We start from the raw sequence: 72089 nt of genomic DNA, 5'->3' as shown, positions 1-72089 counted from the left end.
ATTATCAGATGCATCAAATGTAGTCATTAAATATTTAAAGAAAATTATTCTCTACATCAAACATGCTTCTGTCTTGAATTACCCTTGTATGTTAAATTGTCCTTTTCTCTTACTAATAATTTAAACAAAGATCACATGTTTTTGATACAATCAATTTGCAAATAATTATTTTCAGATAAGGCATTGAAAATGCTATTGTATATATATGACAAAAAAATTAATTTCTTACTTGAAGCTTGTGCTACACCAACTTCTTTTAGACTCTAAAACTATTAGGTGGATGAATCATTACATGGAGAAGATTTGGCTAGTTTATATGGGGAGAGTTGCATGTCAGGAAATATTAATGCCCCTCATACCCTATTCTTGGAAAAATGCAAGCCTTGGACTATTGCAAGATTTTTTATATCTAATATTTTTATCATCTTAGTTACTTCCTTTTGAATTTCATTAAAGGCATCATTAAATATATATAAGGGTCTTAACAAATAAGACTTAGCTGGCAATTTGGAGGCACTAACTATGAGCTAGCATGGAAACTATGGAAAAATATGCAGTTAAGCTTGGGTTATTGTTTGATCATAAACTAGAAATATTTTGGCCACCAATGCTTTAATCTATTTTTCCTTACTAGTGATTTATAGGGAGCATTAATATTGGGTCATGAAAATATCCTTTTGCAAACTCATGCAGGTCATTTTGAATTATTTTGTAATATGATCACTTCTAAAAAGTGCAATCTATATACAGAACTTTGTTAAGGAAATGTTTGAATGCATTAGAAGTTCTTTTAGTAGTTATTTGTGCTAGATTGTACAATCAATATTGCATGCTTAAATATTTTCATGATGTTTTTCTAATTTATAGTCCATTTCTTGTAACATATCACACTAACCATACTTGTGGAGATGACCTTAAAATAATTTAAGGGAATTTTAGTGATTGAGAATTCATCTTTCTTATTGCAAAATAATATCTCTTTCTAAAGTTTTATATGAAGTCAATTATCTTTTTTGGCTTATGGTGTCCTTAATCACTTTCTTCCACCAATAGATTTAATTTGTGTTCTTTTCTTCTATCCATATTGAGTCTGACGAAATTGTTCTAGTTTTTTTTCTTGTTGTTTTTATATGATGCCTTGATTGGTTTGGTGTTTCTTCCATGGTAATCTCTCTATTACATTTGTTATTTATACTTTTTTTTCTTGCATAGTACAAATTTCCATTAGATTTCTTTGTTTAAAGAACATGTAGCTTTATCATATTTGATGCTTGTTATTATTTTATTTATAATGATATGTTATATTTTCAGATTAATTATATTTATTATTATATCTATAATATTAAAATATTTACTTGGGATAAAATTCTAATCATAATTTAATATTTAATTTTAATTCTATTCATCATCTTACAATATACGATTCATAATATTATGTTACATGTTACTTCTTAATCATATTCGTAATAATAAATTATATTATGCAATAATATTAACAATATTTTCTTTCTTTATTGTAATAGCATTTCATAGTGTATTATTATTTATTTGATTAACATGATTATTATTATGATTATGATTATATTTTTTTTCATTTTTTTTTTTTTAACTTTGTATTTAGGCTCTATTATTATTCAAATCTAGCTTTGAAAAGGGGACACTACATTATGGTCAAGGATATGAAGTTTATGGTTATGATTAACTATCTTAGGATCCATCAAGGTATGGTTCTAGGGCATATCCTATAATTGGGGTTATCAAAAGGTGAAGCATAGCCATTGCCTACGAGACTTTACTAGTCCATTATTTCCTTTTGTTCTAATTTTTTTAAAGCAATTTATCATAAACATATTATTTAGTTTTTTGTTACATTTATGAATTGGCACCACTTTCCCTATTAGTAGGAATAACTTAATTATAGATCATTGATAAAAACTTTCTTTTCATGTTCCTTATTTTAATCAAATTCCTATTTTTATGTTGTTTGTAGACTAAGGTTCAATAAATGTCAACATTAGGTGTAATGAACACTTTTAGCTTTGGCACCTCCATATGTTAAAAAGTGAGTATTTCAATTGACCGTGTTTCATATTTTTTAATAGATGTTATTTTTTAATGGGGTTTGGTATTTTTATTTAATGCAAAGGTCTATTTTCTTGACATAAATTGCATAATCATTTGTATCTTTTTTCAGAGAAGTTAACACAAGAAACAATATATGTGTTGGCCAAAGTGCTCCAAATTATATTTTATAAGAGTCTATCACTACAATAATTTACAAAAGTGTAATTGATATTAAATATAATTTTAAAATGCTTGAACAAAAGAATTTAAAATTACTAAATTTTTGTTGATAAAGATTTAGATTATTTATTTTCATAATAACTAAAATTTGTGTTCTTTGAGAAGAGTATATCATGTTATAGTGACCATGATCATGGTAGATCTAATGTTGGAAAGACAAATTTGTCAATTTTTTGCATTATTCTTTAAAGGGTACTAGTTCAATGGAAGAGCACCTGCTTTATAAGTAGGAGGATGGTGGTTCAATTCCATCATGCCCTAATGACTAAATTAATGATTAAATAAACTACCAAATATATTACTAGATATACTATCAAATATACTACCAAATAAACTACTATATATACTACCCAAAAAACTACCAATCAACTACCAAATATACTACAAAATCAACTACCATATATACTACCCAAAAAACTATGAAATATACTACAAAATAAACTACCAAAATTACCATATAAACTACCAAGTAACAATAGTAAATGACTAAATCAATGACCTAATCAATGATTGAAATAGTTTAGTCATAAATTTGATTGGGAGATAAATGTCTGGCAATTAATCACATATCTACAATTTTTAGTAGTTTATTTAGTAATATATTATTATTTTTGTACTAGTGATATAACATCTAATTATTCCTACATGTTCTTTAGGACTAGATATGGAACAAAAGCTTCCATAAAGATAGAACCATTGGCCCTTAATTACATAAAGACTTATACACCTAGCTCCATAAATATGAATTGCACAATCCATGAAGAAAATGAGGAATGCATAGCCCATGAACATGCTACTCTAATCCATGAAGAAGATGAAGAATGCATAACTCATGAGCATGCTACTCTCTTAATAGAGGTTCTCAATTATCTTTTAGATGAATGGGCTAATGCTTTCCAAACTGATCCAAAACAAGAAGTTCAAGAGACGGGCCTTGGAACTTATTGTATATTTGAGGAAGGTGCTCCTATTCCCAATCTCATGAAAACACAAGAAGATACAAATGGATTGGAATATGTTCTTTGATGGCTCCAGGAAAAAAAAGGTTTCAAGTACTGGTGTAATGCTTGTTTCCCCTAGTTTGGAGAGATATTACTTATCATATAGACTCTAGTTCAATTGCACTAACAATGTGGCCGAGTATGAAGCCTTGGTCCAAGGTCTCCAACATGCACAAAGAAGAGGTATAAAACTCTTAAAAGTATTTGGGGACAAGGAGTTGGTCGTGAATCAAATAAAAAATTAGAAGTCACAAAAAACAACTTTCTCAAATCATATAAATATAGAGTTTGGGATCTACTTGAGGATTTCCAAGCATGTAAGATTCAAAGTGTTCCTAGAAATAAAAACAAACATGTTGATAGACTTGCAACAATTGGTGCTCACTATGATATACCAAAACATGTTACTGATGCAAAGGAACACAAGATCAGACTTGTTGTAAGGCTTGTTGTTTCAGACAATTACATGAATTGGAAAGTCTTTGATTCTAATTTATAAATTGTTAATTTTTTGTAAAATGGAGTAGAGTTCTCTGCTAAGAATCAGTCCAAGATACAAAGTCAGTATGGAGATCAAATTATGAATCTCAATTCCAATAAGTTGCCTAAAGGTCTAGTCACTTTAGATGTCATATTTAACTCTAATGATAAAGCAAGAAGCAAAGGCTTGAACTTGACTGCAAGGAGGGATGACTACATGCTTGTCACCATTGTTGATGGAAAGATTTAACTTGGAAAATGTATGCTCTAAGACTGAACAAAAAGTTTTCATTAATTTATGTCAAGAATCTAGTGATGTTATCACTTGGACATATGAAGACTTAAATGGTTTTGACCCAAGCTTATTTCAGCACACCATAGATCTAAACCATGATGCAAATCCTTTTAGACAAAAGAAAAGGCCAGTCAACCCTAAGATTGAATCCTTAATGAGAGAAGACCTATCCAAACTTATAGAAGCCAATAGCATTTTTCCTATTAAGCACTATTCATGGGTAGCTAATCTTGTTCTTGTGAGAAAAAAGATTGGAGAAATCAGATAATGTGTATATTTTAGGGACCTTAATAAGGTTTCTCTTAAAGATCGCCACCCCCTTCCTTCTATGGAACAAATTTTATCCAAAGTTAGTGGTTTAGAGAGGTTTTCTTTCTTAGATGGTTTTTCAAGCTATAACCAAGTTTTAGTACAGGAGTCAGACCAATACAAAACAATTTTCACTACTAAATGGTGTACTTATGCCTATTGTAAAATTCCATTTGGACTAACCAATACAGGTGCTACATTTCAAAAATAAATGGAGATGGATTTTAAGGGTGTGTTGGAAAAATTTGGGCTGATATATCTTGATGATATAACTATCTATTTAGCATGCAACAGATCACTTTGATAATTTAAGGCATGTGTTTGTCAAATATAAAGAGTATGGTGTATCTCTAAATCCAAAAAAGTGTGTTTCCTATTGATCAAGGAAATCTCCTAGGACACATTGTGTCAAGAGATGGGCTAATGATAGATCCAAAAAGGGTAGAAGCAATTCTCTCTCTCTCACTTCTCAGCAATAAGAAAGGTTTGCAAAGTTTTCTTGGTAGGAACAACCTCATGCTTGAATTTTCATCCCTGATTTTGATTTTATGGTGAAGTCTCTTATAACCATGTTGAAGAAGAATGTGATGTTCACTTGGACTAAGGAAGGAAAATCCATCTTTGAGGAGATCAAGAAATCAATTCCATTAGTTCCCACTCTTTTCAATCCCAACTTTGATATGGATTTCATCCTCTATTCTCTTGGAGGATAATCAAGTATATCAACTATTTTAACACAATTAAATGAAGAAATTTTTTAGTACTCTATTGCCTTCTTTAGTGAAGGACTTAAGGAATTTGAGAGAAGATATAGCTATGTAGAGAAGAAAGTTCTTGCTATTGTAAGGGACCTCAAAAAATTAGAGATCTGCTATCCCATAACAAGGTCTAGCTCTTGGTTCCACATGAAAGTGTAAAGGATTTTCTTTTGAACAAGGATATCAAAGAAAAGAGAGTTGGATGGATCACCAAGCTTGTGAGACAAAAAGGATTGTGTGAGAAAATGGTCTCATCTTTTGAGACACTTGAGGATGCTACCCTCTTAATACAAGATGAGTAACCAATAGCGAATGAAAATCATAATGATTGGTTGCATGACATGACTATGTTCTTGGTAGAAAGAAGATATCCACAAGGCCTAAATAGAGCTAAGAGAAGACAATTTAGATTGAAATATATTCCTTATGTCTTAGTGGATGAAATATTATTCAAGAAGGATTCTAATGGAGTCCTATTAAGGTATATCAGCAGGCTATTAAACAAATTCCATGATGGCCCTGTTGGTGGTCATTTCTTAGCTAAGATTACAACAATGAAGATAATGAGGGATGGTTATTATTGGAAAAACTTGTTCAATGATTCTCATAAATAGATGAGGAAGTGTGAGAAATGTGCCTTCTTCTTAGGAAAACAAAGATTGGTATCCTTTTCTCTTCACCCTATTCAAGTAGATCAACCTTTTTCTCAATGGGGTTTGGATCTCATTGGTCCAATAAACCCACCCTCTAGTTCTGGTCACAAATAGATATTGGTGGCCACATATTACTTCATGAGATGGATAGAGGTAGTAGCTTTGAGAGATGCAATGGAGGCTTTAGTGGTTATATTCCTTGATGGGATAGTGACCAGATTTGGTGTTATTTCAACTATCATATCAGATAATGCTAAGTCTTTTGTTGGAACTTATATATGCTCTTGGGTTGTTGAATATGGAATATATTTGGGCACTTCCTAAAATTATTATCCTCAAGGAAATGTCTCAGATAAGTCCTCCAAAAAGAACCTCATCAAAATAATAAAGAGGACAATTGAAGATAATCAGAGGTGTTAGCATACAAAGTTGAGAACTACCCTTTGGGCTAATAGGATTACACACAAGAGAGCAATTGGGAACTCACCCTTCATGCTAGTTTATGGAAGGGAAGCAAGGCTTACTTTTTCAGTTGAGTTTATCTCTCTTAAATTATCTCATCAATTGGAGATAGTTGAGAATGATGCCATGACAGTTAGGATAGCTAAGGTAATAGAAATAGAAGAAAAAGACAACAAGCCATGCATACACTTGAGACACATCAACAAAATGTCCAAAAAATCTTCGACAAGAAGGCTATTGTTAGAATCTTCAAGGAAGGAGACCTTTTCCTAAAGTGATACTTTGATAGAGTTAAGCCTGGTAGGCACTCCAAATTTGATGCTATGTGGAGTGTCCCATATATTATCACTAACTACAAAGAGGCCAATACTTTTCAGCTATCTAGGCTCGATGGAAAATTTCTTCCAATCCTATTCAATTGGTTTCACCTTAAACCTTGCTTCTAGAGGAGGTTAAGGGATTTATGTACATATTATAATAGATTCCCAACTTTCCAAGAAGTACATGTGCACAATTTCCCCTATTCTGGAGCTGTCCTAAGCTTTTTGGAGCTTCCTAGAGATTTTTTTTTTTGCTAGTTGTAGATTTTTTATGAAGTTGTAGGTGGGATAATGCACCATTTTTGCTGGTGACTCCATGCCCAATGGAGTGCTTGAGGCCACTAATATGTGCTCAACAGGAAAACATCTCATTGAGTCACCAAGATTGTTGGCCATTTTTGCCCCCCATTCAGCCCATCATTGATAACTGATTTGAGAGATCTTCAATGGGATATATTATTTACTGTGGGTTAACACACACTTTTTTAGGGGATAAAATTTCATGTTAACCATTTCCTCTATTTTTGAAAGAAACTTTCACGCCCTTTTTGAAATAGCAAAATTTGTTATTCGAAAAGCAACTTTTATGCCTTATCCAAAATCATGAAATTCTTCATTTCATAGAACTTCCTCCTTTGCCTCTGTGAAATAGTGATATCAATTTGTGCCAAGGAGGTTGTGCCATGTGGTGGAAAGATAATGTTTGTGTTATCTCATTTCAACTTTTTGATTGGGATTCTTTTGATTTGATGACTCTTGCATTTTCACACTACAACCCTTTGCCCTTGTGAAGATGCAAAAAATTTTAGATTTGGACACATCTTTGGAGGTCTCCTTACTTCACTTAGCCATCTATTAGAAATAAAGAAAATCTACATCGATGGATGCATTTTAATCACTTATTGGGAGATTCTTGAATGCATCTTAGATATATGTTTGAGATGAGGAGGATCTTGATTGATGATCATTTTTTTAGTAATTATATATGGATATTTGTGCGAGCATCTGAACCATCTATTTTAAAGGAAGAAATCTAAATTGATGGTCATCATTTTTGGGGCAGATCTAGTTCTTTTCGCACATGCCAACTCTAAATTTTCATGGGTTGTTAACATTTTGTGTTATCCCACCCCACACTTTTTGACAATGATATGAATTAGCTTATTACGGCCTTGCCACATTACACAAACTATTCATTTAATGCAGAATAGCTTCTTCAGCCTTGTAACACCAAATTTTGTGCCCCTCCATGCTTATTTAATGATTTTGCAAGGAATGATGGTCCTTTAGTCTTCGAATGCTTCCTTTGGCCCTTTCTATCACTTCCATGAATCAAGTGGTAATAGAAATTAGATTTCTTTCTGATTCTTCATTTATTATGTATTGATTTATGGAGGATTAAACTAGATATTGAGAGGGGGTTGGTGAATCAAAATTTGTAACAATTTATATCTTTTCATAGATTCATCCACATCCAATAATAACTTATGCACACAAATCTATTAATATAAACATGTAAATCAATTCAATGACATGCATGAAAATAATAACACATAACACAATATTTGTTACCCAGAAACCCTCCAAGGTGAGGCTAAAACTAGGGTGGGGATGACACCCACAAATCTTCACTTCTATAGTAATAAAGTAAACCAGTTAAGGTTATAATGTTTGACCATAATATATGATCTACTCTGCAAGGAGTCTATCTTGTTAAAGACATAAGAAACTATTAGGTTTCACCTTGTTAGAGGATTTGACACTTACAACTAAGTAAGTAATCTGTTAGGATATTACAAAGATCTATTAAGAGATCTATTCTAACTGAAGTCTATTAAAACTAACTCAGTACCCGACTCTCAGTTTTCTCTGTAAGCTAATTTTGAGTCTTCTCCCTTCTAACTAATCCTCTCCTTTGATTTGATACTCTTGTCTTTCCCTTCCACTTTCACTACTTATGAATAGGTCACTTGTTCTATTAGAGGATAGTAGAACCCTTGAATGACTTCTAATCTTCTCCTCAATGATCTTCACACATACACACATGGTCACTTCCACTCTTGACCTAGGTTAAGATTATTGCTATAAAAGATTCCATGAAGAGCCTTCTAGATGGTTCCATGTTTTACCTCTTCATCCTTATCATTGAAGATACACATGGGGATATGTGATCCATGCCATGTAAATGTTCTGTAACAACCCCAACAAGTACTAAATTTTCTATAACAAACTCTTCAAAACTTAACTAATCCTTCCAAGTTGGCCTGATCCTTGGTTCTTTATTGCTATCAATGTACATGCTCTTCTTCATACTTGGTGTCTCTGATCCTTCTGATAAGATAACTCAAGTTCCTTCACTTGAGTCATTCTATCAAACCTTTAATGTGTGTCCAATGTATATAAGCTCAAACTATTGGCTACTATATGAGAGAAATTCACTAGGATGAATTTGAGATGCAATACTTCAAATAATCTCTTATTGAGTGAGCCTCCATGTGTGTTAATAATTGATGTCTCAGGTCATGACAATGGTATTATCATTTTGCCAAACATTTTGCAGCTTCTTCTATAATCATATACCTAGGCTTGGGTATATGATAAACAAACTTTTCCTTGTCCTTGAATGTCATCAACATCATGAATTATGATGTGCGACCAAAATTGGGATGCTAGATTCCTTGTGTTTCTATGGAAGACCTAAGAACATGGTTGGATTTCATGACCTTTATTGGCCCGATGTCTCTTTTTTCAATTGGAGGTATTTAGTGAGTTTCAATCATCAATGATGTGCTCATTTCACATTTACCATTTTATAAATCAGAGGCTTGAACTCTTAAAGTTTCCAATACTAATAAACTTAGTTTGTCAACATATGATCCCTATTCTTAACCAAAGAGTCATCTAGAACTTATATGAACTGACCATAACAATGCACTAGAGTTGAATATTGGACTGTCATGAAATTAGGAACATGAATGTGCCTTTGATCTACATGACTGATCATCGCCACAAGCTTGATTTGTTATAGAGGTTGGCCACATGGCTTTCTAGAATTAGTTCGAACAATATGAAATCCAGATGTGCTTGAATGTATTTGTGGAAAATGGTGAACCTTTAAATCTAAGTAGTGCACATTTGAATTTACCCTTGAACTCAAAATTAGAGATGCTAACCCTGAATCCCTGAGCATTTGAATTAACCTTGAACCTAAATGTGGAATGAACTCACTACAAATCTTGCAATATTGAACTTCTGCGTTGAACCTACAAGATGAACCATCTAAACCATCAAACCATTTCGAATTGCTTTGAACCTTAGTTCAAAGAGGTTCAAGATTCCACACTAAAAAATTTAATCACTGAGTCTATATTGGGTACCAACAACACTAATAGACAACAATGGTTAGAGATACCAACATTATGTACTCTGTAACCTCAACTCCATGGTGATTGAAGTTTAAGCTCAAGGTTAATTTTGGGTTATGTCTGCACCCCATAAAGGCAAGTTTTGTAGTTGTTCTCATGATCTCTTTTTCTAATATTTTTGAATATTTCTTCTCTATAAATGCCTTTTCCTTTTATTCAATAGAAATTACTACTATTTCATCCATTCTTAGCTAGTTAAATTTGTTCAATCTATTATGTCTCATTTTCTTAAGTGTATTTTGGCAATTGTAACACCTTATGATTATGTTTATTTCAATTAACTAATTTTTTAAGTGGATTTTTTCATTCCTTGCATGGTTATTTTGATTTCTTGGCTTATTTTATGGTGTTAATATTGAAAGAATATAGATAGTGGTATGCTTGGTGGTATACGTTAGATTCTAGTGCAGTTATTGGAAGGAGTAGATCAACAATCTATTTGGTGCATCATCGTAATTTCTACTTAAACATTTTTAAAATTATGTTTCCTACGCCCTTTTCCTTATAAGCCTTAGTTAGGTGCACCTAGATTGTAAGGAAGTCGACCTTCTCCAAATATTCAATCTCCGGTTGCAAAGTCTCACACTTCTAAGATTATTTTCATGTTACACAAGGTCACCTGGGGATAACACGTCAGGCAACAGTGCAGACTTTTGTGTCAACAATAAGCTTTTAGATTTTCTTCACATAATTTATACCTACCATTTTGTGAGCTTAATGAAATTTCCTTTTTCTTGCAAGATAATTGTTGGAGGAGGAGATGTTTAAATGATTTGTGGCAAGACCAAGTTCAAAACTTTAAACACATGGTGTTTTGATGTCGAGAACAAGGTGAAGATGCTCAAGGACAAGAAAGATAAACTCTAAGTTGAAAATGAAAATTCAAATAACAAAATCAATATAGAGTTCAAAGGAAAAGAACAAGGAAAAAGAACAAATTTGCAAGCCTACAAGTGAAAGAAATCATCACAATTTGAATTTCCTCTTGAAATCCAAGTTCACTTTGAATGACCCAACTACATGAAAAAAATTATCACTTCAAATGGATCAAGATCAAGGCCTTAAAAAAGACATTAAATTTTCTAGTGTTGGAAATTTTCAAATCATGACAATGAGAATATTTTTACAAGATGGAGAAAATTTGAGAAGATGAAGCAATTTGAGAATATGTCACCACAATTGAAGGCTTGATAATGTTGAGTATCAAGTGAAATTTTCTTATCACCAAAAAAATGATCAAGTCTATGAGGCCAACATGTTGAGGTGGCACCCCACCCATCTTCAACCAATAAAAAAAGTCTAGTTAAATGTGTTCAAGAATATTTAATCATATTATGACATGTGGAAGATATGTAGTGCCTCTGCCTTACCCATTTTATTATTGACTTTCAAAATTATTGTAATTTTATTGTTGGTCCACATAGTGGTGCTTTAATATCATTGATGATAGTAATGGAAAATTTACTTAGGGTTTGTAATAGATCAATCTTGACCCTTTATTGTAATTTAACAACTATAAAAGGCTAAGGCCTTCTCATTTGTAACTCACTAAGATTAGAGAAGAGTAAGAGGAATTGTAATGGATCAATCTTGACCCTTCATTGTAATTGAACAACTATAAAGGCTAAGGCCTTCTCATTTGTAACTCATTAAGATTAGAGAAGAGTAGGAGGAGACTTGTTAAAATTATTGTTATGATACTACCAAATTGTTTTTAATTCATTGTTGGTTGTCATGGTGAATTGTTTGCATGATATTGGAGAATCAAATTGTTTCCACATTTCCTCACTTAGATTAGAATTTCATTTCACATTGGTTAAAAGTAGTGTTTAGTTGAATGAAAGATATTTTGGATGCATCTTTGGTGAACTTCCCTAGACCAAACCACTAGTTTCTTGTTGATTGTAAGTTTTCCTTACGTGGTTGAATGTATCACTTGCACATTGAAATACATCAATGGATGGTGTTAATGGAATGGTGGTAGTTTGAACATCTTACATTTACCTTAGGAGATTGCACTATCTTGGTCCATGTCGATGACTAAACTAAGTCTAGTAGTCACATAGACATCCACAATTCTCTCATTCTAAGAGTAGATTAGCATTCTAAACTTCTTCTCTTGCAATTTTGTTGGTTGGAAGAGGTTAAAGTCAAGTTGATGTCTATTGAATAAATAACATAAGCCCCTTTTTTTAACCAACATATCACATCATAGAACTGAGTGAAAGCCCATAATAAAGGAATATTGAGGTTGTTTCATTTGATCACACAATAGTAAATGCATACATATTATTTAGTATGAAAATCCTTATTCAAGAATGAGTTGGAGATTTGGCCTTTTGTGATAACCAACATATCACATCATAAAACTAAGTAAAAGTCCACAATAAAGAAGGAACCTTGAGATTGTCTCATTTGATCATACAATACATACACATTGTTTAGCATGTGAAAATATTTTTTCAAAAGAGAGTTAGATATTTGGTATTTCATATCAGAATACAAAGTATTCAATTATGTATGTTTTAATGGAACAAAAATTACATTAGCTAGGATGCTAAGTATGCCATATTTTGTGATGGTGTTGAATAGATGATTGCCATTGTATGATGAAACAAGTTGTTGGTTGTTCAAGGTAAGGACTTGGTTGCTATATGGGAATGTACAAATGTTGTTTCATGTGGAAATGGGGTTGTACATTGTGAGGGTTAGTAGTTGTGTCATATGATGCAAGAAGTCATATGCCATGTTGTGTGGGATAAAATAATAGATGAGGAGGTAGTATGATGATTTTTTATGAAGCTTATTGTTTGATGGAAACCATAACTTGTTGAATAAGTGGATATGGTAGCCATATTGTGACTTGAATGAATGAAGGTAATCTAAGATAATGTTGTAAGATATGAATAATGATTGGTCTCTTGGTTTAATGTATTCCTAGGTAGTGTGGATATGTTCTTTATGCCATCATAAAACTTGACATTTTTGACATCTCCAACTTAATTTCATCATTATTTCCTTTTTTTTGTAAATTTTCTATGAAGTTGATTTCCATTGAAAAATATTTTCATGGTCCATATTTAATTTTTACTCTCACTAATTTGAAATATACCATCAATGATTTTGCATTCTTTTTAAAATTGGGATACGTCTATGACGACTATTATTTGCAAACCATGGACTGCATCCCACACACAAACTATGTAACTTTTCAAAATCTTTTTTTGTTGATGGTTTTTCACTAATAATTATAGTTTAATACAACTTACATGTTGATGGAAATATCTTATGATCCTCCATCTTCCAATGAAATAAACCACATGGAGAATTTTTCCATCCTATGAACATGATTTTAACTCTAGAATTCCTTCATTGTTTGGTTTCATCCAACCTTGAGTCTCCATCCATTCTTTGCCAAATTCCTAATTTTATGAATCCTAGGAAGCTTCTTCCTCACTGGAAACATGAATCTTTAAATTAGTTACACACTTACGCCTATTGTTTTCAATGGAGATTGTATTCTTTTTCCAATTGTGATTTTCTTTAGGTACCATTGACCATCCTCTCTCAGGCAATGCATTGCATAGATTTTCTTGCAATGGGATGACTGCAAAAGTTGAGAGGAACCATGGGATCTTGATCATCACCTTTTGTGACATTAAATGGCTTGATTCCATATTATTGGACACCTACTAATTTGAATGTTGATGGTGAGAGAGTTGGCTTATCAAGGCATTTCATGTGCCTTTGGATAGTTGGTTGACCACCAATCCTCCATTGATAGTAGTTTTTGTTAGATTCTTCATCGTGATCATCATTTTAAAAAAAAAAGGTCTCTTCCCTATTCTCACCATCAATGATATCGGGGCAATGACTTGTTCTCCCTAAGATGACAATTGTACTATCATGACTACACTTTAAATTTTGTGTCTTATGTTTGATCATCATTGACAATATTGATTACATGTCTCAAATTGCTAAAAGCACTTGTAGCCTTTAGTACAATTGTAGCCAATTGCTTTATCATCTTTCCCATTTTCTATCTAGATTGTCTTACAAGTCTTATAGTGCTTAACATGAACCTTTGGTTCATTGCCTATAAACTTGGAAATTTTTTATTTTCTCCTCTAGGGTGTGCCATGGTTTTATTTTGATGCACACTTAGAACCTACAATTCACTTGTTTAGGAGTATTAATTTGGATTTTATGGTGCTTCTCTCACACTCTTAGCCACGTAGGATTCCTCAACTCTTCCCTTTACTTTAGCCTTTTGTGCACTTGTTTCACCTTCAAATTTTATGCTATAAAGCCTTGGCTCAACTTCTCCTTTGATTGATAGCCTTTCGATGATCCAAATTCTACCCTCATATAGTTTTGTACAGGAACTTGATTAATCTCCCAACTCCCCTCATTTGGAAAAGGTTGTCTTTACCAACTTGACTTTGTTCTTGGTGAGTGTTGCATCTTGTGAGTCATCTAGTTGTATTTTCCTTTAGTGTTTCTTGTAATATTCTCCTTCTTTATGTTTATTCAATGATCCTTAAAGATAGCTTGATCTCACATTTTTGACCACCTTGTGGTCTTTTTTCACCTTTATTGGAATGTAAGGTTTAGAATTGCTTAAATATGACCCAAATCTACTAAGGAAAGGATGTCAAATATTCATTGCTACAGACGATAAATTAAATACATGAATTAATAATAAAGTCAAGAATGTATAACAAAAATTGGATTAAAATATCTATTTTTGTACATTAAATTATTACAAAAGAAGACCAAAGATGGTCAACTAGAAGTTAGAGTCCAATCTAACTAGACCATACTAACTTCCTTATTGATACACAATATATTTAACGAACTTGATAGTTGTCAAGTGGAACACTACCATCAACCAACCAATGCTTAAAAGCACCCAAAGCCAACAATTAATATATAGATCAATAACCAATAGTAATGAAAATAACAATAGACATTGTACAGTGTCTACAAATTTTTTGATTGTCTCTAGAGCATAATTGAAGTCATTGAGGAAGGCTTCATCACAAAAAGAAAAGACATTAGTCAATGCAAGTGATGTGATATGATTTCTACCAAATCCTTGCATGTTTCACTACCAATGCTATAGGATTTGTTCAGTCAAATACTCTGACTTGGAAACCTTGTTCCCCAATCCAGCAGGAGGAAGTAGCTACTAGAAGGAATTAGGTGTAAAATGAACACAAAATGAGGCACACAAACAAATATCGTGCTCTCACAGAAAGCATCAACATATGTCACAACACCCCATCTTAGGAGATAAATTATTTGATGAATCATTGAAATAGAAACTGATATTCTAATTAAATCTCTTCATGTATTTTTAGGAACTTAGCAGTTGGGGAGAAATTAGGGAGGGAGAGTAGGTAGATGGAAGTACGGTAAAGTGGGGTTGTTCTTTGATAATAGCAATGTTTTGAACTTCCTTGTTCTTTAGGGGGAAAGGGAACATGTGTCATCATAAGATAATTTAGTAAATTAAAAAATTAGAGTTTTATTAGGAGACTAGAGCTTGTCTAATTCTTGATGTTAGACTACATTTATATAATCCCTAAAAAAGAGAAGAGAATGTGGGTACTGCAACTAGGGAAGCAGAGCCGATGGAGGGGCTCGTTGAAGCTATGTCTAGATAAGGAAGTTGAGTGAAGATTGAAATTTTAGATTACAAAGACAAACTGTCTTTAGATATTTTCATAGAATGGATCGAAGGCCTAAAGTAGTATTTTGAGATGGAAAGCATTGATGAAAATAATCATAAAAGGGTGAAAATTGAGATGTCAAAATTAAATTGTCACGCTGCTCTATGGTGGAAGAGATATAACATAGAGAAGAGTCGAAGACAATCAAAATAAAATTTATTAACAATAAAATAAAGAAAAATATTTATTCCTCCATAATAACCATCTTTGGACATCTTTGATTACCCTAACTACTGATTTAGAAAGCTCACATGTTTAGCCAAATAGAGCCATCAAATCTACACAGTCTCCTAATATAGCTCTACTTATTCAACCGACTATATTATCATGTAGATAAAACCTTTTCCCATGTCCCCTAAAAATTAGGGTAGTCTATAACAAAGCTGCTATTAGAAAAATAATCTCTAGTACTGTTAACAATGTAGGAAGAGGTATTTAGTTAGTCTGACATTCATTGATGGTTGGAATCCATTCAAATGTTTCAAACATAATGAACCCTAAAAGGACAATGGTAGCCAAGAAGAAACTCCAACACAAGAAATTGAGGCAAAGAAAAGGGTTTGATGCTGCAAATAGACCCTTAAAATCAGAAAATAAAGAGACCCAAGAAGTTGATTGGAATAGAAAGAACAGATTCTACAAGATAATTATAGATGCTGGAGCTACTAATCATTTGGTAAGTGCAGATATGATAAAAAAATCACAACTTTCTTTATTTCTTGTGTTAATGTTTCCAAATTGGTTCACATGAAGAAAAAGTTTCATGCGATGTGGTGCCAATGAATGCTAATCATTTTGATAAGTAGGAGATAGTTTCCACAGCAAGTCAAATTGTGATATTGCTATCAAGATTTAACTGTGTGATTTTTTGAGTCAAACTCATTGACCCATATTTCATGAGTAGTGATTCAACATGAATCCATCTCTTATGAGAATAAATGGAACACTTAGCACTCATTGGATCTAGGTGATGCTCACAAGGGTGAAGCACCAGGACTTCCCGGAAGGTCACCCATCCTAGTACTACTCTAGCCTGAGCGCGCTTAACTACAAAGTTTCCTCCATGGTTAAACCCAAATCTTGCAACCCCATTTGCAAAACCTTCACCAAGTGTTGTGCCTTATGAACCATTCATTAGAAAGCCCCTTAAGCTCATCATTTTATTTTGGAAAGGCCTTGATGATATGACTAGGAAGTGGTCCAATACCACATGGAGAGCACTTGTGAAGCACAGTATGAAGGAAAGAGACATCTCCTAAAACCATGGAAAGAAGTGTATTCAAAATATCAAATTTGCTTGAAGAGATTAAAAACTCTACATAAGACAAGGAGTTCAAAGAATATTTGGGAGCCAAAAAGGAAAATGATTTGAAGTGAGTTATGATACAAAACTGATGAGAGAAGTAGAGCTCAGATGGGATTCCAACAATAAGGTTAAAATTGCACTTTGCATTTGCCTCTTGATAATTGTTCATAATTACAACTGGATATTTAAGAAAATCATAAAACTTTGACAGCATAATCTTCTTATTACACAAGAATTTTTTTCCCCTAAATACTTCTTCTATAATAGCCTACAAGTATAACAACTAACAATTAGAGTTAGTAATAAGTTTTTTTCTAATTACAAATAGAGGCTAATATTCACCAGAAATATATTTAGAAAGTGAATACCTTTAAATGGATGTTTTTGCATTAGAACACTAGAGTAGACTGGACAGTCTATTATTGCAGACTATATTCTTGTAAGTCACAAAATTTGTGAAATTGTCGTGTGAGTTGGAATCACTATGTAAATTTGAAGCTTTTTTCATGCCTCCACTATGAGAAGACAAAAATTCATAGAAAATCAGTTTAGGGATAATATTCTCACATTTTTATAATAAGAGAATACACTGGAAACAATCTTTATTTTCAACAATGGAATGATCTATATTCAATTAAGGAGACTAAAGAGTTTACACATTAACCAATATTATTATTAATCTTTGATTAGGTGGAGTCACCTTAATTAATGTTAGGGTAAAAGGGTATATAATCAAGGGTTGGTACTTTTACAAGAGGGATACCCGTGGGAAACGTGTGAGGCCTCGCCTCGACCCATCGTAGCATAGTGATACATTATTATTTTTATACTCACGACTTGAGATGTCAAGACACTATCTGATGCTTTGAACATGTTATATTATTTCATGTTGTGTGATGTTTACTTTCATATATTTGAGTTCGTCATTTAATGCTTTATGAACATGTATGTTGATGAAGTAAGTAAATTCAAGATTAACACTTTGATTATGAAATTGTAATGATTAAGAATATGAGTAGGATGAGAGAAAACCTGATTGATTGAAAGATGTATGTTTTAATTTATGTGATTCCCTGATACGTATATACATATGTGCATGTGATTTTATGGGGCTACTGATGTGTGCAATGAGTGTGCATGATATTTTAGCCGAGAAACCCGACGGAGGAATGAAATTGATCCCTATGTGTCATTTGTGGAAACCCCATTGTTTTTATCTTAATTGTATTGTGAGATGTATGAATGTATCTTTCCATGATCAGTAAATGTTAATGTTTTGTAACCATGTTCTTATAGTGTCACTTGACACTCGTAAATTGTTTATGCATTCCAGCATGTTAGTTAGGGTTAACTGTGTAACCTGTGGACCTAAGTCAGACTAAGTTAGTGTCCTTTTTGCTAATCTATTTTTAATCAAGTTTAGTTACCCCTAATCCAGATTAGTTCTTAATCTGCATTTTGGAGTTATTAGATAGTCCTAAAAATTCCTAGCATTTTTTTGGTCCCAAATCAATTCCTAAGGCCTTAAAACATGAAATCTTAATACCCAAGGGGTATGGGTATGGGTTGGGGGCATTTTCCACCCCCTTCGCCCCTTTTGTTGACTTTTATGGTCACTCAAAAAGTCTATTTTTGCCTTAGTGCGAAAATTGAAAGTTGTTACCATGGGTTGAATAATCTCAACTCCACTTAGAGGTTAACCTTATGTTTGGTTGAGTTGAAAACCTCTAGATTTTTAGGCAAGTGGGGGAAGTTATTGCCCTTTTTAGGTGGTTGAGTTTGGACCTTATTTAGAGGCCTTTTTTAGTAGTTTTGGTTATTACCCAATCTCTACTTTTAGAGAGAAGTCTTGGAAGATTGAAGGCAAGGAAGGAAAAGCTCTTCTCAAATTGTTCATTTTACCATAACCTCTTTGTGAAGGTAGGATTTTCTTCATCTCCTTTGTTCATGTTTCTCATGTTGTTTCATGCTTGGCTCATGCTTATGTTATTGTGTTGTTTATTGGTATGCTTGTATGTATGTTGGGTATGCTTGGGAAGGATTGAAACCATGTTTTCTTGAATTCTTTTCTTTCATGTTTTGCTTGAATTTTTGAAGTTTTCTTATATGGGTGTTTTGGTATTACTCACCCTTGGATAGGGTAGAAGTGGCCAATTTTGAGAAAGGTATTTAGTTGGACTCCAATAGTGTAGAGTCTCTTCTCAAGATGAGAAGAAGGAAAGAGGGTAGGGTGTTATGGGTCCCTACCTGTCAACATAAACCACGTATGAGTTTGGCATGTAAGAATGGAAGAACAGAAGTTCTTGAGTTATAGCTCCAATTGGGCACCTATTTTGGTGTTGTGTCTGACATCTCCTGTTGGAAAAATCCACCTTTCCCTAGTTTTGATTCAATGTTGAATCCTATTGTGAAAACCTAGTATGGATATGCATGTTTGATTTTGTCTCCTTGTTATGTTTGTTTGTCATCTAGTTAGTTTCATTCCCTCCATGACCTCAGCAATGTATTTCAAGAAATGAAATGGATCCCTTGATAAGGGTCATGAAAGAAATTCAAATTTCTCGTTGAAAATCAATTATGTTTGGGATTAAAATCCTGTGTAGAAATATAATTTAAGCCTTTGTTGTAGTGGCAACGATGTCGGATTTTCTTCCTGATTATTTCTTGGTGGAGCCTTGAATCAGGTGGTTAATAAATTGATGAATGAGTAATATCATTGCTTTTGAGGTTTTCATACTTACAGTTACATGTATGTGTTTCAAAAAAAAAAGAGTTAAAATGGTGATGTGCAATTATTTAAATTTCAATTTTCATATATATGTTAAGGAAAAATTATGTTATGCATGGGACATTAATTCATTTTCATAGTTATAAGGAAATAAGATCAATCTTGCAATGTTGTTTAAAGAAATTATTCAATTTCTTGGCTTAACTATGTTTTAGCAAAATTCAATAGTATTACATATATATATATATATATATATATATATATATATATATATATATATATATATATATATATATATATATATATATATATATATATATATATATATATATATATCCCCTTTGGAAAATTTTATCTTTAGCAATTCTAACACTTAGAAAAAAAAAATTGCCCCAAAGAGTAAAAACTCTCTGGATTTTGTATGGGCAAGAAAAATTAATTGTTCTCATGTGATAACAGAGAATATTCTCTGTTGATGCTTTGATTTAAAGTTAAATTTTAAAGAAATAAAATAGAAGAAATACTTTATAATAACCTAAATATCCTATCAAAACCTACCCACTTAACTTTATATAATAACTACTCTTCTTCCATCTTGAAAGCACATGGGAAGAATATCATATAAAATTCTATAAAGAAAAAAAAAACATATTCTTAAGACATGAGGTTTTCCATGCAGTGCCCTCTTGGAATGGTCAAATCAGCCCTTAGTGCAGCAAGTGGTTTGTCGTTAGGCATCATTGTTTTAACTTTTTAAATTGTGTACTTTCTCCTTGGGTCGGTGAGTTTGATGAAGGAGAAGTTTTTTGTTAATATATATGTGGTCAATGCTTGGTATGTTTGGGGTAGAGTGCCACATCTTTTCAAGCGCTTGGGAAGCGCTAGGGTCATGGGGGAAGGGGTATTAAATTTGGTAGTTGGGTGCCATGTGAGTGGAATGAGGGTAGAGTGTAGGGATGGGGTTAGTGGGAAGTTAGTGTAGGTTAATATGTTTTTAAGTTAGTAAGTTTAGTTTAGTTTAAAGATTGTTAGTTTAGTTTAGTATTATGTTAATTTTAAATTTAATTTAATTTAGATTTAATTTAGCTTAGATTTAAGTAATGTTAGTAATATTAATGGTATCATTGTTAATTTAATTTTTGGTAAGTTGTTTTAATTCAATTAAGTGTAGTTTAAAAGTAGTTAGTTATTTAAAATAACTTTTAAATTTAGTCTTGTTTACTTAATCATTTTTATTATTGTATTTTAAATTTAAATGTTTTATAAACATTGATTAAATTATTGTTGCAAATTATTTTATAAGTCAGGAATGGAATATTCTAATTATTATTTTTAATTCTATTAATTTTTAGTACCATTATTATTACTATATAAAGTTTTATTTTTAGAATAGATTGTAGATTTGAAAGTAATTATGTTTAGAATAAAGTTGGAATTTTTTTATGTAATTATATTAAAGCTTAGAGTTGAAGGGATTGCTTTTCATGTTGAGTTATTTATAAAAAAAAATTGAATAAAAGTGATAGGGTGTCAAATCTTCTGATTATTTGAGAATTGGATTGTTAAATGGTTATTCAATAATTTTAAATATAATGTTGTAAAAAGAAATGAAATAATGAAACAAATGTCAATATCAAATTAATAACGAGAGTTCAAATTTAACGATTTATTCCTCCTCAAGATTATAAACTTAAGATGTATGTAGTAAACCTATTCTTGCACTTGCGAATCAACTCTTAAACCTTAGTGAACCTTATTATTATTAAATTTATATTATTAAAAAATAAAATAAAATGTTTTTGCCCTCGTATTTTGGGCATGACAAAATGACATGCCTTTCCATCCAGTAAGGATATCTATATGCAACATACTGACCTCCAAATGAAGGGCATTAAACATGACATAAATAAGTTTTCAATTAGGAATCAAGGGGGAAGATTTACTAACAAAGAAGATAAGAATAGACTGATAAATCAAGGAATTTTGAAATTCAAAATATAGCCATTCCAGATCTAGTCAACATTGTGGTATGCACGTTGATATGTTTAATATGTATGTTAATGTATACAACATGACAATATTTTAATGCATAGTTCCTTACATACTAATATAGACAATAATATGTATACAACAGATAATATATTTGATACATAACATCTTATATATTAGATATTAGCAATATTGTGCAATATCTAGATTTCTAGTCTATTCATCAAATTGCAACAATCAATCTTGACAAGGTGAGGAAATATGAGTGGGAGAAAATGATATGAGGTCCTCTTCTAAGTACACCACCTCATGATGGATGACTTAGAGCGGCCTGCCATGTCATGCCTGACTCTACTCCTTTTTGTTTCTTCTTATCTACTTTAGTTTGTTGTTTTGTCATTAGTTCTGTTACTGGGATATTTTAAACTCTGAACACTATTTTGTTTATGATTAGATAGTTAAGTTTTGGATTTGTGAGATACATTTTTTTATGGATACTGCTTTTGTATTTCAGTTTGATTGTACTTGGGATTTCAGCTGATCAGATCTAGTTGTAATGTTGATTTAGAAATGTATCATTTGATCTCAGAACTGAAACGGGTCTTTGTTATTTATGGATGTTTGCAAGGAATTCTTGATGCAGGATTGTTATTGCAGGTTGTTCAGTTATTGCTTTGATAACGAAAATCAGATTTGGATTATTTCATACAGATCTAGTATAAATTTATGTGTTGGTTTATTCGAATTTTATATATTTCAACAGATATATTTAGATGGTAAACATGATGTTAAATAAGATGTTTGTAAAATTCTCATGTATTTATATGTATCGGTGAGTGTGTTTACATAGATATTAATCTTTATTTTCTTGATGGAAATTAAACACATTTAATGTGTGTATGACGAACACATTTTGGTATTCCTAAGATTGAGAATTTCTCATTTATATTGGTGTAATTTTTATTTGCGAGAAATTCATTTCATACCTATTTGTGCTTGACTTGTGTAAATATATTTATTTATATTAAGTAGATGTCTTGAAGATTCATACACAAAATTCATATGAATAAAGGGAGAAATAATCACACATATTTATATAATTTAAGTGTGAAATATTTAATTTGAACTTTGCATATGATAAGATATATATATCCCCAGTTGTTATTACTTATGAGGTCATTGTGTTTTCATATATTATATGTTAATGAGGATTCATTTTCTAAAACCCTAATGGGTTTCGAATGCTATGTTTATGGTAATATGTTAATGATTTGATAACCTAAATATGGCGGTGCATTTGGACTGTCATTGTACTCGATCCTGCAGTTGAATTTAATGCATTTTTATGAGGTATTATGGCACTAAGGGTTAATCGATCATTTTGTTTTGTGAGTTGGAGTTCCTGTTAAGATAGGGCCAGAAACTTGGCCGCATTGTTCTATTTGATGAACACCTGTAACCCTTGTTGCTGTGGAATCAATAGCATGGAGGAGTTTGTTGTATGTAAATGCATGCTTATGAGGCTGAGTATTGTGGAGTTGCTCACAGCCAGTCAATTTGATACATTTCTCTCTGGTGTTGTTGGTTGGTGTTCGATTTGGGAAACGTGGTTTGGATCCTTGTATTTGGGGCTTTGACTTCGAGTTGTAGTGTAGAGCTTGTGTTAAACATTCTCCATTTCGTGTATTACACATAGGAGCATTCTCTATCCCTACTCTCTCTTACTGTTGATTTCTTTGGTTAGTAATAAAAATGTTAATTGATGTATAAAACTATGTTGCATCTCGACCCCCAAGTCTGGAAGTGGGTAGGGCTTGACATGGGTTGTTGAGTGTTGTCGATTCCCATGCTCAAGTGTGGATTTGTAGGGTTTGCTTGGTAACTTAGATCTTATTTGAGTTTTGGTTGTTTATTTTTCTTTAAAAAAAAATTTGTTATAGAATGTTGTGCTCGGTTTGGGAATATAGATTTCATTTGGGATATGTTGCTAGCAATTCAGGTTGCTGTATATGTTGGAAATGTTTAAGAATACATTATTTTTGGTTAAAAGCCGAGTTCTTTATGTTAAACTACTATGAGTATTGTTGCCAAAAAACTTGTTTTGGTCGGCAGTCATAATATATAACAATTGTGTTAGCTTGGGTATAGTTCATTTGGTCATACGATTTGCATACTACCATAAGCAACAGGGTAGAGTGTTGTTTCATTTGACTGTTATACAAACTGTCAGTTTAAGCAGACTTTGGAAATTCTAGGCCCGACCATTATAATGATTTGTAGCTAATGCTATTGAAATGGAAATCGGTATGGTATCGATTTGTTACATGAACTTATCATTAGGTTAACACTCAATAGTAGGTACTCGACCTAGACGTTTTGTTAAACAGTTAGCTTGGTTCAAAATAATATCGAACTTTTAGGCAACAACACAATTTGTAATTTAACTTTGAAATAGAGTTACAGCTGATGTCTGGTTTGAATATGCATGTGAAATGGTTTCATTTATAGTTGTATAAGGTTTCATATGATATTTGGAATCTTGTAATTGCTGTTATATGATTTCCAATCATTACATTTCGTCAAATAGTTTGTTAACAATTAGACTCGATCATTATTTGGTTGAAGAGAGTTGAAACAGAGTTAGAGTATTAATTTAGTTATTTATAGTTAGCAATAGATATTGATATTCTGTTGTTAAAAAAATATATATATATATAGTAATGTTTTGAATGGTGTATTTGAGACCATATGTAGTTGTGTTGTGTCGAATATAGCTAAGGAATTGAACATATGTATGAGATTGTGGTAACGACATTTGGTTATATGGTTATCATGAAACTTAAAACACATATAATTGTCATCAACATTTTGATAAATAGTTAGTATGAATTTGTGAATTCATGGATTTTGGATGAGCAGTCATAATTTTATTAAATTGTGAAGTTGAATAATGCTATTGTAGTTTAAACAACGAAATAATGAGGAAACATATTGTGGGTAGAACTGAAATCACAGTGATTTAGATGTTTAGTTAAACACGAATGATAACATCATAATTGATCCTCTGCTCAAACATAGATTGAATTTGTTTATGAAAAAATTGTCTAGGGTGTTAAATTTTGTTATGAAGTATTTCGTTACATTTTATAATGTTCAAAATAAAATAGATTCTACAGATGCAATCTGTTATTTATTTGGATTTAGAAATGTTGCAATTTATGATTAAATTGAAATGTTGATTTCAAATAATGAATCGGTTATGATATATGTTGATGATATTTATTTTTAAACAAGAATATCATTTGTACTTTGATATTATTATTTTGCTATTTCGAAGGATTAATATAGGTTGTTATGACAGCAGGGTTAAATAGTTTAGTACTAAGATCAGTAATTATCATTAAATTAATGTGTCAGTTTAATTGTATTTACGAGTTCTTACTAGAATAGTATTTGTTTCTATTGTTATAGTAATCTAAATTTATCTTTGGAATAGGCAGAGTAAGATGTGTTCAAATAGATTAAAGGATGTAGTATCATGTTGAATACTGATTTTATATCTGTTGCATGTACATTCTTAGAATATCTGTTTGATGTGTATTTTAAGGATAGTTGTGATGAACATATATCGGGGTGGCTGAATTTGGTTTATCCTGTTCAGTTAATTAATTCAATGATAACTTTAAAAGGAACTAGGTGGGTTAATTACATATAAAAGATAATTGACCTTACCTATGACTTAAACCTATATTGTTAAGTACGGAGAACAAGGCATATCTCTATTTTGTCATTGACAAGTATAATAGAGAATTTTGTTATGCGTTGACTATGTGCATACCATACATGGATGCAGAATCTTAGTGCCATAACGATGACACTTTAGTATATATATGATTCATTTACAGGTTATTCTTAGTGTGAGTTTAATTTTGCATTGTCAAGAAAATGTTTACTTCTTGCATATTAATTATGGAACTGCACTATGTTAAGTGAATCAGATATCTGCATTACGGTTATGTATATGTTTTTTCTAACGTGTATGCAGGTGGATTACGCTTTTCAACTCAGTGTGTGCTGAGCCCCTTTTTGTGTTGTGTTGCATTTCTGTGTATTTTTCAGGTGCTTCAAGTTGATTAGCAAGTAGCTAAAGATTTCTGTTGAAGTTTCTTCATGAATCAGTGCTTAATTACTTGTAGGGTTCATATGTTGGACATTAGAGATCAAAGAGTGTTGTACTTCATAATTGTACTGAACTCAATATGTAATAGCATCATATTGGTAACATATATGGATGATATCATATTTCATCTTGAGTATTTTGGATTGAGAGTGACTCAATCATTGTATTTGTACTCATATTAAGTTCATTTAATAAAAAAAAATTATATTGCATTCTTTGTACTTGTTATTGGTTTTCAAATTTATTTGTTTTTTGTTAGTGGTAGTGTTACATGCCACATGAGGCTAAAGGGGCATGATTTATCCCTTCCTTGGGCTTAGATGGGAATGATGCTCTAGCCACCATATTGTAGTTCCTTTCTAACCTCTACAGTGGTTGATTATTGGAATGGATGCAAATGAGTCTTAATCATAGGAGTGTGAATAAGGTGGCATGAATTCGAGGGAAGGTACAAACTTCCTTACTAGATATACCATCTCATAAAAGGATGGTGTAAGCCCATGAGGCCCAGACGGATGGTATTCCACTCTTAGGCCTAGCTCAAGGATTTCTTGGGGCACCCTATCATGTATTGTTATCCAAACCTCACTATTGTTGAACCCAACTAATGAATTATATATATATATATATATATATATATGAATGATCAAGATGGTTGTTTATGTATGCTCTTTAACCCTAGTACTTTTAATTGACATTATGAATTTTATCAATTGTATCATCAATAATTGTCTAGTGGGCTTGTAGAATCTCAACTAGATTTTTTCTCGCTTAAATTAGATTCTTTGGCTATAGTTAGATTTCTAACCATTCTATGTTTACTTTTGTTTCTAACTAAATATAGGGTAATCCCAAATAAGGCATTATAATTTTTGTCCATGATTACTGCTTGAAGTGTTTAGGGATTTTTGTCTAGGAATCTCCTACATTCCTTGGGTTTATTTTTTTTTTTGTCCTTGGGGTTGTCTTTTAAGTTGAGTCTAAGTCTAGACAACATTCTTTCATGATAAAATGACAAGAGCTAGGCATGATAGTTTACTCTCCACGCTAGGTTCATAATAAATACTAATACGACCCATCACTTATGTCCTTGTGCCCCTTCCTAAACTACTATAGTAATGGGTGGGTAACCTCCCAATTAAAGTAAGTCTTCAAAGATGGGGGGGTGCAAGCTACTTGAACTCCCATATCCCACTTGAGGAGAGGCCCATCCGCACGATTAAGTGTCAACAAACCCATTTTTGGTGAAGTCAATGACCAATAACTATAGGGTTGTAGCCAATGGTAGGAAGGCCACTTTTAGTCACTATGTGACTGATAACTAGTAGCTACATTGCTAGGCATGATGAGGATAAGGGATGGGTAAGTAGGAGAGTAGAACATATGTCATAGTGAAAGGGGAATAACCCAAATATTAAGAAGAGTATAGAGATACATACCTCTAAGGCCACTTTGTTGGCCTATCCTTGAATTTGTATTAGAATATTAAACACTAGCAACAATTTGTGTTAGTAGAAAAGTTATAACCAATAGAAATATAAACAAACTAAAATGATAAAAATAATTTCAATTGAAAAGTGTACCAAAGCTAGGAGGACATAGGAGAAAGTTGATTACCTAATGAATGGATTCTATTTAGAAGGATTTAAACAATGAATCCATATCCAATTCAATTATGCATGGGAGCCAATAGTGGCATGTTGTGATGGTTAAGTTGTTGCATTGTTATCCTTGCCATCCAGGTTCAAATCTCATGGGGATGAGGTCCCCCGTTTGTGGCCTCACTGGTTCATAGCTCCAGGTCAAAGCGTTGGTGGTACCGGTGGGCGTGTTGCGCCAGCGCTACCGGTCACGTTAAAAAGTTTACCAAGCGCATTTAAAAAAAAAAAAAAAAAAAAAATTATGCATGGGCACAAATTTAGAGCATCTGCTTTGTAGTTTCAAATTGCTCACAAAATAGGTACTTGGGGTTTTGTGTTATGTCCTCTTTCTAAAATTGTATTTAATAATAAAAATAAAATATAATTTAACATGATTACAAGTCAATTAGTTTTCATGAAAGATTAAGAGGCACGCAATGAGGAGTTGTCTCCCTATAACATGAGATATAAAAGGAAGAAGAGTTTATTTGAAAGGAAGGAGTGTAGGAATTAAGGAAGAATTAATGGAAGAAGTAACACATTGGGAAGAAAATAAGTGACTCTTTTTAAGGATAGAAATGATGAAGGGTTTGTGACTCTTTCAAATGGGGGGTGATTATAAAAGGTTATGACTCTCTCATGTTGGATATTTCTATCATTGATGTCAAGTTTAAGTAAGCGTTAGAAAATTCAGAAGCTTGAGATGCTTAATTAGTTTAAGGTGCTTGAGTTGCTTGACCAACTTGACCTAGTTGAATGCTTACTTCGTTGAGAAGGTTGCTTGGTTGAGCTTCCTAGGTGGGTACTTTTCATTATCTTTGACATGTCATTGGTTGACTTTTCTATTCTTGGTGTGGTATGAATACGATGTTGACTGGGAAGTCCTTGTTTGTGCCATGTGTTGTAAAGACTACCCCTTAAAAAATATGAGCCACATAATAAATATCTATAAAAAATGGGAAATTCAACAAGAGTCAAGGTCAATATTCACACTGACTAGTCAACTTTAATTTTTTATTACCATTAAATTTAAAATAAATACATACACATGTACAAGAATGAAGATAAGAGATAAGATGAAAAATTCTAAAAGAAACCATAACTAGTTACCTAGATACCAACATGATTTGAACTTGTCTTCCAAGTTGACAGAGACTCCATAACCTGTCCAAGAACACTAGGGCGAGAATATTATAGGAGTGCTTTACTAGCCTACCACGAAGCTGTTAAACATCCCCAAAATCTTTCCTAGCATGGAAGATACCCAACCCGACAATGAGGGGGTCTAACCAAGAAAAACTAAAGGAGTAATGAAATTGTGAAGCAAACAAATAATCTACTCCAACAATGTAATAATATCACATCACAAACTCAACTTCCTCTTAAGAAAGGATAAGCATACCATAGCTCTTATTGAAAGACATTATGTACACAAGATGCATTTCAAGGCAACACAAGCATCATTCTTTTAGTTCAATGAAGTTTATTAAGAATTAGATTCTACTTTAAATTCCCATATATGAAATATTCTAGAACACGATACATGCAAAATATATTAATTATATCCATGCTTAAAATCTTCCTTGAAAAATTTACCAGTTATCATAGTATCTACTACATTGTTACTTTTCTAATGTTTCATGAATCCTCAACTATTTCTTAGTTAATTAAAAAGAACTTAGTTCTATCACACATAAAAAAATCATAAAATATTACTTTATTCCAACAAACATAAATATTGGAATGCACTACCACAAAACAATCATAGAAATAAATCCACTAGGTGGATTAAGGACATCATTCACAACCATATCCCAATAAAAAAAAACATAAATTCAAGAAATAAATTATTTAAAATAGTTGCCTTTATTTTTCAAAAAGTTATATCGATAAAATTACATTGAAATCTCAGAGTCTAATTTGTTCATAAATCATTTATACAAAATGAAGTAAACTATACACTATGTTTCAACTAATTAGCACTAAAACTAATGAAATAAAAAATAAAAATAAAAATACCAATCAACATTCCACCTAAGATGATATATCTTGGGTGTCCTAATGTAATTAACAATAAAACATGTTTTGATAGTAAGTCCATTGACCACATGGTCTTACACATTGTTTTCAATCATATAGTATAATAGAATATCCAACTATTCACCATATCAACTTTTCTTAGGTTTGTGAACACAACATTTAAATTAATATTTAAAGAGTTATAATTTGTAAGGAAATATGCCCTTAAGCTCCCATTATATTAAAACCAACCTATTATATTTAAAATGAAGTACTAACTTGACCATCCAATGAAATGAGTCAAAATAATAACTAACATTACCATTTGATCATATAACAATGAAGTAAAAATTGCTTTACCTATTACATTACAAGTCATTAATTCTATATGTGTGTGTGTGTTAAATTCATGAGTTAGAAAAAGGTATTTCCTATAATTCAATTCTACAAAAAAACACAAAAATTATACTCATATAACAAATTATACTTCTATTGAAAGTTATATAGATCAACTTTATTTATTCTATTTATTTAGATTCTCAACTAAATAAATATATAGAACAAAAAGAACATAACTGAATATATATATATATATATATATATATATATATATATATATATATATATATATATATATATATATATATATATATATAAACAATTTTAAAAAATAACTATTTTACATGATATCCAATCAGCCTTAAATGTATTATCAAACTCTCCAAAGGTAGAATATATTCTCAGCCTTGAACATAGTAAAATAGATTCAAGTAAAACAAAGTGGGCAATTTCACATATGATGAGGAAATGTAATTCCATTAGGAATTAATTCTCAAGTAGATCCTATTTTAAACAGACGATAGCCTAGGAAAGATGAAAATGACATCAACAGACTATGCAAACAAGAGCGTAGCTATAGGAGACTATATGCAATGTGAATGAAGGGCAAGATTTGCATGTCTTGATGATGAGATTGATATGGAAAATAAGTTGCAGAAAGAAGAGTAAAATTTTTTAACTAGACATGGAGTGATGTAGGAATTTGAAAAATGATTTGAGCTATCTCTAAGCAAGGAATGCTTCAACCATTTTCTGCACAAGAATGGGCTTGAGATAAAATAAATTAAATTAAATGTTTTCCACTGATGCAATGCAAGGCAGGAGAATCCTCAAAGGAGATGTCCTAACCCCCAGCAAACAAACACAAAATAGTATATAAACAATACCAAAAATATTTAGATCCACACAATGCCAATTCTCATAATAAGATTTTCATCCAACATGCTTGGTTGTAAGGCTTGTTGGGTTATCACCATATACATCAACAATACAATAAATGTTCAAAAAGATCTCGCAAGATCCAAAATACTAGCTAGCCTAGATCCACAACTTGGTAGAGAACTCCAAGAAAAATCTAAACTCATGCTTGCAAGCCACCAAGCAACCTTCTTGTTTCCCAAGCCATACTTAGCTACTATCTCTACTCAAAATTCACTATCTCAGCTACTCATCTTCTCCATGCTGAATGAAAATGACTCTAGACTCCACAAGATCCTCTACTTATACTAAACCAAGCCATAGGTCAGCCTAGCAAAATAGAAATTAATTAAATGCACCCACATTAACTACTCCCTCAAGCCACAAGTCGGCTTGTCTATAAACATTAAATACAAGACATAATTTAGTACCTACTTCGGACATGCCCCAAGTTTACAATGCATAACTAACTCATAAGACCACATAAGAATATCCACACTTAGACATTGTTCCACATGCCAATGAACTATCCAAATCTAAGAGTGTACACACCAAATCCTTGGATCAAAGCTCACAAATAAAATCTCCAAAGATCTGCTAATAAATAGGAACACATTACTAGCAACCACTAAAATAAATCTAACTCCAAGATGATGACTCCAAACATCATGCACACTTAAGGAAAGGTTCCCCAATATGCCTTGAATAGATCTCAAACCACACAAATTATAACTCCACAAAATTGAGCACAAATCCCCTGCATATAGGATTGTTGACTTCCCTATGATGCTCTTGCATCACACACCCCAAGTGCAAAGAAAAGATATTCTTAATAGCTGAAAGAAAAATTTTAAGGGTTCAACACATAAACCCCAAACTAGTTCTTCACATACATATCATCCACCACATTAACTTGTACATTCTTGCCTTTTTTCTTCTTCTACAACTTCTTTTCTGTGATTATCATCTTCACATTTTTCTTTGGTGCACAATAGGTTTTCTGTCCACGTTGATCTCCAACCCTCTCAAAATCTTGCACCTCAACTTAGGTTCCTGTTGAGCTCTCCATTCTACAAAGGAATTAGGGAATGCTTCCTTCCACCCTTCTTGATAGTAAACACATTCTTGATGAAATCATGCACAACCCTGCAATCATACTGCTAGGGTCTATCAAGTGATATGTGATAACTACTCATGTCTACAATATCACACAACACTTGATCCTTATACTACCGAATCTGGAAATCAACATGACATTGCTCCCTCACTTCCAAATCATGTTCATCCTATAACCAACCAATCCTATAAGGAAAAGGATGTATTACCCTATTTAAAACAAGTTTCTAAACCATCTCTTCAATGACTAGGTTATCAATACTACCACCATCCACAATCACATTATAGATTTCACCTCCAGATCTACAACAAGTTCTAATCAAATTCCTACTTTGACAAGGTTCCAATGTCCTGGACTACTAAAAAAAACTCTTTGAATCAACAAGTTATCCCCATCTTGCTCAGGTTCATTCACCAAGTCTTCAACCTCTTGTACTACAATAGCTCTTCTGTCAATAGCCTTAGGACATTTAAAAGATCTATGACCTTCACCACATCTATAGCGAGTACCCTTAAATACACCTCTATTTTTACTTGTCCTTTGTTCAACATGTTTTAGTTCATCTTCAACAATTTGTTTGATCTTCAGCAAGTGATCCTGCTTCTCCTTCCCTTGAGGATTACCTTGATGTCTCCTCTTCAACTTCTCTTCTGCTCTCAAAGCATACTAATAAGCATCCTTAGCCAAAGGAATATTTAGCATACCAACCTCATCTTGAATATTAAATCTCAAGCCATTAATATATCTAGCCAACTTTTCTTTAGATAGTTCTCTATGTCTTGACCGAATATTCAACTTGTAAAAATCCTCTGTATAATCTTTCACAATCATATATTTTTAGTAGGAATGAACTTAGCCTTCTATTCAGTCACCATCAATCTCCACCTAGTGATCTTCATTTCACCTTCCTCTTCTCTATATCACTATAATTCCTTCCACCATAAAGCAACATGTCCTTTCAACTTAGTTTGTGCCAACCTAACTCTGACCTTCATTATCCTCTAACTCAAAGTAGTCTTCCAATTCACCAATCCAATCAATCAGGTCTTTAAGATTCAAAGTACCTAAAAAATTAGAAACCTCCATCTTATTCTTCAACTTTAACTGAGATCCAGATCTATCAAACTAACCAAACCTATTTCCTATAGGTCTCTCAACTTGATCAGTTCTACCTTCACCACTTGATCCAGCAACCTCAATGTCTTCAACAAATTGCTCATAACCATCTTTAGTACCCATATGCTAAGATAAACTACCTATAGCACTTATGATCTCAGCAATCATATCACTCTTCATCAATGCCATCTCAGATCTAAATTTTGCTTTAATCTTCTCTGAGATCCTCACCTCCACAACATCACAAAGATCTTCAATCACCCTAGTGTCCAATTATCTTAGAGGCATGTTCCAAAATCTTCACAAACCCTCTGCAAAAAATCAAACAGATCCAACCTAGCTCTGGTACCACTTGACATAGTGCAAGGCACGAGAATCCCCAAAGGAGATGTCCTAGCTCACAACAAACAACCACACATTAGAACATAAATAATAACATAGAGACTTAAATCTACACTATGTCAATTCTCATAATAATATTTTCATCCAACATGCCTAGTTGTAAGGCCTTCTAGGTTACGGCCAAATACATCAACAATACAATAAAAATTCAACAAGATCTTGCAAGATCCAAGACACTAGCTAGCCCAGATCTACAACATGGTGGAGAACTCCAAGAATAATCTAAAATCATGCTCGCAAGCCACCAAACAACCTTCTTGTTTCCAAAGCCTAGCTCAAGCTTTGCTATCTCAACTACTCATCGTCTACATCTTAAATAACAATGACTCTAGACTCCACAAGACCCTCTACTTATACTAAACCAAGCCACAGATCAGCCTGGCATAATAGACATTAATTAAAAGCATCCACATTAATTACACCCTCAAGCCACAAGTTGGCTTGGTTACATTAAATACATGACATAAAATTAAATACTTAGGACATGCCCTAAGTTTGCAATGCATAACTAGCTCATAAGACCACAGAAGAATACATGTGATTCGACATAGGTCCATGTGTGAACCAACTATTCAAATCCAAGAGTACACACACCAACTCCCTTAGATTGAAGCTCACAAATACAATATCCAAAGCTCTACTAGTAAATAGGAACACATTGCTGACAACCACTAAAATGGATCTAACTCCAAGATGATGACTCTAAACATCACGTGCACATAAGGAAAGGTTCCCCAATATATCTCAAACAGATCCCCAACTGTGCAAATCACAACTCCACAAACTCGAGCACAAAGCCCCTGCATACAAGATTGTTGACTTCTCTAGGATGCTCCTACATCATCCTTGCAAGCAATGCTCATAAGAAATAAGTTTAAAAAATGATCTGATAGTTTTTAATTCTTTCAAATTAATTTTAATAGAGAAAATACTAACATACCAAGAACATGCATGACCATCCAAAAATTCATAAAACATAAAACAAAAACTGAAAGAGGAACTTGGTGGATCAAATTTATGTTGTCTCCTAGTTTTTTGTATATTTTCAAAGTCCTCTCTTTCTTCTTATTATGATTTTCCCCAAAAATATTCCTTTTCAAAACTTGCTGAAAATCTCATAGATTTGTAATTAAAATTTGTTAATTTCATACAAAGAAGTAAAGTTTCCATTTTTTTCTAAATTACCAACTTTTATGCAATTGTCATTAATCTAAGTGGCAAAAAAAATATCATTGTGTTTGGCATATCTAAAATTGGGTCGTGACTTCCTTCCTGCCTTAGAAAATGCATCGTCCTTGATGCATTGCTTTAAGTTTGCAATCATAACCTAGGAAGGTCGAGAAGTTCACATTGATAGCAGTCTTAGTCTAACTCAGATTATCAAATAATGCATGGAACCATATTCAGATTCTTTCGCAATTCAACAATATTGTCCTTTATCTATTTAAGAAAAGTCAAATTTATTTTCTTGAATGAAAACTAAATTTTGATTTAAATGCATTTGACACACAATATTTTTGAGGATGATATTAATACACATAAGCCCGATAAGAGAAGAAAACACACCCATTTATGAATAACATTTTCAAGAACATTTTCTATGTGAGTGTGTGAATTCCATTACTACTCTATAGTTTTACAAGGTTAGGATACCTCTCTTCGAAAATATCCCCCCTTTCTTATGGTATGTCATTCCCAAGCTATTACATTCATAGGAACAACACCAAAATATTAGTCTACATTATATCATAAATTAAATCAAATATTTCCTTTTGTAAATGATTCTCAAAATTAAGTTTCATACTACCTTAAAATCACATGATATCATATGCATACCTTTGCTTACTTACCATACTTGGAACTCACATGGATTTGACCTTGCTAGTAGAAACATCATATCCACTTGCTGCCATATACATATACACTCACAATGATTTTAGCTCATTCACAATGTCAGTAGCTCAATTGAATTATCAAGAGTCAACATTTTCCTTTGAATTTATGATTCTTCAATTACATCTAGATCATGAGTAAAAATAATAATCATTCATATGTGTCATCTAACATGTGATGTTTGCAAGTGAGTGAGTGTCCACATCAATAGGCCAGTGTTTGCGATCACATAATCATGTAATGCAATCATATTACATCTATTTAATCATCATTTGAATCGTCATGAAATACAATAACATTGTCAATGTACTCATTTAGTCATCATTATACATACAAAATCTATGTAGAAGTTGACATCCAAATCTATTTCCATCATAGTACATCAGTTAGCTTAAAATTAGTGGTATATATATAACCAATGTGATAAGAAGATAAATGATAAAAAGCCACATAGTCAAATGTATCAAGCAACATTAACCCAAAGACCTACATTTGATTAGATAATAAAATTTAATTTCAACCACACACATCAACCAAAGGTCTAGGTCCATAATGACTAAGTTTATGTCAAACAACAACTCAAGACTTCCAAATTGTCAGTCGATGTTCATCAACCAAGTTGATTGTGTCAAAATGTGTTGATGACTTCCTATAAAATAGGAGTCATGATGGGGACACAACTCAACAACAGAATGGACACAATAGAAAAGGGAAATTATATTAACTGAGAAAATAAGCTAGTACAAACAGTGCAGAGAAAATAAACTTCAAAACATGCCCTAAGGGCTTACAATAGCATAAATCTAGAGAATATTTCTCCTTTTAGCATCTCCTCTCAAACTCCACTCCAAACTGCCTTTTACAATGCCAGAAATCTCCTTAAATAGACCCCGGAGGGTTAAGGACTAGGAGTACATTCTAGAAAGTGCTAGTAGGCATCCACCGACAAAATAGAAGGTTCCAAAAGCTGCGTTAGAAGTCGGTGCAAATCTAGAAGAATCCAGAAACGGTAGCCGAACTTCCGGGAGGCATAACTTTTGAACCGTAGCTCCGATTGACGAACCGTTTACATTTTCAGAAAGCTCTCGAAGCGCTCTATAGCCCTATGGACCAGCTTCATGCATCCTCCATTTTTTTACCCTTTTTGAGGTCATTTAATGCCCCAAACCTGACTTTGAAGCATTCTTAGGAGGTCTCCAAAACCTGAAAAACTGTGAGAAATTTCAAACCGTGGGGCCTATTGACCTGATTCTTTTTCTGGAATGCTCTAAATCATGATTACATTCATCTGGCCAATTCACACCTTCTAGTTTACCAAAATGATGGCCCAAATACATGCTCCTATTTTTTTGGGATTTTCAAACGCACTGATAGTTGAACTATGAGAGTTGGAACCTTTATTTGAGCCAAATGGGTATCCAAAAATGTAAAGACATGAAATAGAAACTAAGTCTAAGTACTTTTTTTTTTTGGGTGACACAGGATTGCCCTTATACCTCTGGATGCTCCTGCATCAGACACCCAGGGTAGATTGAAAAGTGACCCTCTCACTTTATGGATGGTAGAGGAAATCCCAAATGGGAAACCTCAGCTGCTGAAATCCAAGTTGAGTCCTCGATCGGCCGTCCTTTCCATTTGACCAAATACTCTTCATATTGCCTGTTTCTGGTACTCCTACCCACACGATGATCTAGAATGTCTTCTATCTTCTCCTTCTTAGAAGCAGGAATTGGACATGGCTCTAAAACCAGCTCCTCATCTGCACCATCATCATGATACTCTGTTAAATCTGCAATGTTGAAAATGGGAGAAATGTGAATACCATCTGGCAGCTCCACCTCATATGCATTTTCTGAGTTATGTTTCTTCAAAACTTTGCAGGGGTCAAATTTCTTCATTTTCAGCTTGTTGTAAGTACCAACTGGAAATCTTTCTTTTCGTAAGTGCACCATGACTAGATCCCCTACTTGGAATTCCTTATGTCTTCTCCTTTGATCAGCCCTAGCTTTATACTCTTGATTCATCTTGATAATGTGTGCTTGAACCTCCTCATGTAGACGCTTGATGTGTTCAGAAAATTCCTCAGCTTTAGCACTTGTCCTCTCCCCTTGTTCTATCTTCCTCAATTCTGGTGCAGTCCTTGGGCTATTCCCATATACAATTTGAAATCATGATTTTCCAGTACTCCTATTTACAGAGTTATTATAAGAAAACTCTACCTGTGGTAGAATCAAATCCCATCCCTTGGGCTTATCTCAAACTAAACATCTCAGCAAATTGCCCAGACTTCTATTTACCACTTCTGTTTGGCCATCAGTCTGTGGGTGATGCGTGGAACTGAATTTCAAGTCTGTTCTCAACTTCTTCCACAATGTCCTCCAGAAATACCTCACAAATTTAGTATCTCGGTCAGAAACTATACTCCTTGGAAGACCATGTAGTCTTACCACCTCTTTGAAAAACAAGTCTGCAATATGGACAGCATCATGAGTTTTGTGGCATGGAATGAAATGTGCCATTTTGGAGAACCTATCAACCACCACGAATACTGAGTCATTACCCCTTTGTGTCCTTGGCAATCCAAGAACAAAATCCATACTTATGTCCTCCCATGGCCTTGATGGAACAGGCAATGGCTGATATAGGCCAGTATTTTGACTAAACCCCTTGGCAACTTGACAAACCTGGCAACTCTGTACAAACTTCTTCACATCTTGTGTAATTTGAGGCCAAAAATAATGTTCTCTAAGAATGGCAATGGTCTTATCCTGACCAAAATGTCCTGCCATCCCTCCACTGTGTTTCTCCTTAATCAGATTTTCCCTAATGGAACTCCTTGGAATGCACAATTGACTACCTTTGAACAACATGCCATCCTAAATCAAATAGTCTAACCACTTGGTTCTATCTACAGCAACAGGTTCTTTACAAGCTTTCCATGCTTCAGCAAAATCAGGATCCTCGGGGTACAAATTCTTGAGTTCATCAAACCCAACTACTTCAACCTGCATTGTTGTAAGCAATAGTTGTCTCCTACTTAATGCATCTGCAACCCTATTAGATTCTCCACTTCTATGCTTCAACACAAATGTATAACTCTGCAAGAATTCTACCCACTTCATATGCCTCTGATTCAATTTACCTTGGCTATTTAGGTACTGTAATGCCTGATGATCAGTAAACAAAACAAATTCCTTTGGCAATAAATAATGCCTCCATTTCTTTAAGGCCTGAACTATTGCATAGAACTCTTGATCATAAACAGAATACTTCTTCTTTGCATCATTCAATTTTTTACTAAAATATGCTATAGGCTTACCTTCTTGGCTTAATACAGCCCCAATAGCACTACCACTAGCATCAGAATCCACCTGGAATACTTTTCTAAAATCTGGAAGTGCCAACACAGGTTGTTCAGTCACCTTCTTCTTCAGCAATTCAAAACTTCTCGCAGCTGCTGCAGTCCATTTGAACTCTTTTCTATCCCCTCTTATTGTATCAGTTAGAGGTGCACATATGCCACTGAAATTCTTAATAAACTTCTTGTAAAAACTAACCGGACCATGAAATGATCTTACCTCAGTAGCAGACCTTGGAGTAGGCCATTCCAAGATGGCTTTTACCTTCTCTGGATCCATTTTGAGACCTTCAGGTGATATAACAAATCCCAAATAGACTAACTCCCTTTTTGCAAAGACACACTTCTTTAGATTAATTAACAGTTTCTCTTCCCTTAGCCTTTCAAGGACACTACGAATATGCAGTAAATGTTCTTCCAAAGTCTTGCTGAAAATTAAAATATCATCCAAATAGACAATAACAAATTTCCCAAGAACTTCTTAAGTACCTCATTCATGAGCCGCATGAAGGTGCTTGGGGCATTTGTCAATCCAAAGGGCATGACTAACCACTCATAAAGACCCTCCTTGGTCTTGAAGGCTGTTTTCCACTCATCTCCTTCTCGAATCCATATCTGATGATAGCCACTCTTCAGATCTATCTTTGTGAAGTAATGAGCTCCACTCAAGCAGTCCATAAGATCATCCATCCTTGGTAAAGGAAACTGGTACTTGATGGTTATCCTATTTATAGCTCGAGAATCTGTACACATCCTCCACTCTCCATCCTTCTTTGGTGCAAGTACTACAGGTACTGCACATGGACTCAAGATCTCTCGAATCAAGCCCTTCCTCAATAGCTCCTGAACCTGTCTATTTAGCTCCTCTGTTTCAGTAGGAGTCATCCTGTGAGCAGCCTTGTTAGGAAAACTAGCTCCTGGAATCAGATCTATCTGATGACTGATTTTCCTTACTGGTGGCAATCTATCTGGAACATTATCAGAGATAATATCTCCAAATTCCCCTAGTAAATCTGAAACTTCAAATGGTATTTCACTACTACCTTCTTTATCTTTCCTAGGAATCAAAGCATAGCACATACGTTGATGTTTCATGCCATCTAAAAACTTCCTTCCATCAACAAGACAAATCCTAGCACTTCTACATACCTTTTCACCTTCCTTTTTCATGGGCTTCAATTTGTGGCAAACTCCATCCTTTGTCAGAGAGTATGTGTTTGCATGTCCATCATGTATTGCATGTCTATCAAATTGCCATGGTCTACCCAACAATAGATGGCAAACATCCATCGAAATAACATCACAGAGAACTTCATCATGGTAACTCCCAATTTTGAATTTTACTAAACATTGTTCACTTACCAGGACCTTATGATCATCTTTTACCCAAGAAATCCGATAGGGCTGGGGATCTTTCTCCCTCTTGAGCTTCAGCTTAGAGACCATCTCTTCTGATACCAAGTTATCAGTGCTACCACCATCAATGATCACATCACAACATTTATCCTTACACTTGCATCTGGTACAGAACAAACTCCTCCATTGTCCTGGTTCATTCTCACCACTTAGTAGGACTCTTTTATTTACCAAGGTCTCTCCTCTTTCTGCATCCTCTGAATGTGATGATTGTGCATCCTCATCCACATGAGCAACCCTAGCTTGGCCCTCAGCTCTCTTATCTGTCCTTCCTTGTCGTTGAGGGAATTCAAAGGCATGATGACCTTCTTCATTGCAATGGAAATAGGTACCACGGAAGCCTCCTCTTCCTTGTCCATGTCCTCTACCTCTTCCTCTTTGATTTCCAAAGTCTTGATCACGGGAGCGGTTGAAACCCTCATTCCTCTGGTTCCTGCTAGTACCCTCATCTTCATTTTTCTTTTGAGTTTCATTGCGGCCTCCAGATGATCTACCGCTTCCCCTTCCTCCTTGACTGCGCCCTCTTTTTCTTCCTTCAAACCTTTTACTCAGCTTCTCTTCAACTCGTAGGGCAAACTGGTATGCTTCTTCAACACTGGTCATTCTTACCAGACTTAATTCCTCCTGGATGCTAGGTCGCAACCCACTGATATAATGAGAAACCTTCTCCTTATTTGCTTCTGCATGCCTTGCTCTAATCAGGAGTTGGTAAAACTCCTCTGTATATTCTTGGATTGATCTTCCTGCTTGCTTTAACCCATGCATCTTCTTAAACAGATCAAGCTCGTAGTTCACAGGAATGAACTGCTTCTTCAATTTGTCCACCATGTGATCCCATCTTGTGATCTTCTCCTTTCCTCTTCTAAGTCTTTCCAGTTGAATCTCTTGCCACCAGATTTTGGCATGGCCTTTCAGTTTGGCCTTTGCAAACTTAACCCTATCTGGGTCCCTTATATCCTCATACTCAAAGTATTCTTCCAGTTCATTGATCCAATCGATCAACTCATCTGGTTTCAAATTTCCTGAAAATATACCCACTTCAATTGTAGGTCTTTTCCCAAACTTAGTAATGGCCCTAAAAAGCCTTTCCTCTACAGGATTCAGAACTTCCCCGTCAACTTCCATTACTTCCTCTTCATTTTCATCCTCACTATTGTCATCTGCGGCAACATTTGCTCCTCTACGAAGCTCCTCTTGCAATGCTTGTACCTATCTCTGGAGGGCTCTAACCTCCTCAGGATCAATAGCTCTAGCCCTTCCACCACGCTCTCCTCATGGAGGAATCTTCTAACTCGAACCCACAACCACACAGTCTTGGTGCAAACTGCCTCACAGTCGACGCTCTGTCTACACACTCAGGAAAACTCGCTCTGATACCACTTGATGGGGACACAACTCAAAAACAGAATGGACACAATAGAAAAGGGAAATTATATTAATTGAGAAAATAAGCTAGTACAAACAGTGCAGAGAAAATAAACTTCAGAACATGCCCTAAGGGCTTACAATAGCATAAATCTGGAGAATATTTCTCCTTTTAGCACCTCCTCTCAAACTCCACTCCGAACTGCCTTTTACAATGCCAGAAATCTCCTTAAATAGACCCCGAAGGGTTAAGGACTAGGAGTACATTCTAGAAAGTGCTAGTAGGCATCCACTGACAAAATAGAAGGTTCCAGAAGCTGCGTTAGAAGTCGGTGCAAATCTAGAAGAATCCAAAAACAGTAGCCGAACTTTCGGGAGGCATAACTTTTGAACTGTAGCTCCGATTGACAAACCATTTACATTTTCGGAAAGCTCTCGAAGCGCTCTATAGCCCTATGGACTAGCTTTGCTCATCCCCCATTTTTTGACCCTTTTCGAGGTCATTTAATGCCCCAAACCTGACTTTGAAGCATTCTTAGGAGGTCTCCAAAACCCAAAAAATTGCAATAAATTTCAAACCGTGGGGCCTATTGACCTGATTCTTTTTTTGGAATGCTCTAAATCATGATTACATTCATTTGGCCAATTCAACCTTCTAGTTTACCAAAATGATGGCCCAAATACATGCTCCTATTTTTTTGGGATTTTCAAACGCACTGATAGTTGAACTATGAGAGTTGGAACCTTTATTTGAGCCAAATGGGTATCCAAAAATGTAAAGACATGAAACATAAACTAAGTCTAAGTACATTTTTTTTTTGGGTGACACAGGATTGCCCTTATACCTCTGGATGCTCCTGCATCAAGTTAGAAAAAGAGGGTCATGACATATACATATGACTAAAGAAAACTATTCTAAAAAATAGATAAAAGAAGGATCTATACATAACCCTTTTTCATACACTTGCTACATATGCCCAAAAATTATCAAGTCAAAGTCAAAAGTTGACTATACGTAGTTGAATCGACAATAAAATGGTCTACAATAATTATGTAACTTAATACTGGTTTTTGACCTACATGTTGAAATGAAAGATACAATAATAAATACATTTCATAAGCCAATTACCGACCAAACTCTTGAGCACATGCCATCACATGACTATTCCATAAATTAATATATTTAAGAAGCCAACATACATGTCAAACTTCATCCCATCATATGATTACATCAAACATAAATCCAAGTGCCATACCTCAATGAGAATTATAGAAAATGTTGACCTACATGTCAAACATGGAATAACATGTACATCATATAGGAACAATATCATTTATTATGTGATCCACACAATTAAGTAAATCATCTAGGTATGCTCACCTATGACCTATAAAGATAAGTAGATCCACTTTTCTCATTTATGTGACATGGGCACTCAAGCCCATCTCATCACCACAATATTTCAAGGAAATTTTAAGTCAAAAAATGTTACATCTTAACATTAATATGCATTCATACTTTTAGTTATGTAAGTGTGCTTAACCAACATATAAGCACAAGTGATGATGACCTTCTTGCCATTTAATCATCACATATAATATGGTTGCAGTGCTTTCCTACCCAACCATGAAGCCTTACACTTCCTTGGGATCCTACCTAACTCATAGAATTCACAACCCTAAAATGCCTATGAGTCTTAACACAATACAAAAGGAACTTCAATGGGATCCTACCTAACATGTAGAATTCCCAACCGTGTAAAGTCCATACAGTACCAAAGGTAGGAGGTATCTGGTGTAGCCATGAAACATATCACTTTCCACATATGTCTAAGTAGAAGTAATCATAGATGTGACAAGGATGATGGGACATAGGAAATCATATTCAAAAAACATATTGTAACATATGAACATAGCTTTGGCCAAAGAATTTTAGTACCATATTTATACTAGCAGATAGAGTGTCAAAGAAAGCATCACTTCTACCCTTACCTATCTTATCCACATTCAACACGCTTCACTGAAAAGTAAGCTTTCCAAGTCTCATACACAATAAGAAAAATGAAAATTTCAATGTAAGAGGAAGGATGGCATGTTCTTCACAATCTACTCACTTATACATTTTATCAATATTCCACATTGAACATGACAGAGAAGAACACATCACATCATAGTACTAGTACCATAAAAACACACTCTAACCACCTCAAGATCGAAGAAATGTCAAAATCATGGTTCACAAAGTCCAAACATGGAGAATGATGAAGGGCCACACCACCCTACCAACTCATAACCAAGAATGCAACAATATGAAGACCAAGAGAAATAAAAAAAATGCTTCACAAGCAATTTTATTATACTTGAAAATCCTTACAACACCCACAAGATGATATTATAGATATGACTTCTTCAAAAAGAAGTTTACAAATTCTTCAACATAAGAGAAATCCTAAATAAGAGTCTTCACACCAAGAGCTTCACCAAGAAATTCTACTTGAAGAGCTACACCTTTAGAGCTTTCACACCTTGAAGTCTTCATGCCTTCTAGCTTCTACTTCTCAAGCTTGATTAGAAATGCTCACATCCCTTCCTTAAATAGGCACTTACCACCCAATGCATGACTTATCCACAACCTTCTATAATTTCACCTACACAATATCCACAACCTTCTACAACTTCCATAACCTTCTACAATATTCATAACTTTCTAGAATTCTACCCACACACCTCGATAAATGGAATGACAACCATTTTTATTTTATTTTTCTATTACGCCACCTATGCACCTCAAAAATAGAAATCTCCTTTTCCTTTCTTTTCTCCTTTTAATTTTTTTTAGTATTTCTCCTCTAATTTTCGTCACTTTCTCTCACCTCCACTTTTTTTTTTAAAAAAAAATTTACATTCAACATGTCTCCCCTTTATTTTGGATGCAAGATGCTCCTACATCAGACTCCCCAAGTCCGAAAAGATGTTCTAATAACTAGAAGAACATCTTTCGAGATTAAACACATAAATCCCAAACTGGTTCTTCACATATATGTCCTCCAAATCTTCAATTTGCACACTCTTTCCCTTGTTTTTCTTCTTCTCCTTCACATCCACCACAGGTGTTCCATAGGTCTGCTTCCCATGCTGATTTTCAATCTTCTCAAAATTTGCTAACTCAACTTGACTGCCAATACTTAGGTTTCTTCGACCAAGCACTTCATTCTACAAAGGAATCAGGGAAAACTTCCTACCATCTTTCTCAATAGGAAACACATTCCTAACACAATCATGCATAGCCCTGCAATCATACTGCCAAGGTCTACCAACTAACACATGACAATTGTTCATATCCACGATATCACACAATACTTGATCCTTATACTGCCCAATTTGAAAATCAACAAGGCATTGCTCTCTCACTTCCAAAGCATGCTCACCTTGCAACTAGCCAATCCTATAAGGACAAGGATGTCTCAATCTCTTCAAACCAAGTTTTTGAACCATCTCCTCAGCAACAAGGTTATCAGTACTACCACCATCTATAATCACCTTGCAAACTTTCCCACCAGACTTACAACAAGTTTTGAACAAACTAGTCCTCTGACAAGAATCCAATGTCTTCTTACCCATTAGTACTCACCGAGCCAACAAACTTTCTCCTTCCTCAGGCTGATTTTCCTGGACTTCAACCTCATTCACAATAGTAGTTGTCCTACCAATAGAACATTCAAAAGATCTATGCCCTTCTTGACCACACTTGAAAAAATTACCTCTGAATACACCTCCACTTGTCCTTCTTCTTTGTTCAATAGGTTTTGGTTCACCTTCTACTTTTGGTTTAGCTTGTACCAAACTATCCTACTTCCCCTTCCCTCGAGAACTACCTTGATTCTTCCTCTTTAGCTTCTCCTCTGCTCTCAAAGCATACTAATAAGCATCCTCCACTGTGGAAATATTTAGCATACCAACCTCATCCTGAATATTGAATCTCAAACCATTAATGTACCGTGCTACCTTCTCCTTTGACAATTCTCTATGCCTAGACCAAATAGTCAACTTGTAGAACTCCTTAGTGTAATCCTTCACAATCATATCCTTCTGTTTCAGATTCTGCAACCTCTTAAACAATTCAAGTGCATAATTAGTAGGAACAATATGAAGACCAAGAGAAATTAAAAAAATGCTTCACAAGCAATTTTATTATACTTGAAAACCCTTACAACACCCACAAGATGATATTATAGATATGACTTCTTCAAAAATAAGTTTACAAATTCTTCAACATAAGAGAAATCCCAAATAAGAGTCTTCACACCAAGAGCTTCACCAAGAAATTCTACTTGAAGAGCTACACCTTTAGAGCTTTCACACCTTGAAGTCTTCATGCCTTCTAGCTTCTACTTCTCAAGCTTGATTAGAAATGCTCATATCCCTTGCTTAAATAGGCACTTACCACCCAATTCATGACTTATCCACAACCTTCTAGAATTCCACCTACACAATATCCACAACCTTCTACAATTTCCATAACCTTCTACAATATTCATAACTTTTTAGAATTCTACCCACACACTTCGATAAATGGAATGACAACCATTTTTATTTTATTTTTCTATTATGCCACCTATGCACCTCAAAAATAGAAATCTCCTTTTCCTTTATTTTCTCCTTTTTTATTTTTTTTAGTATTTCTCCTCTAATTTTCATCACTTTCTCTCTCCTCCGCTTCTTTTTTTTTTTTTTTAAATTACATTCAACATGTCTCCCCTTTATTTTGGATGCAAGATGCTCCTGCATCAGAGAAGAAAATCAATAGAAATAAAAGTGAACAGGGGTCACACTAGATAGATCATAGAAAATTTAGTAGCTAAGTGGTCACGTGAAACATAGAACATATAAAAATTTTAATTTGGCCCTTCATCACCCCAAAGTTTATGAATTTTTTTTAAAATAACATAATTAATTGAAATCCAATTCAAATTAACAAAGTGACACTCACTAACCACCATGATGGAGTAGATTTCACACCATACCTTACATCCAACGAGTGTTAAAAACATGACCAAACTTCAAGAAACATGCATCACATGTGATACATATTTTTTATTATATCTTTTCTATTGTAATCTCACACATTCCTAAACACAAAATGCAACACATAATACTTTTGCAATCAAAATCTTTTTTCTTCCTACATGCCATACTAGGTTATTAGAAGAATCTCATGAAATCTAGTATCTAAATTCTTACTCCACATATGCACTGTGTGTCTATTATATAATATAAGATTTATTGTCATTGTTGTCATGAGTTAAGTCTAAGAATTTTGTACACACTCATAACCTAGTGCAAAAGTCAACCATAAATTAACTATCTCAATAGATAATAAAATTCACATCTTTCTTTCTACATGCAAAGAACAAGTACTTGATTCATAATTGTAAACCAATTTTTTTTTTTGCATATTATGCAATCACAAAATTTCAATCAAAAGGCAATCAAACCAATCTGAGATACTCAATTGACTAATCATTTTAGAAATACTCTTGATTGACAATTTTTATGAGAAAAGAAAGGTCAACCATGATGCATGGTGAGTGTATCCAGGGTAAAGTTTTAAAATCAATATATTGACTCCTATAATTAAAGGAGCATCCTATCCTTTCTTGTCAAAAGTAATCATAGCTCAAAGAGGCAAAAATCAACAACCAACACATATACATAGATTAAGCTAGGTTGACCTACAATTGTACAACCTAGGGTTATAACTAAGCATTGTGAACTCAAGGCCCTTGAGTGGAACCTAAAGCTTTGATACCACACATAAAGACTATCCCTACAAAACAAGAGCCACATAAAAAATCTCCATTAAAAAATGGAAAATTCAATTAGAGTCAAGGTCAATATGCACATTGACTAGTCAATATAGATTTTAATTTACCATTAAATTTAAAATAAATATATACACAGGTACAAGTATGAAGATAAGAGATAAAATGAAAAGTTCTAAAAGAAACCATAACCAGTTACCTAGATACCAACATGATCCAAACCTATCTTCCAAGTTGACAAAGACTTGATAACCTGTCTAAGAACACTAGGGTGAGAAAATTGTAGGAGTGCTTTACCACCCTACCACGAAGTTGATAAACTTCCCCAGAATCTTTCCTGACATCAAAGATACCCAGCTTGACAACGAGGAAGTCTAACCAAGAAAAAATAAAGGAGTAATGGATTTGTGAAGCAAACAAATAATCTACTCCAACAATGTAATAATATCACATAAAAAACTCAAATTACTCTTAAGAAAGGATAAGCATATCATAGCTCTTAGTGAAAAATATTGTGTACAAAAGATGCATTTCAAGGCAACATAAGCATCATTCTTTTAGTTCAATGAAGTTTATTAAGAGTTAGATTCTACTTTAAATTCCCAAATATGAAATATTCTAGAACATGATACACACAACATATATTAATTATATCCATGATTACAAAAATCTTCCATGATAAATTCACCTATTCTCATAGTATCTACTACACTATTACTTTTTTAATGTTTCACGAATCCTCAAATATTTTTGAGTGAATTAAAAAGAACATAGTTCTATCACATTATAAAAAAAAATCATAAAACATTACTTTATTCCAAGAGAAAGAGATAATGGAATGCACTACCACAAAACAATCATAGAAATAAATTCACTATGTGGAGTAAGGACACCATTCACACCCATATCCCAACAAAAAAAATTAACTCAAGAAATAAATTATTTAAAATAGTTTCCTTTATTTTTCAAAAAGTTATATCTATAAAACCACATTGAGATTTCAGAGTCTAATTTGTTCATAAATCTTTATACAAAATGAAGTAAACTATACACTACTTTTCAATTGATTAGCACTACATTTAATGAAATAAATAATAATAATAAAAATGCCCACCAACATTCTACCTAAGATGATATATTTTGGGTGTCCTATTGTAATTAACAATAAAACATGTGTTGATACAAATTCCATTGACCACACATTCTTACACATTGTTTTCAATCATATCGTATAATAGAATATGCAACAATTCACCAGATCAACTTTTCTTAGGTTAGTGACCACAACATTTAAAGTATTTAAAGAGTTATAATTTGTAAGGAAAGATGTCATTAAGCTCCTATTGATATTAAAACCAACCTATTATATTTAAAATGAAGTGATAACTTGACCATCCAATGAAATAAGTCAAAATAATAACTAACATTACTGTTTGATCATATAACAATGAAGTAAAAATTGATTTACCTATTACATTACAAGTCATTAATTCTATATGTGTGTGTGTTAAATTCATGAGTTAGAAAAAGGTATTGCCTATAATTCAATTCTACAAAATAACACAAAGATTATATCAACCTTTAATCTATTATCAAATTCTCCAAAGGTAGAATCTATTCTTAGTCTTAAACAAAGTAAAATGGATTCAAGAAAAATAAAAACATGTAAAGAAAAATTACTTGTGCCTATTATGCAAAACAAAGCAGGCAATTCCAAGTATGACAAGGAAATGTAATTCTATTAGGAGTCAATTCCCAATTAGATCCTATTCTAAATAGACAAGAGCTTGAGAAAGATGAAAGTGACATCAACAAACTATGCAAATGGGAACGTAGCTATAGGAGACTATATGCAATGTGAATGAAGGGAAAGATTTGCATGTCCCGATGATGAGATTGTTATGCAAAATAAGTTGCAAAAAGAAAAGTAAAATTTTTAAACCAGACATGGAGTGATATAGGGATTTGAGAAATGATTCGGTGCTATCTCTAAGAAAGGAATGCTTCAATCATTTTCTGCACAAAAATGAGCTTAAGATAAAATAAAATAAAACAATCAGATATTTTTCATGCAAGCAATACTCATAAGAAATAAGTAAAACAAAAGATCCGATAATTTTAAATTGTTTCAATTTAATTTAACATAAATAATACTAACATTCCAAGAACTTGTATGGCCATCTAAAAATTCATAAAACATATTAAAAAAAACTGAAAGAGGAACCTGGTGGATCAATTTTATGTTGTCGCTCAATTCTCTGTATCTTTTTTTGAGTTCTATCTTTCTTCTTATTATGATTTTCCTCAAAAACATTCCTTTTCAAAACTTGCTAAAAAAAATTCCATAGTTTCCTAATTAAAATTTGTTGATTTTATACAAAGAAGTAAAGTTTCTAAATTTTCTAAATTCCCAACTCTTACGCAATTGTCACTAATCTATGTGACAACAAAAATATCACTTTGTTTGGCATATCTAAAATTGGGTCGTGACATGTATTCAGCGTCGAATCCTCTATTATTGGAAAATTTTCATTGAGATGCATGTACCCTTGGATAGATAGATAGATAGATAAAAATTTAACGTCCACGAGGCTAAAAATAGCCTATAGGACAGCCAGACAACTCAAGCAGACTTAAGTAGCATGGTTCTTCTTGTGCAGGATGATGATGAAGTTGAAAACATAAAACAGTTCTCTTAGAGTGCTAGCAACTATAACCATCGAGAGTATGTAAGATTGGTTATACACGCAAACTAGAATGTTACCGCTTTTGACATAGAATGGAACCATTGGTATTATGTGGCTTTAGAAAGTGCCAAAGTGCTTTGGTGGATGGCAAATCAGTTGAACATATTTTTACTCTTAATTTTTTTAATATGCAATCTCATGCTACCAGGTGGACTCTTGTTTTTTTCTTGCATGTGAAGTGCTGAAAAAAATGTTATTCACCATCTATCCCGCAAAGAAGTTGTTTGGATGGGCATCTATTGAAAGAAAAGATGAAAGTCTCTTAATTTTGCAGGGGGTACCAGTCGCTGAATGTAGAGCGCTTCTTTTTTTAGAAAATAATGACGTAAAAAATTAAAGGTGAATCTTTTTAAAAAGGGCAAAAGCAAGATTGTATTTGTGGTGACATGTTGTGTACGTAGTTTGGATTGTGCATGTTTTAGAGAATATAACATCTTGTATGTTGAAAGGCAAGATGACAATTTTGAGAAACGAACAAGTATATGTATGGGAGAAAAATGTGAGTGCTGAGAGTTGTATGCATGTGAGATATCGGGTTGCCAAAAATTTAGTCTTTTATTTTAATGATCCAAAAGTACATATACATGCTATTGAAGTCCCAAGATGAGACTCAGAAGATCTTGAACACATTAGTGAGACTCTTTGAATGCAATGAAGTTGGTTGATGCATAATGACTGTTCATGCAAGAGGTCTAGGAAATGTAGATGAATGCAATTCTATAGAACTGGTTTAAATCTACAGCTCTGTTTGTTTGAGCTTCTATATCTGGTAAAAAAAGTAATCTTGATTGTAATCTTGATCTCATTTTGTAGAAGGTGGGGCGCCCTCTAGAGGTAGCAACCTTTGTTTTCTTAGGTTGAAGCTTGTGTATTTGAGTTGAGTTAAGTTTTTATGTATTGGGTTGTTTGCTCATTTTTGTTGGAGATATTATCTAAAAGGGTTTCCACAAGATAAACTTTTGTATCCTTCTCTTATTTTCTGTCATTTGACTTTGGTATTGTTTTAAAGTTTTGAAATATTGATTCACCCCTTCCCCCTCTCAGCATTTCCTCATTTTTCATCTCAAAGGGTAGAATGATGATGGATTTTTACTCTTTCAAAGGATAGAAATTGTGAAAGGTTATGACCATAGCAAAGGGAAGATGTGTGACTCTCACAAAAAAAAAAATCATTTGAGGACATCCAAGGGATTTCAATCTAGGTAATGGCATATTATTCTCAAATACAACATTGAAGTAGTGACTCAATTCTTTTGAAGGCGATAACCCTTTTTCCAATACAAAAGATTTCATTCCAAGCATTAAAAGATCACTTATTAATCGTCACTCATGAATGCATCAACACTTAACAACCTGTTAATCATTTCTCATCAATACCTCATATCAAGAAACTATGAAGATTGCATATATAATTTAAGAGACAAGTGGAATTATTAATTTGACTCTTTAATTAACAATTTAGTATATCTATCTTTCCTACAAACAATCATATCTAGATTAATAAGTAACTATTATGAAGAGTGCTCCCACAATGTTCTTCATACCCCCACCCCGAGGTGGATAGAATTGTGTTGGTTGCATGTTTTTGCTATAAATATTTTCTAGTACATTATGAGGAGTGCTCCCATAATGTTCTTCATAACCCCACCCAAGGTGGATATAATTGTTTTGGTTGCATGTTTCTTCTATAAATATTTTCTAGTAGGTAGTAAAACCCCTTAAAAGGTACCTAATTGGAGTTATAAACATGCACGTCAATAAGAACTTTGGTACATAGTTGAAGTTTAACCATCAATAAAAGTGGATAAGTAACGCAATATGCCAATATTTTCTCAACTTTATTTATCACAAACTACTAAAGGCTAGAAAAAAATCTTTAAAAGCAAGGGGAATCCCCACAAAATTGAAGATCTTCCTACAATTAATTTTCTTCCACCTAAAGGTACAATTCAAAGCTAGAATAATAGACTACCTATGGAACTGAGTTATAATCCATTGAATTTTGGAAAGTCTAGCATAGAGTGTCAAGACCAACACTTTTTCTTTTGTTATCTTTATCCTTACATAGGGTTGGTAAATGGCCATTAGTGCAATGACTACCAAAATTTTGGTGGGAACTTTGTCTTGGGAGGGAAATTGCTTCTCTATAAGCCTTCAATAATCAACACATAATGATGGGAAAGAGAGAAACCTTAGTGGATAGATTTGAATAAACCAAATGTAATGCCCCGCCAAGGGATCCAAAGAATTTAATCTAAAATATCACTAAGTTTGCCAAACAATTTTTTTTTTAAACATGAAAGATAAACCATTCAGAACTTATTCATAGTAACGGAAGCAATAGCAACAATTCAAATGAAAGTAAACATAACATACATAATAGATTACATTCTTTAAAGATCCCTTAACATTGAATCACATCTAATTTATCTACTCATCTAACATCACATCCTTATGAAATAATAATGATAAGTCCAATGTTCTTAAACAATATACAAGTGTCCTTTTTGTAATTACATTTTAGATTGCTCAATCATCCACTGTACATGTCATAGCGTATAAAAAGGCTTAAAAGAATAAACATCTGTGTAAATAAAGTTCATCATCATCCAATATTAATCCATGATGCAATTAAAGTAAATGAAACCACATATCATACATGATACATCATCACAAAAGATATAAACATCCATCATAAAATATAACCATATCTCAAAAACATAAATAACTAAGTGCACGGTTCCTCCCAACCATAAATAGCATCATTAGACCATCGTGGGCCCTAGCCATCCCTCTATGCGTGACATTCCAAATCACCGAAGAGATCATCAGTATTAACATAGTAGGAATATCACACCTAAAGATACTACATCATATGTAGAAAGTAATCTAACATGCAAAGTAAAGCATAAGATAACATCATCTAACATGTGCAAATCATCAATGTAAGAAACATACCAGTAAATACATCCATCATAAAGTATATCATCTATCATAATGATCCAAGAATAGAATGAAGATAAATACCAACCAAGAAAGCTCCAACCACGGTGTCTCGAATGGATCTCAAATGATAAGAGTGGATAAACACTACCACCCGACCGCGTGGAACCTAAGTGGTCCACTCCCACCGTGCTGAGGAGATAATCTCAAGTCCCAAACAGGTTATCAAAATCACATAGCATAATACTCTCTAAGTCCAAAAATCCTAAAAGTATACTAACTCAAAGGTTCCATCACACAAAATTGACATCTAATTCCCAAAGGCACGCAAAGACATGTAGGAAACCTACTATGCAAGCGAGAAAGTGTCATCGCATATATCATGTACAAGTTACCTTGGCAGTTAGCTAAACTCCATGGGTCCATACTGATCCTCATGCGGCCACTAGTATCCTCTCATACTGACGAGGCTTACTATGGAATGCAAGGTCGCAACCAAGCGTTCTCTCTACTCCCATCCTAGTCTGTACAAGCACTCGAGGCATGGGCGAGAACCAAAACAATTATCTTTTTAAGTTCATTTAATTCCCATTTAGTGTGTAAATGTTATCACTTATTAACCAAACTTACAATGAGTTACCCTAGCAGCCACTTAGGGCCCCAGCCCCCATTGCAAGCCACTTTTTGACACTACAAGTAGATAACCTACCCTAAGCTCATGGAATCATAAAATCACCCCAATCCTATATAAGCGACTGGAAAGAAAATACCAAAAGATAATCCACAATAAGAATCATCAAATATCAATAATAAAAGCATCAAATCTCCATGAGCATCTGAAAAGCATCCATAGAAAATCATGACCACAACAGTTCTCTATTGGCAACTGAAGGTATCACTGATAATCAAAAGTATCCATTGGTTCTCAATAACCAAAATATATCTCAAAATCATACTGATCAAAGACTCCAAAATGGTTGAGTCAAAACATGTCACAACATGACATCATCAAGAAATAAATGAACATTTCAGTCCCATCATGGCGACTAGAAAATAATCCAAGGATAACTAATGAATGACTCAAAAATGGTTAAGTCAAGTGTCTCATACATAAGAATCTCAACTATAACAATCAGTAATTACAAACATTTCATAGAGCATTCCATCACATAACCATGGTTGGGTTTATAAAGATCAAGACCAAATAAGATCAACATGCCATCACATTCACATAACCTCCGAGCCTCTGGTAACAACCTAAGATTGGTCAACACTAGTCAACCCAAAAATCCAAAACAAGAAGCATAGAGAATACACGATGCAAACACATGTTTGGGTCTACTAAAATCACATAGTTGAATAATGTGTAGAGTTTCAATTTCTGTTTACCAATATACTTCAAGTGTATAGGATTTACCATTTGACCTACATGTCAACCCGTTTGTTTCCCCGATAGCATTATTCTTTCCATTATTTAAAATAATATTCTAAGAATAACTTAAGGGTAAATACTTTACTCATTAAACTGATCATCATTGACCCTTAATTAACTTGTTCTCTTTATTTAACTATGATCCATATTTTAATTGATTAACTCTTCTTTAATGTTACTTCAACCTTCAACATAAATCAAGGATCACTATTTTTTATATTATAAGAGAGCCAGTTTTCAACCTTTGACTAAGAAGATAACATCAAGACTAACTAGCCTTACTTAAAACGCCATGCTTTATTAAATCATTCAATTAAGTAATAATGCTCATAGGTACACAATCCATGATCCTATATCACTTAATTAAAACTTAATTAAATATTACTAAATCTTAAGTCTCTTAATTTAATCGTTACAATAATTAAATCATAACTAATAACCATTAAAATATCTAAAGTCATTATTCAAGTCATCAAAATTAGACTTATCAACTTCGATATAAATACTTAACAAACTTCACTAAAAGAATCATATCAATAATTATTTCAATTAAACCTCATTGCATAACTTATTGATTAATTTAATTTAATTAATTTGCAATTAATTAAATTAACTAATATTTAACATGGCTATAATAACAAAGAATATCTCTCAATTAATAATTAACCATAGTTCCATAACCTATATTTTGATGCATTTATATTCCCAATGATTTAAGGATAACTATCTCTCAATATCATTATCTAATTACTTTAACCTTTCGTCTCATATCCCCTGAGGTTTTCTAAACCAATTATTATAATTGATCTATAACTTATTGCTATACTTCAATTATTAACTAATCTCAATTTGAATTTAATTGAATTAATTAATAGTTATACTAACTATACTTATCATTCATTAATAATTGCTAACCTTAACAATTATTAATAAATAATAAACCCATTAATAATTTCATTATTATAATAATCAATATTTAAATCAGATTCATCATTCATTCGATCATTCAATGAGTATCAAGTAAACGTTAATATCTCTAAGAAAAATTGTTCTTTTAAAATCATATATAGTTTTTTCAATTTTACATTCGTGAGAATTCCAAAATTATTTGGACAACTTCTCTATTTCAATTACAACATTGTTATTAATCTTAATTACACTAATTCATTACTTAAATAAAATTTTGTTAATATTATACATATATATATATTAGTATTCAATACTTTATTATACTTACAAATTTGAATTACAAAATTATATATATATATATGTATGTATGTATGTATGTATGTATGTATGTATGTATGTATGTACATGTATGTATGTATGTATATATATACATGTATGTATGTATGTATATATATACATGTATGTATGTATGTATATATATACATGCATACATACATGTATATATATACATACATACATACATACATGTATATATATACATATATATATATATATATATATATATGTATATGTATATGTATATGTATATGTATATGTATATGTATATGTATATGTATATGTATATGTATATGTATATGTATATATTTATACACATATATATATAAATATAATAATATTTAATAAAAATCGAATTACAATTAATATTATAAATCACAACTTAATACATTAACATGCCGAGCTTTAAAAATTTGGAAGAGCATTTAATTTTAAGCGAATTTAAATTCGCTACACGGCAATAACAAAGCCGTGCAGCCCTGCCCTCTGACGCAGGGCCTGCGACGGCAGTCGCAGTACCTACATCAGCAGGTATAAGCGACCGCCGGCGGAAGCTAACAAGGAAGGTGGGGCAGGGTAAATCCCCTCCCACATACGCTTATTATATTTTTTTTTTAAGAACAGTGACCCCGTCACAGGTACCCTATACGCAACAGAGGGTACGAGGTGTGGGGGTATATCCCACCCTTCCAAATCGTATGTATATGATAATTTTTATATAAGCATTTTTTAATAAACGTTTTTCAAATGCGAATCACATTCTTTTCAATAAATTTAAGCAACGTTTTCGCAATATACATACATACATAGATATATATATGTATGTATGTATGTATGTATGTATGTATGTATGTATATGTATATGTATATATATGTATATGTGTATGTAAATATATGTATATGTATATATATATATATATGTATTTATGTATATATATACATATTATATATATATATATATATACATATACATATTATATATATATACAAGTATATGTATATACAGGTGTATGTAAATATATGTATATGTATATATATATATATATATATATATGTATATATATATACATAAATACATATATATATATATACATATATACATATATATATATATATATATATATATATATATATCTGCAAAATTTATAAATTAATAAGAAAAAGAAACATTTACAATGATGTTTGCGAGCATAACTTTTAAACAAATTAGGACTTTTCAATTCTATAAATTAAGAATTCTTCTTATAATGATTAATCTTTAGATTTACCTATTAATCTCTCTAATAGGTTTGCCTATAAACTTTTAACTTAGAATTCTTCATTTAAATACAAACATTGTCTAATCAATTCCTCAATTCTATTACAATTCGAACCCAAACCTGATTTAAAACTAATTTCTTTCCTAAATTGAAACTAGGGTTTTCTATTGTTTTCTTTACAACCAAATAAATACATATCTAGATTCCAATTTCAAGATTAAGGATTGATTCATGGAGAATATTCAGACACATACAACAGTCACGAAGAAGACGGAAAGAGAGAGAGTGCAATTAGAATATGTGAAAATCACAAGTGCACCTGGACACTGATGCTAATTTGCCATGTCTCAGAAGTCTTTAGAAAAATCTCTTCCTTCTCCAACATTCGCAATTCCTCCAAGATCCAAGCCAACCAAAACCTCCAAGTGATGAGAGGAGCTAGAAGAAGCATAGAAACATGTAGGAGCATATGAGCATGTAGAGGCATGTGAGCTTCTCAAATGCATATAAGCTTTGAAGCTTGTCCAAACACACTAGGAGAGCCTCTATTTAAAGGCCTCTAAGATGCATCTAGAATGTCTCTAGAAACAACTAGAAGATAAGCATGACAACTAAGCATGAGTCTTCTCCAACCTTCTAGATGAGTCATAAGGTTGTAGACACCATGTGCTCAAATAATATGCTAACTCCTAAGTGTAGACAACTTGTGCATTCTTAGAGTGCAAACTCTTGTGTTGTCTACATGACAACTCCCGAGAATTCGAAAACTCCTATGTGAGCAAATATTAAAATAATGCACATTAATTAATATAATATTTACATTTACTCTTTCCAATTTAATTTATTTATTATTTTTAAATCTCATGCACTAACTTTAATAACTCCACTTATTTTATCTTAATATATTTATATTTCAATCACATGAAATCTAGAATCTTTTAATAATTTTAATATATTTTCCACTTTTACATTTATTTCCAAAACTTAATTGCTAAAATATTTATTAATTTAAATGAATATTATCACATTCCAACTTTAAAATTATAACTTTTATCTTCAAATTTAATTATTTTATTTAATTAATTTCCTAATTAATTAAATAAAATAAATATTAAAATACCATATTAATTTTTTATTAAATTAAACCATTAATTAAATCTTTTAATTAGGCTTAATTAATAGAAAATACACCAAAGACTCATAAAGCAAAATACAAAAACCCATCATAGCCAAAATACATACAAAATCAAACCAAGGGTTAGTATCACAAATTACGTTATCCAACGTATTCGGAGGGTACTCAACTCAGATACTTGTCCTAATTTTCAATTAGGACAAATGGCTTAAAGGGTTGGGATTTGGACTTGAGAATTATCTCCCCTCTCTTACCATTGAGATGATGTGATAGGGTATGCTCATCCTGGCAATTCAAGAAAGTCGATACCCAGTACTTGCAACCTGCATAAAAACCATGCATGTACAAGCACAATATTTACTAAACTAAACAGGCAATGGCAAGAAGTGGTGCATCGTGTAGATCCCGACTAGCAGATGACTACGACTCCCTTCCTTAACCACATCAGACACGCCATACATAAGAACAAACACACACACCATACACATGCAAGTATGGGGTAAGTATCCATAAGAAAACACATGTGATAATAAACAATCAATCAATCTAATCATCATCAATAACTGAAAGCAATGTAATAATCATCATGCATATATGAAATGTAGAGTCTAAGTAATCTCATCACATATCAACTGAATCCATAGCACAATATCTGATAGTCTCAAAACAATGTTGCTAACCATCAAACATAATACTAGCCCTAAAGAGTTTGACAATGATAACAAAAATGTGACCTAGGGGCAGGCACTACACCAAACTACTTACATTAGACACCATTAACAATACATCAAGCATAAGCATAACAAATAACATCTTAATCTATTGGAGAAAGTTAGGCTCAAAACCAAGGGTATCAAGAATGGCTACAATGAATGGTTATTGAAATTTATCAGAGATTTTTTCATAGTCAAATTTGATAAAGATTTATTGTTGGTTAGACACCCTATCTCATTCCATGTTTCTCCATATAGGAAAAAATGTGTCCAAGATGAATATTCTCTATATAAGTATAGCTTTCTTTGGGTAAATAATCAATATGAGAAGATGCCAAGCATGGAGCATAAGTGCATTGCCAATGATCTTGTAGGAGATATAGATTAATTGATTTCCAATTGCATGCAAATTTAGGATTGCTATCTTTATATATGAATTTAATATTTCCTTTGTTGTTAGAATCCTAATGATATCAAACAAAAGAGGTTCAAGATTATCTTGCATAAATCAAGGCAAACTTTATCAAAGTGAATTTCATGGAATTAAGAAAGGAAGTCATTATTATTACACACTTAGTCATTGGCCATGTTAGCAACAAAATAATGGAGACCCTCCTAGGAAATAAGCTTTTATCAAACTACTAATTGAGTTGAAGAAAGATGAGAATGGATCTCATCCAAGCATTGATAGAGAGTTGCATCATGATCATCTTGAAGTTTTTGGCCTTGGAAAACATTTATATAGTGTGGAAAAAAGGTATTTAAAATCTTAGGAAGCCCAAATATGTTTTGATGCTTAAATTTTATCTTTTGAGCCCAGTTGTGTGTCTACAAAGCTTGGAAAAGTACTTTGAAGCTCAATTGCCAACCGTACCTAGTAATTTCTAATGTTTATTTTATCTTCATTACAAATGTATGCATTTACTAGTTGTAGTTGGTGGCAAATTTTGACCACTTGAAGATACAAAGGGTTAGTGGAATGATGTCACCTTGAGTTGAGGGTAGACCATATTGATCTCATAGGAAGTCTCCATGTAGAAATTGCAGTAGATTCTAGCTAGCTAGCATCCATATAAAATTGTGCACATCCTCAAGGTGGAATGGGTTGGATTATATGGTTATCTAATGTCATCACTCTCTCCTTTGTATCAAAAAATAAAAACAAAGAAATTACTACCTTGAGAATATTTTGTTGTCACCACTTTCTTGTTTGGTATGAATTATGTTTCATATTTTTTCTTTTCTCTATAAACTGGATATGTTGTAATCATGTTTGTTATGTATATGGTACAAGATGTAATCTTTCTTTACTTCTCTTTCTTATAGTCCTAAGTGAAACTCCCTCTTGTACTTTTTCCTCATGTAATCATTTTCTCTTCAAAATTTATTTTCCTTAACAAAGTGGCTTTGTCATGGAAACTCCATTTTTATTTGTAATTTTATATGATTATCAATAAATTTTCTTGCTTTCAAAACAAAAATTAACTTGGAGTATCAAGCTCCAGCCTTGATAAAACAACTTTAGGATATGATGCATGCCAAGAATGCATTCCATTACATGATCAAACAAAAAAATAGTGTACCTTACACACTTCATGTTGATCATTTTAAGTAAATGTTATCTTTTAAAGAAAATGGTGGTTTTGGGGTTGCATATTCATTGAATTAATCTTATATAAATTCTTTCCTATAAATTAAGATCCTTATTAGAGAAAAAGAAAACCTACAAATTTCTAAAGTTGAGGCTTGCTAGTTCTTTGATGAGTACATCTGCACTCATGGTAGTACTTCTAAGAAAAGTGTGAGTGAATATACATTCTTTAATAAAAACAAAAACATATACAGACCCCATTATAACCCTTCCTAATTCTTATGAGGTATTTTTTATCAGGATCTTGGCCCTTATTTGAGGACTTTATAGGGCTCTAGTTGTCTCAAGTTCAACATAGAACAATCCTCCAACCATGTCACCATCTCCTCATAGCTTCTCCTCCTAAAAGACTTGTGGACAACCAACTTGGCATATCCATCCTTTTAATCCTATGGGAGACCTATCTCTTCTAGCCCTTATGGACACTCATTCTAGATGTATCCACCCTCACATATGCCTTTAGAGATGCCTAATATCATTCTTAATTCCTTAATTGGGATTATAACAATCAATAGTATGTCCTTGGTTTAGTTCTTAGTTGCACTTTTATGAAATGAAAATTTCAAGGATTCTTATTATTCCTCATTTGATCTTGTTCTCAACCTCCTAGATGGATCAAATAATATTTTTCTCTCTTTTAAAAAATTTGGTCTTGATGCATGGTTGGTGTAATATATGTATCTTTGGCTTACAATTTTGTTGTGCCTTTGATACCTACTGGCTGGTTTTTCCCCCATTCAGTCCATCATAGATAATTGATATGAGAAATTATCAATGGGATGACATATGCCATAGTGGGTTAACATGTAATATCTACAACTAACCTTTGTGTTATGCCTATTTCACTATTTTACAAGGTTCTCCTTTTGCCCCTTGCGAAATGGAAAAAAATTTAGGTTCTACCATATGTTCCCATACTATTCAACTAGAGTTGTGTTTTCCCAAGTTTTAAGGCTTGTGCATCTTCATTATTCATCATAGATCATGGTTTTCCCTCACCATCATGTGATTAACTTGAGGGAGTTGCATGCAGATTGTGGGATAGTAGAATTGTGCCACATGATAGGGTCTTAATATTTGGTGTTATCTCTTCCCATATTTTCTATCACTATTTTGTATGGGTAAATTTACCAACTATATGATTTTAAGGTTTTTCTCTACCGATAGGTGTTGTGGGCCCATGCTTGTGCTATGTTTAATCAAGTTTTATGTTGTGCATCTTTTTAATGATCAATAACCCAAGTTACTTTCATGTTTTTGAAATAGATTTCTTAGGGTCCTTGTGAAATGACAATGGTCAAGGGGTCAACATTATAGGTGGGTTAACACTTTGTGTTATCCTACCCTGAAAGTTTTTGACAACAACACAATTTGATTGTTATGGCTACAATGCATTTTCAAGGTCGATTCTTTAACGTGAAGTGACTTCTTTTTCTCTGATATCACAATGCTAGTGCACTCCATGCCTATTTATTTCTTGTAGGGATTTTCTTCTTAATTTATCCTTCTATTTTTTGTATGTACTCATTTGAATTTTCTTGTCACTTCTATAAGAAATTTGCATACAAGATCATATTTTATTCTACTATTTATTTATTGTTGTTCTCTGTAACTTTAACTCCACTATGGTTAGAGTTTGACTTCAAGTTGTATTTTAGTTATTCCTAAATTCTTTAAAAGGTTGTTCTTTGTAGATATTTGAGGTTCTTCTCCGATTCATTGCAATGGAATTATGCTTCGTATTGTGACCCTCTTTTTCATTCTATTAATGAAAAACATTTCTTTTACCTCTTATTTTCATTCTAGTACCTTGTGTATTTTATGTGCCATGTAGTGAATGCTTCTTTTATATTTTCCTAATTAATGTGTTGTGTTTAACCCACCTATAGTTTTTGTGTAGCAAATATTTTTTTCCTTGCAACATTTGATAAGTTCTAAGATGCATACAAGTTCTTGGAAAGTAGATTAGAGTTTTGGATTAAGGTTAAACTAGTTTTGAGGGGACCAAAAACCCCACGCAAAATTAAATGAGAAATATTAAACTTTTAAGAACCATCTCAAAACTAGGTTTTATTAATGTTTAGTGCAGCTATAGGTAGAGATAGTGACCGAGATTTAATTTGGTGCATTACCCCCTTCCATTTTAGCATTTAAATTTTATACAATCTTTCTCCATTTTTCCTCAAAGTTTTTTTTATGTGCATCTTGATTGTAAGGAAGTCAACCTTCTCTAGAGATTCAACCTCAAAGTGCAAGTCCTAGATTTGGAGGTTGTTTCCATGTTACCTGAGGTCACTTAGGGATAACACATCATAGATGGGTGTAGACTTCTATGTCAACAATACCACTTCTTTTAAGGGATTGTATCCCCTACTTAAACAAAGTAATGAGCTCTTGTAGAGATTGTAAGAGATGGGATTGAATGTGTGTTGTAATGAACTCGAATAATATTGCAAACTATTATGAATCTTGGAACTATGAGAATAACTATTATGAATGTTTGTGATGGCTTTAGATGGTTATTATGAATATGTTATCTCTATGTTTGGAAGATATCAATATGTTATTATTTCTTTTGTGAATAATATATTTGTTGTGTGGTTATTAGGATTCATGCCTATATTCCCTTCCTAAAGGGGGCCCCATTATGGCTTACTAAAGATGGTAGGTAAACCTTATCATCTTAATCTCTTTTTAGATGAGATGTTGAGTAGACTATTACAAGATAGGGTGGTTGTTGCCAAAAATATTGACCTATCAATTCCTGATACAACCACTAGACTTATAGAACACACAAAGTGATTAAGTCATGTCATGAATCTTGAAGGGGAATGTTAGAAGTTAGTCGCTTCATCCCCCCCTCCCCCCTCAATGTTATCTAAGGAGACTCAAACACCTAGCAAAGCTATGGTACTACTTGTTACAGGATAAGATTGTTGTTGCACCAAAAGCTCAACTTGCCAATTCCCAATACAACCACTAGACTTGTGGAACACATGAGGCAGTTAAGCAATACCACAAATTTCAAAGGGGAATGTTGGAAATTATTCTAACATCAAATTCCTCAAATGATTATTTGGCCTACTTCTTAATGCTAACTAGATTATTTGATATATCCATTCACTTGCTAAGGGTCCATATATAGTAGCATGGATACGGAGGTCGCAACCTTCCAAACTTGGTTGTAACTTTCTTAGCTCTTTTTTTGTTTGGTGATTTGTTTAGTATCATAATGGATAAGTATTAAATTAATTATGCATTTTAATTATTTTTTTTTTTATTTGTGTATGTGTGTATATATATTACTTGTATTTATTATGATAATATAAATAATAATTAAATATTTTTATATTATAATAATATATGAAATATGTAGTATCAATATTATAATTATTTTTGAACTCGTGAAATTATACAAATCTTAAAACCATAAATTTTAATGTTATTATGTAATCATGTTCATAATGTGGGTTGTATATTATTGATTTTATCATCTTAATCAAGGGTCATCATAGTTCCCTCTTCTTGACTTTGGTTGTCCTCAAGCACTCTCACAAATTATTCCTTCTTCTAGATGGAATCTGCCACAACACATATTCTCTAATTGATTAGGAATTTTTTAATGGTTTTATTTCTCAACTTCCTTTACTAAGTATCGAGAAAAATTTCTAGTTCCAACATGAGTTCTCCCTCATTATCAATTGGTGGTAATTTCACACAGCTTACCACCTATTCTCCAAGAAATTTCTTAAGTATAGAAACATCAAATACATCATAAATCATACTACTCGTAGGAGATTACCAATATTTCTTAGTACCTTATATGGTCCATATAATTGAGTAGAATTGTCCCTACCAGTGTAAAGAATTTTTGCCAGAATTGTGTAAGGAACTTATTGTATCTATCACTCATAATATTAAAAGGGAGACCAGGAAGTCAACATACCTCTTTGAAGAAACATTATGCTATCCAATGTGCAATGTATTCTATCTAGTATCCTATTATAAAGTCTATTGAGATACTTTCCCATTTTTTTTCAGTAATGGGTAAAGGATGAACTAAACTGGTAGGGTTAAGTATGATTTTATTATTATACATTCTTTTACATTTTCTAGATTCCTTTCTTCGATCCTTTCCATGAATATTTCAATATTATTTTTTTGTATGTTTTTTTATATTCCTAATGGTCTAATAAAGGTTTATCATCGTATTCTTTTATAATCTTGTTCTTCATTTTTTTTTTGAGGAACCAAGAATTCTCTTCCTTTGTAAAAGATGGCATCATCCCAAACTTCAAAATTTTCATTGGGAAACCACACCACCACCCCCCCCCCCCCCCCCCCCCCCAAATTTAAGATATCATATGCTTGGGAATCTTTGGCATGTTCAACAATTTAATATCTCCCTTTCAATCTCTTAAAATGAAGGCAATAGTGTTGAGATGGGGATACCTAGATAAGGCATTTAGACTCCCATTATTTACCCCTTTAACATGGTTCATATCAAAGTCATAGGATTGGATATTTCTTACACATTTTTGTTGTTGATCATTAAGATCCTTATGGTTCAAGAAGAAGTGTGGGCTATTATGACCAGTTTCAACAATGAATCTCCCATAGACTTGGTATTTCTAGAATTTTGTTGAGGCATGCACTATCGATAACATTTATTTTTATCATATATGGAATAGTGTTTTTTATGATTTTTTAAGTTTGTATCTCTCATATTCTATTGGATTTTTTTCATGAGAACTTCCCCAAATCCTTTCTTGGAAACATCACATTATAACTAAAATGACATACCTTTCCTCTGAAGAGAAGTGACAGGATGAGCCATGTGAGAGAAATCTTGCATTAATTGATGGTATCATCTCCTCATCTGATCCCATAAAGCTATGCACCTTAGGAACACCAATGGATTTTTTCCAATCTATGATAGCCTTGATCTTACCATCACCCATAATGATGTGCACTAAATACTTTAGATCAGACTAGAAGAAATTATACTTTCCTAAGTTACCATACAACTGATGGTCACGTAAGAACTTCAATACCTATGCAAGTGGACCTCATGCTCCTCCATATTATTAGAAAATATTAGTATTTGATTTAGGAGAACAAGGACATACTGATTTAAATTATGTACAAAAGACCTTGTTCATCAAACTCATGAACAATGATGGTGCATTGGTCAACACAAATGGGACAACTATTGCACATAATGTGTACAAAAAGTTGTCTAATGAATATTAGCCTCCTAGATATGAAGTTGATGGTATTTTAATTTTAGATCAATCTTGGAGAACACTCACATTCCCTTCATTTGATCAACAAGTCATCTATCCTCAACAAGAGATATCAGTTATTCACTATCACCTTAGTCAATTTATGATAGTCAACACATAAACACAATGATCCATCATTCTTAACAAATATGACTAGTGTACCCATGGGGATTCAATAGGATGAATATGTCCCTTAGACAAAAATTCCTCCAACTATAACAAAGCTACAAGAAAATCTTGAGTAGTCAAACATTAAGGTGTGCAAGAAATAGGTTCTACTCCTAGGATAAGATCAATACATAATTCAATGTTGTACTATGGCAACATACTAGGTATCTCATCTAGAAACACCTTAGAATACTCATAGAGGAGTGGGTGATTGTCAAATGATAAATCTTGACTATTAACCCCATCAAGATCACTAATAAAGACAACAAACATATTAAATTGATTCCTCAAACTCCATTTTAGTTGGTTAGATGAGATCATCCAAACTGAGACTAGTCTCTAGGGTCCTAAACACTCAACTTGACCACTTGTTTCATTGACAAGTTGTGCCTACTTATGTTGGTAAGAAATAATCACTTGGTAAGAAGCTAACCAATCCATACCAAACACAATTACATAAGATTGTAATAGTAGGATGCGAAGATCAACCATAGTGGTGAAAGAATCTAAGCCCAACACACAATCACCAGCTAGGGAATCCACAATCATTTTGGATCCCATGGACAACTCAACATGCCACCTATCTACCTATTATACCATCACTAGCCCACATCACTGAACCAAGGATTGTGAAATAAAAGGATCTTAAGAACCATAATCAAATCAAATAGTGCTAGGAATACCATATAATACAACTATAGTCTAGACTATGATACTTCGATGTTCATCTTAACAATTATCAACCATTACAAACACAAGATGGGACCTACTTATATCCCCCACAATAGGCTCTGACATAGCCACACTCTTGCTCAACTGCACTCTAATATTCTTGGGACTTTCAACTAACTTTTAACCATGTTGGGCACAAGAGAAGCACAACCCAAAATCATATCCATATTCACATCCTCTATGAGCAGCACTAGATTGGTGATAGATCCCCTAGATAGAACTCTCCTGACCACCTTAGGTTGGGTGACTCTATTGTGACCATCTATCTTGGTAAAGGTCACACCCCTTCCCTCTGATGGTACCTAAGATATGACCACCATGCTGACTCTATGAGTGGCATTGTCTACCAAATTGATGACATCCACCTCTCAAGGGTATTGACTAGGTACAAGTTGATCCAACAAAATGGCTATTAAAGGTATAACAAACCTTGTAGCCCATGTAGTGTGATTTTGTGTACCTTCCCTACTATTGTAACCTCTAGCCCAATTTCTCTCAACAATCCTTGCATTCTCAATGGAAGATGCAAGTGTCATGCGTTAATGCATTTAGACATTCCCAACAGTAGAATCCTTAAGACCCTGAATGAAATGATGAGTCAGGAGTACCTCATCATGGTTGTAGCTTGAGTACTATCTCAGCTCTAAGAATCTCATCTCATATTATTCCACCATCATGTTTCCCTATATAATCATATGGAACTCATCTAGTCAACCATCACTATACTAAGAATATGGAAAATTCTTTCTAAATCTCTCCTCAAATATCTCCCATGTGAGATCTGCTAGGATAATTTGGAGCTTTAGCTCCTCTACATTCTACCATGTGGAAGCTTGATCTAACAAATGTGAAACTATATAATGAGCTCTCAGGTTTCTTGCATAAGGATGCATAGAAAAGAAACACTCTAGATCCAAAAACCAAATTTCAACCTTATTTTTGTCTCTCTTTCCATCAATAAGAGGTGGTTGAGATTATTGAAGGTCTCTCATCATGTCCAACTAGATGGTGTCCTCATCACCCTCACCTCTACCTCTCTTTTGTGCACAACTAGAACAAAGTGGTATGCAAGAATATCTGAATTCTCCTCTCTCACTTCATGCTTAGACATATGAAAGTCTCCACCCTGTGATCCCTCTAATTGTGAGCCACTATGTTGAGAACCCTCAATCTGAGGTTCCTACTGAGCTCTGAGCTCCTATAGAAATAACACCAATGCCTCAAATCCACCTTGATTCTATCCTTGTCTCTCCCTTTCTTCATGACACTCTTTCTTATGGTTTCTGTCATGTTGTTATTCCTCATGGCCATTTTGGAGGACATTTTATTAACCATGTTCTCTTCCACGTCCATGTATAAGAGGCATCCTTTAACGGACAACATGACACATGTTAGAATAAAATGTACATGAATATATCACAATCACAAACCATTTCATGAAAAGTATAAATGTATAAATAATTCAATATCTAAATATCATAATGGGATCATAACATAAAGATCGCAATGTTTGAACATGGGCTTTGATACCAGATGTAATGCCCTACCTGAAGATCCTGGAAACAAGGATAAACAAAGACTAATAATTTGGTTTGTTAAAAGAACTATAAATATACGCATTAAATAACATAAAGATTTTAATGGAAGAATTAAACAACCAAATATCCCCAAACATTTCATTACTTACAAATGTGTAGCTTTATATCCAGGTGATTAATCTTGCAATGTTCATTCCATTAGTCATATTAACATTATATGCAATGTTCTTTTAAAAACCCAAACACAAATTCCTACATTGTTAAGAATAAAAATTCATTTACTGATCTAAAATGTAAAATTATGAGATGACATAATGATCAATCCTGAAAACATCAGATAGATAATTTTTTCTAGATTGGGGAGATTCAACTCTCAAAAGGGTACTTGAGACAATAAGTTGCAACCTCCAAAAAAGTCAAGAAATATTCACTATTTGAGGTATAGTGATTCTCTTATAGTGTTGTACAATATAAATCCATAAGACATGCAATAAACTAATTAATGAGACATAATACATCTTCTTTTGTCACTTGATACTACTCTAAAAGGGGTGTGATAAACTCCAGTATTGCATAATACAAGCCTGAACTGTGTATAATACAAATCATAACTACATGCGATGAAACATAACTAGCATTTTATCGTGTAATGCCCCGCTAGGGAACCCAAAACAAATTAATCCAAAGTGTCACCAAATTTTCCAAACATTTTTTTTAAAGACTAAACAACAAAAGATAACATAGAGGAAGCAATAACTCATATACATACAAACAAACCATAAAAAAATTTACATCTCTTAAGGGTTCCGTGATGTTGAATCACATATATAAGTTTTACTAATACTAAATTTGATACATAAAAAAATCCACATCATAGAATAACCACAAGTACGAATCCAATGAATAATATATAATTACATAAGATGCCACATGGCATAACTAGAATTCATAATTATCCATTGTACAAGTCACAAGGTATGAAAAGCTCAAAGAATATACATCATGAATAAATACAACATCTCATGAGATCTCCAGATAACCAAGTACAATATATCAAAATATAACCATCGAACATAGACACAAGAGCATACTGCAAGGACATCTAGATATCAGATCTCAATGGTATAAGAAACACTACCACCTGACCTCATGGAACCTAAATGGCCCACTCCCATTGTTCTAAGGAGATAATCTCAAGTCCCATACAGATAACAAATCCAATAGTCATAACCATCATCTAGGTCAAGGTAATCTTGATAGCAAACTATCTCAAAGTTACCAAAATACAAAGAACATCTAAACTCAGAGGCAACAAAGACACATAGGAAATCTACTATGTAAGTGGGCAAGTGTCATCACGTGAGTGAACTCTAAGGTTACCCTAGCAGCCTCTTTGGACTTTGACCCTCTAGTGACTCTGTGCGACATCAGTATCCTTTCATACAAACAAGGCATACTAACAAGGCAAGGTCGCAACCAAGCATACTCTCTACTCCCATCCTAGCCTTCACTAGCACTTGAGGCATGGGCAAGGTAAAACACTAACTCTTGTTCATTTATTTTAACCCATTTAATGAAATATTATCCCTTCTTAATACAACTTACAATAGGTTACCCAAGAAACCTCTTTAGGGCTCTGGCCTCCAGTGCAAGACACTTCCCAACATACACAGAGATAACCTACTCTAAGCTCATAAAAAGTATAAATCATAGAATCAAAATTTTCACTGTAGTCCTATACAAGCAACTAGAAAGCATCAAAAAATAATTGATCAAAACTCAAAGGTTACACCATTAAAATCACAAAATTCACCTTGGTCCTACACAAGCAACTAGAAAGCACCAAAAGATGATCGATCGAAAACTCATAGGTTACATCAGGAAAATCACACCATTCACCTTAGTCCTAAACAAGAAACTAGAAAGCACTAGAAAGCAACTGAACAAAACTCATTAAAAAAATACGTGAATACATCACAATGGTTGGAAATAAAAGATCATGACCAAATAATAAACACTGATCCATATCTCAAAGATCAAAACATAAACCATGACATCTCATATGACATCATAAAACAGTAACTCCCAAGCCTCTGGTAAATATCCAAAACTGGTCAACATACTAAGTCAAACTCAACCCCAACTCAAAGTAAACCATACATCACACTACATGTAGATTCATAGTTCATTTGGTTTTGAAATCACAAAAGTTACATTTACAAATAGGGTTCCAATCTTATGTTTCCCAAGTATCATATTAACAACAATTTTTTTGAGTTCATAATAGAAATAAAGTTTCAATAGTATAAAATCATTTACATATGAATTGTACCATCTAAACAAAATTTGATTCTTATAAATTGACCAGGCAATTCTCTCATTTATTAATAGTTGAATTACAATTTCCATATTAAGAATCAGAAATTACAATTATAACTTTAATATATGTATATTTTCTTTAAAAACTATATAACCAACGTCTTTAATTATAAATTATTAAAATCTAATAATGATTATTAAATTATCAATAATTAATATTTATAATTTATTAATAACAATAATTACTAAATTAATAAAATAATTATTATTATTAATAAATAGTAATTATTATAAATAATAATAAAATACATAAAAAAACCCAATGTAAAATATTTAAAAGCCCCAAATTATGGGGTGGTCATCGCACGACCTTGCTACTTTGGGAGCCTTAGCTCCCATGGTAGTCAATGATTGCACAACAACCTTGGCTCTCATGGTAGTCATGGACTACATGATAGCCTTGGCTGCCATCGCAACCCAAAAAGTGCGATGGAATAAAGGAGAAGGGGGTTGGGGAGTTGTGGCCCCTACCCACCCAATTTTTAGTTATTTTATTATTATTTTTTATAATTTATATTGTTTAAAAATGTAATTATATATATATATATAATTCATTTCCAGGTAAGGCCTAGTATACAAATTTTTCTAGCAATCTTATATATATATATATATATATATATATATATATATATATATATATATATATATACCACAATAGATCTAATAGGGCAATGAAACTAAACAATCAAAATTTATGAATTAAATCTGGCTTTCTTTTCAAATCCTACCCAAATCTCAATTTTCCAAAACAATCTGATTTCCAATAAGAATTTTTGATTGATTTCTCTCACAAATAATTCAATAACAAAAAACTACTTTTCTCAAACAAGGGTTTCAACTAGATTTGATGTTTGAAAATAAGATCTACAATCAAACACGAAGCAAACAGAGATAAATTTGAAGAGAAATTACTATGATAATCTCAACAAAGATCCTACATCGACCTTATGCTAACCAGATGAATGCTCAGAACTTTGCAAGAATTCTTGTCATCTCGAAAACCCTCTTTCTTGAATTTTGCTTCTCCAAGCCCCTGTGTGAAGAAATGACCTCTAATTTCCTAATAAAGAGTTTTCTCCCCTTTCGGTTTTACAATCACACAAACCCTTTTTTTTCTTTTTCTTTTTTAATTTCATGTGCAAAATTTTTGCATTTTAATTAAAATAAACTTTGCTAAATTTATTTTCTCTCTTTTATTAAATCACAAGACGCCTTTAATAGTATATTCATTACTTTAACTAATAATAATATTTAGAGTTTATTATTAAAATGAAACTCCTAAATAAATTATTATTAAATTAAATAAATATAATTATGCCAAAATTAGAACTTTAATTAAATCTTTTAAATTTAATTCTTCTATTTAATTAATTTCTTAATTAATTAAATATAATTAAAAATTAATTTTTCTTTAAAAAAATTTGTTAAATAAATCATTTAATATTCTCTTAATTTGATTTAATTATAACCGAAAATCACAACAGACCCACAAAACTAAATAAGAAAACCCAT

The sequence above is a fragment of the Cupressus sempervirens genome, chromosome 10 (genome assembly GCF_028749045.1).
Source record: "Cupressus sempervirens isolate cs-2001-9-10 chromosome 10, ASM2874904v1, whole genome shotgun sequence".
Classification (NCBI taxonomy): domain Eukaryota; kingdom Viridiplantae; phylum Streptophyta; class Pinopsida; order Cupressales; family Cupressaceae; genus Cupressus; species Cupressus sempervirens.
This window is presented reverse-complemented; position numbering follows the sequence as displayed.